General features: G+C 36.9%; 2 protein-coding genes across 3 annotated transcripts in view; one reads left to right on the top strand and one right to left on the bottom strand.

Annotated features, from left to right (window-relative positions):
• LOC104158762 (transmembrane channel-like protein 1) overlaps nucleotides 1-9,683 on the top strand; it is a 14,325-nt gene extending 4,642 nt beyond the window's left edge. Inside the window, exons 6-10 of the mRNA XM_009696492.1 lie at nucleotides 2,230-2,297; nucleotides 5,188-5,427; nucleotides 7,707-7,832; nucleotides 9,492-9,568; nucleotides 9,667-9,683. Coding sequence (XP_009694794.1) covers nucleotides 2,230-2,297; nucleotides 5,188-5,427; nucleotides 7,707-7,832; nucleotides 9,492-9,568; nucleotides 9,667-9,683 — 528 coding nt within the window. The remainder of the gene's footprint in view (nucleotides 1-2,229; nucleotides 2,298-5,187; nucleotides 5,428-7,706; nucleotides 7,833-9,491; nucleotides 9,569-9,666) is intronic.
• A 24,476-nt stretch (nucleotides 9,684-34,159) lies between these two features.
• On the bottom strand, nucleotides 34,160-69,146 carry ALDH1A1 (aldehyde dehydrogenase 1 family, member A1). Of its 2 annotated transcripts, none has more exons than XM_009696490.1 (13): nucleotides 68,979-69,146; nucleotides 60,331-60,435; nucleotides 56,094-56,234; nucleotides 52,502-52,631; nucleotides 51,375-51,436; nucleotides 49,207-49,335; nucleotides 46,261-46,374; nucleotides 44,489-44,591; nucleotides 43,744-43,928; nucleotides 40,479-40,643; nucleotides 38,479-38,636; nucleotides 36,865-36,939; nucleotides 34,160-34,543 (listed from the first exon to the last, which is right to left on the bottom strand). In XM_009696490.1, the coding sequence occupies exons 1-13, from the start codon at nucleotides 69,066-69,068 to the stop codon at nucleotides 34,471-34,473; spliced, it is 1,530 nt and encodes a 509-aa protein (XP_009694792.1). In that variant the 5' UTR covers nucleotides 69,069-69,146; the 3' UTR covers nucleotides 34,160-34,470. The 2 variants fall into 2 exon arrangements, with proteins under 2 accessions (XP_009694792.1, XP_009694793.1); XM_009696491.1 differs by lacking the exon at nucleotides 68,979-69,146 and adding an exon at nucleotides 60,537-60,545.
• Between the last annotated feature and the right edge of the window lie 2,943 nt (nucleotides 69,147-72,089).

Below are 72,089 nucleotides of genomic sequence, written 5' to 3'. Positions count from 1 at the left end.
AGATATGCATTCATCCATTAACATTTCAGACTGAATTTTTGCTCTTTTCTTTTTTGTTACCATTAGGGATGTTATTGGAATATAACGCAGTAATTCAATCAATAGAACAGAGCCTATAGAGGAAAGTGCTTTAATTTAGAGTCTGGATTAAAGAGCTGCACAGATACCATCCTTCTTTCTTTTCATTCATCTATATACAAAGTAAAGAATGTAGAGAGAGGAGATAAGCAGTGAGTGAACACAGCCCACACACAAGGGCTTCAGCACTGTTAATGGAAGCTGTGACATGTTTATCCAGCAATGAGGGGACACTTATTTCCATGATATATTATTGTTCTCAACATGTCAACAACACATCTGCTGGTAGGAGATGCTGAAACCAATGTATTATTGACATTTTTATTTGCCAGTATATAAGAATGGCTACAATGGTCAGGTCCATAATGGTCCTCAGGTCCAGTAGGCTGCCTGAAACAACAGCCAGAAGTGGAAGTGCAAACTGGAAATAACTGAATTTCTGGAAATATCTGAGCTCAAAGTCTTCCCTGGGAAGCAGCTACACCTGTGTCTTTGTGGTTAGTGGCCATGATGTACTTATCATCTATTAATTTTTAGACTTTTTTTATACCTTAAATATTTTTGACAACCAAAATGTTCTTAGGGAAGGAATTCCAGAAATTAACTTGCATGTTGTGTGGAAAAACACTTCCTTTTGTTTGTTTGAAAATTAAATTTCAGATTATTTTATGTGTTAGTGCTAGTGCTTATGCTATGAAGAACAGTCACACATTATTTGATTCTGTGTGATCCTATTAATCTCTCCATGTCACTTATGATATTCTATCCCTCTATACAAAGTCTCCTTAGTCAACTGTTTTCCAAGTTGAATACTAGTAATCTATTTAATCTTTCCTCATATGGAAGCAGATTCATAAATACATGCGACAAAAATATAGCAGTTTGCTGTAAACATACACATATGTATCTGTACATATACACAAAACTACACAGAAAGAGTATAGGGGCTCCAAATATTCCAACCATTTAACATAGTACAATTCAAAATTGTGACTTTAATTGGTAATTGTAATAGAATAACTTTGTCTTGATTCAGCCGTAAAGGAATAGTTATTTTTGTATCTCATGCCCCCTCCTCCCTCTATCCATCATCCATGTAATTAATATCTGGAAAATACACATTATTCATGATCGTTTTGTCCACCCACTATGGTGAATCATGCAAGTTATCGGCTATGGTGTAGCAAAGCTCTCTTTTGTGAGAAATCTGGTTAAAGAAAATACTGTGACAATGCAAAACCATACAAATAATATGCTTGAATCAGACATTTAGGAGCAGACCAAAAGTTTACAGCCAAAATTTCTTACCAGAAAGTTTTATTCTGGTACATATGCACACAAACTAATATGTATGTGTGTATTTCAATTATCACTCAAATGCACTATATTCAATGTTTGCAGATAGAAGTGTTAATGAATTAGAGACTAATAAATAGTGCAAAAGAAGAGATATGGAAATGATTAAAGATTTGGAAAAAAGGAATGAAAGGGTCAGATGAATAGTCCAGAAATATAAAACTAAAGAATTATTTGTTTACCATATTTGTGTGTCTATAATGGAAACAAAAATTTATGATACAGTGCTTTCTTCAGCAGATAAGCAATAATGAGACCCCATAGCTGAATCTTGAAGCAAAAATTAGAATCAAACACACTCAAATTAGAAATAGGATACTCATATCAAGCAGGGAAGACAATGATTGGCAACATTTATTGATGTTTAAAAAGAATTCTTCAACAGTGTAACTGTCAAAATATGAAAGATAGTGTTAAAGTTCAAACAGGAGTTAAATCACAGTAGCCTCATAGTTGATACTGTATTGGAGGATGCATTAGATGACCACTACTAGCCACCCCAATGGAAAATTTATGAACTGTTTTAAAATTTATCTAGTACCCAGAACTATTTTTAATTCTCTATTAGCACCTTCCTCTGGAGAAATCTCAAAAAGATTTTCACTAAAATACTGCAAGCTGTATTAAAGTCTACCTGCTGGCCTTGAGTCATACTAATTACAAAATTACAAACAAATAATTACAACACAATGCCAGTATGCTGCTGCTGTTGGAAGTGACAGTTTTAATGTATTGTAAGTCATCATAAAACCCGTTGTGCAAGCCTAATGAAAGCATCTGTACTATTTCTTTCAGCCATCATATTCTGAATTTGATATAAGTGGAAATGTGCTGGGACTAATCTTTAACCAAGGCATGATCTGGTAGGTATGGAAAAAGGTGTTGCATCTGCAGGACTGCAGGAATTATCTCTATCTGTGAAAGATTCTTCTGAAATGCTGGTCACATTGCTTTAGTTTAGTGGAAGTGTAATGCAATATATATCAAACTCTGGTACACTGCAATCAGTGTGATCACTTCAAAACTAGTTCTGGGCTAAGATTGTGGGACCAGACGCATTAGGATTTTGCAATGAGCTGGTAAGACCAACTGGTAAAAAGCTGCATAGATGAATCTTATCGTCATGTTGACTGACTGCTTGCTAGACAAGTACCTGGGCTGCACTGTTTTGCTTTGAATTTCAGCCTTTCAAAATACCTTACCACTCTTTTCCCATGTGTCCTCCGAAAAAAGGCCTTAAAACAAATATATGTACACTTACCTGTGCAGGCATGTCAATTTGTCTATAATACTACTGCTGCAGTATTAGTCCTTAGCTCTAGAAGAGGTCCATGTTTCATCCCATTTTTGGACTTTAGATGAGTGGTAAAGAATACCAGCATGTAGAATCCTTATGCAAAAAGCTTGGTCTTCCTCAGGAACTGTCCTCCTCAAGCACTGTTGACTTCTCAAAGTTAATTCTTGCTAAGGCCCAATTTTTCACCTTTAATATGACTTCGCTGATCAGACTTTTTGCTTAGCAAAAGCCCTCACTTCTGCAAAGCCTAAAGGTTGTGTGTTGTGTGCATGTCAAAGAAATGCTGCAGAAATACAGCACAGAAAGAGGCTGTAAACTTCATGCAGTCCCCTCAACCAAACCCCGTTGGGAGGATGCACTGAAGGTCCCAACTGCAGCACCATGGACTTGCTCAGAAGGAGGCTTATGTTGCTGGGGATGAGCATGGCACCACCTATGGCCCGATAATGATGGCATGCCATTAAGAGAGTTGCTGGAGGGAGTCCAGCCCTGCTGCTGCCATGTGAGGCACCTATATTGTGTGCTGCACCTTAGAAAAGCAGCTTAACTTTGCAATTGGCATCTTGGTCTCTGCCTTAGAACTGGCATTCTGATTTCTGATAGGAAACATTTCTCAGGCTGCTGTTCATCACATGATGAGGCTTGCAATTTTATACACAGTTGATAGCACTAATAATTTCTACTACTGTAATTAACCATTTGGAAGACAGGTTGGAAATCATTCTCTACCTGAAAGACGTTGAGGACTGGGTGAGGGATTCAATTCCTGATTATTCTCTAAGAAAACTTCTATACACACATATCATTTTTGTACTTCATTACATGTACAGAATCTGTGCAATTCTAAGCCACCATGCCCCAATATACTCACTCTGGCACAGAAATTGTGACTTGTGTTTTTGTGATACTATTTAGACACAACCCCCTTTGGCTTACTGCTTATTGCAGGGTTGGGATCACATTTACATGCTAATTGATATTTGCAGGGCCAAGAAAGGCACTAGAGCTGTTTTCAAAATAATGTCTGATTATTTAAATTGAACTAAATACATCAGATGAATTAAAAAAGGTTGACTGAATTGTGATAAACATACACCGCCAAAATCATGTTTATTATTAATATATACATAGCACAAATTGGTTTCTCTTTTATCTGAGCTTTACAAATTCTATTGCACATACTTGTGCTCATCTGAAACTGAGTAAAAGGGAGTTTCAGGTGCAACTAGTGAGCTGGCACTATCACAGAGCTAGAAAGGATACAAGCGGCTTGTATGTGTGCATTTATTTTTGTGTACGAGAGAGACCATGCAGTTAGAAAAACTCCTCCCTTCTCTTTCTCTGTGTTTTCACAAAGCAAGTAGGATGCAAATCACTTGCAAGTCTTCCCTGTATTAATAAGCTTTGACAAGAATTTGTCTACCATATAATAAATGCTATACTGAAATATTATTATAACAGCCATAAGTGGTCCAGATTCTGAACTTGTTGAAATTGAGGAGTATTTTACAACTGATTTCCTTGAGGGCAAGGAAGAGGGCCATGAGGTTTTTCTTCAACTGTATACTAGCAAACCCTTTATCTTCTCATTGAAGTTATGTGAAAAGAGGAAGGAGAGATACTAATATAACAGATTCTGTCACGATATTTCTGTACTAGGAAGGTGTTTCCAACAATGTAGATCTATTTCCTATTTTTTAAATAGAAAAAATGAGGCATTCAGAGGGAAAGCAGCGCAGCCCTGGTCACCTGGACAATGATTAAGGAAAAAATAGATTCCTGATCTCTTACATTCTGTTTCATTTGGCCAGGTAAATGAAAGTAATTGTTCCTCAGTCAGCATGGTACAAGAAACAAGATGTGATAAAAATAACATGGTCCCAACTGTTTCAGTGTCATAACCATGCATCCATACATAATAAGGAAAAAACAACATTTAGCAGAATCAATAAACAGTTTGTTGGAATGAAGGACTAAATAGTCATGATAATAGAAGTAAAATAAATGTCAACTAAGCAAATATATTTGTCATAAAATGTTGGTAGTATATTAAGAAAAATAATGAAGAATAAACTAGATTATTTTGGTAATACCTAGCTTTAGGGCTATCCTTTTTTATACAACACAAGTGAGATCCTACCTGAACTATGGAACAAAGTAAGAGTGGATAACATTTCACCAGATGATCATTTTAATTTGCAGAGAAAGAGGGCTTTGTAACTCTGAAAGAAAAAGTTCATGTGGACAATTCTCTCCATATGCCTCCAGTTCTTCTTAAAGCAAGAATGAAGAGTCAAGATCAGTAACTAAAATATAAAGACAATTTTACAAACTTGATTTCTGAGTGCACAGTATGTGTGGCTGCGAAGCATATTGACAGAAGGAATGGGTGGCATATCTATGAAGACAAAAGTCCTACAACAAAGTGGTTATTTTTTTCTTTGCTTTTTTTCTAGGATGGGATCTTTTTATGCTCCGTGTCTCCCAGCAATCAATGTGTTCCGCCTCCACACTTCAATGTACTTGCAGTGCTGGGCAGTGATGTGCTGCAATGTCCCTCAAGAGAGGGTCTTCAAGGCTTCCAGATCCAACAACTTCTACATGGCCATGCTGCTTTTCATCCTCTTCCTCTCCACATTGCCTGCTGTGTACACCATTGTCTCCATCCCACCATCTTTTGACTGTGGTCCTTTCAGGTTTTTTGCATTTCACATCCATCTTTTGTTATTGATGTAATGAACTGCTTCATCGCATCACAGTGAATGATGCAGTAATGAAAAAGATGCCCTGTACAAGGGGTATATCAGAATGTATGGTGGTTTGTTAAATGTATGGTGGTGCAGTCTTTGACTGCTATATTTTCTCCAACTGACAAAGTATTTCACACATCTGTACTATCACTGTGAAGCTGATTCTTCTGAAGTCTTCAAGACCTCCATGTTCACTAGTCCCTTCTAAAAACTTAGGTCTGCCTTGGCTGTGCAAACATGTGCCTTGCATTCAAGCTAGCTTAAATGTTGCCACATTTTCTCCTTTTGTGCACACTACCTGGAAAGTCCAGGACCATTTTTATCATCTTTACTTGCCAGGTAGCATGGCATACAACTACAATGAGTGTACAATAACAGTCAATGTATGAAATTAAAATTTTTAAAAGACTGTAGTCTTTGGTTTTGAACAAAGCAAAGTAGGAGTAGGAGAATAGTAAAAGAGACATCCTGATTCCAACAAAAGATTTGAATAATACATTACTGTTGTGAGTAAAATGGTATGTGAATAATCCCCAATGCACTTTGTTAAGGAGCAGAAGTCTTGCCACATTAACTTCAGCCAAAGGCAAAATATCTGGAAATATGGTTTCTAGCCATCTGCAATGGTCACAGTCACCTGAGAGGGAGAATTTCATGACATGCCAAAAATTCTGGTGAGGTAGAAAATTGCTTGACTTTATGGAAGCAATGATAACAGAGTGATGCAAAGTTAAGATGTTTTTATTTGAGTCTTAGCGAAGAAAGTACAGAGGGAGACATCTGGAGTCAAATCTGAGTAGCTGCAGTTATTGAATTGGATATTGCTGAAATGGTAAGATTACTGTTCAAAATGAGAAAGATAATAGTGCCTGCAAATTTTTCTCTGTCAAATAAAAACTGTGCAATCTTCAATGAAACTTTTAATAGGAGAGGACTTGAAAGTAATGAAAGTTCATTCAGCCTGGGCACAGGTAATACTACTGTTGAGCAGCCAGTGGGTAAATGCTGGTAGTACATGGCTGCATATTAAAAAAAAAAAAAAAAAAAAAAAAAAGTATTTTCCTGTTGGTAACACAGTGTCTCACCTATTATGAAATTTCCATGTTTTTATTTTTTAATCCATCACTAAAGGCAACATAGACAACTCAACAGAGATCTGCCAGGAGTAGGGAAACCAGGGTAGAATTAGCAAAGTTGCAACAGAAGAACCTCTGTGCATGCTGGGGAAATAGTAAGAACACAGGGTGGAATTTCTCATCTACCATGGGTGGGCAGGGGAAGTGGAGAGAAAGAACTGCTCCAAAGAAGAATTCTACTGGCAACATTTTTACATTACTGGAAAGAGGGTGAACATTGAGAACAATGAGTTAAGAAAAAGACCTGTTTGCCAGAAATGCTTGACAAGAACTGAAAGGAGGTGACAGGACACTTCAATGATTGAAATATCAGGTGGCAATTTGGTGACAATTCCTTTAACCAACTAAAACTGCCAATTAGTCTCAGCAGATGTAAAGACAGATTTTACTGGTCTTATTTAGGTAAAAAATTTCAGACTCTATATTGTGAGGCACAACTGAAAGTGAAATAAACAGGAAGAGACTTTTGGAGCATCTATTAAAACACTTCTGCAAGAAAAACTTAGTGTTAATGGTCTAGGGAGAAAATACTTTCTTGATAAGCTGGTCATGGAACAATATGCATGAAGGTTATTATATTGCTGTAAAAATAACAAAAAATCTCCTAAGTCATAGCTGCTGACTTCTATAGCATTGGTACACAGCAAAGAGAGAGGAGAATTAGACTGAACAGTGCTGAACAAAAACCAATTGCAAGCAGACCATTTTTTGCTTATCAATCATACAAAGACAGGATTTGAATTTTTCACCAGGGCTTCACAGAACACAAATTGCACTTCACACTTTGGTTAGTGGTATGGGATCACAACTTGATACACTGATTCTTTGAGGAATGATCTTGGTGCTAACTGCAGTCAAAATCTATTAGTATACAATAAAATTATCGGAGTCTATTTTCCCCCTTAAAATACAGAAATAACATTTTAATTAATACTGCTTTCAGAGTGTCAAGTTTTAAATAATGTGAACATGTAGTTTATTGTCCTTTTCCCAGGTTTGATGTGATGTGATTAACCTATATTCATACTGCTACATTGACATTACAATAATATTTGTATGTGATATGTTGTCAACTTTTCTGTTTAATAGTGGGAAGACTAGAATGTTTGAAGTTATATCAGAGACTCTGGAGCATGACTTCCCTTCCTGGTTTGGGAAGGTATTTGGTTATGCCTCTAACCCTGGACTCATCCTACCTTTTATATTGCTAATGGTGTATGTATACAATATTAACTCAAAGCTTGCCTGATCTAAGGTCTCTTAAGTTTCTTTCGCTCTGAATCTTCACTGCCTGAATATCTAATTAAATATAGTGCTGATTGCCCTGTGGTGAGGGACTTGAAGAATTCATGAGCCTTTATTTGATCATAATTAATGTGCCTTTGCACAAAGGATAATATGCCTTTTTTGTTCAATGGCTTTCTTTTTGTTTTTTTTTGTTACTGTTTTTCAAAAATGTGGCTACAATAATGGCAAAGCTATTAAAACGGAAAAGCCTATAGGGGATCTGAAGTGCTGTGACTCTGATCAGATTGTCCAGTAGGCAGAACAGCACATCATAAATCCTTAGCATGTTCAATAGAAACATGACCACAAAAAGCAGAGTTATTTCCCAGTAACTTTCAGTGAGTCTGATGCCTTGGCCTCTCCTTAATCAATACTGTTCTCCATGCTGTTGGGACAGGACTGTGAGACAGAGTGTTGGAGACTTTATGAAAGAGGGTTGGTAAAGATATTTTGTAAGTAAGTCAGCACTTGGTAAAGAATGATGACCCAGAATAGTCTTTCTCGGAGACTGTATTGAGTCCTGGTTTATAAATGCATTTTAAGCTGCTGTATACAGATATCGGATTATTTAGCATACTGCTGAACTAAAAGTTAATTCTATGTAGAGATGAGCTGGGATTTAACCCTGCATTGTAGAACTGCCAATAAACATAGAGAAGATTACAGAATACAATAGAAATTGCAGAAGGATTTTACATGAGCAAAATGAATTTCTAAGATGAAATTTTGCCAAGGCTTACTTAACATTAATTTCTATTTTAACCCTTGGATAGAAACCCCAAGAATTCAGACTGTCCTCTGAAATACATTGTCAAATCCTACTGTTTTTTTTTAAGTGCTATTCCTTTCTTGGAATCATCCATGGCAAAGATACTAAAAATAAATAAAGAAAAGAAAAAAAAAAAAACCAAAGAAAATACAAGGCAAAAGCGGGCAAAGCATACACAGATTAATTATTTACTGCGTACCTCAGTAAAAGACTTCATATCAGGATTTCTTTAATTGAATCAGGATGGTGGAAAATACTAATTTCAAAGAATTATCACAAAAGTAATACAATACACTGAAAAATGAAAATTGCGTTATGCAATTATGGTTTTGTTTAGAAGAAGAAGGAGGTTGTAATTTAAAACAAAAATAAAAACCTACGCTTTTGGCTGTTTTCTTGGCAGTGCTTGAGTTTGTCTATTGTATTAGTTCAAAAGCTTTTATAAATATGATTTATTATTTTTTAAGGTATGTCATACAAGTTAATTAATTTTTGTTAGTTATTCTTTAGAACACACTTCACAGTGAGGCATAGCTTTATGGAACACCTTCCTTAACTGCTGTAAGATTGAATGTAAAGTATTAATAGACAGAATAATTTCTTTCAGCTTTTTTTTCCCCTGAAGTAACAGTGCCTTCTTCATATTGTAAGGAAGCACATTGTTCGTTGTCAAAATACTGCTACTGATTAGACATGGCAAATGAAGAAAAGACAGAGATTTTATATTAGCACAATTGTAGTTGTTGCTATAGGAATGTTGTGAGAGTCTTTATATTTAAATCATTACCTAACAAGAAATTATTTTTCTTTAAATTTAGCCTGAGTATTTATTATCTCAACGCTACATCCAAATCCTACAAGGAAGCTAACTTGGAACTTAAAAAGAAGTTACAAAGTGTAAGGAATAGAGAATTACTGATTTTTGATTTTACTAAATGTTAGAGAAGCCTTTCAGGTCACTGAAAGATGCTGTCTCTCTCTCCATACCATTAGCAAGCAGAAGAAAATAAAAGAAGAAATAAACAAAAGGCACAAAAATCAAATGAACAAGACGAAAATCCATTTGAAACAGAATCACCAGAGCCAAAGCAAAAAGGAGGCAAGCAAGACGAATCCTCTTCAAATCAAGGTAAGGACCATTTTGAACTCCTCAGGATAAGGAATTCATGTATACCAGACCACAGTCTTCCTCACTGCCTTGACTGCTTCCTTTGCCATGATCTCCTGAAAGATAATCACAATACTGAATCACAAGTACTAGCCTAATCTCCAGTCCATTTTTCTTACTTTGGCTCATTTAAGAAGTACTGCAACATTACGCCACACCAGGCAACAGTAAAAAAGCCTGTGATAGAGCTATAATGAATCACAAGATCTGAGGCCTGCCAAAAAAAAAAAACCAACCTCGCTTAAACCCTGGTCAGTAATCCCTCTTACCTACCACAAACGAGTCATGTCCAAATCTTGCACCCTTCTATCGTATTTTGTTGATCCAGGTCTGCTCAGGACAGCATTTGTCCTCTATGCCAAGTTCAACAGGAGCAGGTATAGTGAGAACAGAGTACAGTAGCAATCCTTATCAGAAAGCCTAGCTTGGTCAGGCAGGTTTCAGTCTGTCCTGAAGGATTTTGCAGGCTGTTTCCTTTACCCTGGACACTGCTAGACTTTCCCCATCATGCACACATGCAATAAAGTCAGTATAAGCTCAAGCCTAGCAGAGAAACCCAGATAGAGATGACTGCCCTTGGAAGAACCATGTGCAAGACATGTCTACAGCCTCAAAACCTGCCAGCTTAACTTTGAAATTGCTACCTTCATCATCATTTCTAGATGATATCTAAGTGCACCTAGCTACTTGGGAAAAGCCTCCACTTCCCTCCATTAGGGTGTTGCAGAAAGACCTGGGGAGCAAATATGATACAAATATCGTGAAAGTGCATTCCCCCAGACTTCAAGCTGTTGGCAGGGGAGGCCCCAGACTTTCCACTACACTCTGGAGTGGACAGGGGACTGCAGGATTTCCCTCTCAGGGAATTGCTGTTTTGAGTGTTCATGTTTTAATTCTGTTCTCCAAACACATTTCAGACAAGAAAGGACAGAGTGGCAATGAAGCAAAGAAGACAAGCCAGCCACAAGAAGCCAGCTCCTCTCAGACACTCCAGCATGCAGGCCCTGCTCCGAACGGCCAGTATCACCCGCAGAGCAGAGGAGGAAACCCTCCTCCATCCATAGCTGTGACGAGGCCACCAGGGCCCAGGGCGTATGGAGTGCCGGGCTATCCGCCTGGAAACCCACGTTTTCCGGGGATGCAGCCAGGAATGCACAGGGGCCCTCCCAACTACAGATAAGGACCCTCAAGCACAGTGTGATATGATGAAGGATGTTGAGGAACAGAAGAGTGGTCCTAAACCCAAACAGGCTGCTGCAAGTGCAGAACCTACTGTGTTCATTGTAAATCTTCATGTGCATAGAAGTTACCCATGAGCTTCAGTTTTTGCAGGATGGGAGGTTTCAGAAGACAACATTGCGTACGTCTTCTTGCATTTGAAGGCATTGCAAAAATATGTTATCTGTGTTGATAGATTACTAAACTTAGGGATATTTATTGGAAGATATTTATTAGAAGAATGAAAAACATTTTGTACACAGTTGATTATTTTCTTAAAAGCCTGAAAGTGTGTTCCTAACATCTTTTCCTCTTTCTTAGAAGCACAGTTCACTGAAAACATAGCTTCCTACAAAGTGTGTGAGTCAGTTATATTTAAAAATTGCATATAGCTTGTCTTCTGCAGGTCAGATATGCTTACCCAAAGATTTCAGATTGTACATGGGAAAACTGAGATCTTTTCAAAAGCTAGGTGATTACCTCTAAAGTCTTTCGGAATGTATGAAAAAGATAAAAGAAAAGCAATGTTCTGCCTGTTGCTATGAAGAAAATTTAACTCCTATTACATTAGCACTTCTAGATAATAATAGTTTTATCACATTATGAAAGACCAAAAATAAATTTTAAAAAGATCAAAGTGATGAAGAAATATCTCCTGTGCAGAAAAACGAATTTGAGGAATAGAGGTAAGACAGTCATGCAAGAATTTCCCCCAAATACTTACCAGGATTTTGTTACAGCACAGAGACACTTGTTATGGCATAAGAATATGTGCTGTATAATCTGCTCTGTGGAATTAGCATTGTATACTTGTATTGACATCTGTTAAGTCCAGTGTGGAACAGGTCCTTAGTCTAATAGGTCTCGTGGGAACACAGGGTAGATGCACGGCTATGTGCGAGCTGATATTACTTATTCCAATGGGACAGGTTTAATTTTATGTTTTGATTTTATTTCCTTGTTCAGAATTTGGGCCTTGATAATTATTTTAAGATTCACAAGATTAATAATAACAAAATTAGACACAGATTGTCTTCTAAAAAAATAAATATAATTCCATTGGAGGCTTTCTGTATAATAGAGGTCCATTTTGTATAGCAGAAAAACTTCAACAATATCTCAGTATAGAATAAGTCTGTGACATCACAAAACAACATCCATGTAATTAAATTGTGGAACTTATTGAAAAAGGCTTCCAAAAAAACCCCAGTATAGACTATGTATCCCCGTAAAACACAATGATCCAGATGTAATTTCCAGTTCAAGCAGTCTCTAAATCACTTGCCATAACCTGGAAGGATAAACCAGGGAAAGTTCACTTTATACTTGACTTGACTCTTGTACTGCTTCCATAAGCATCTGCTATCAGCTGGAGATAAGATATTAAATCAATGAGACCTTTAGTGATCACCAGCATGGCTGTTCTGCATGTAAACACTAAGCACTGATAATCAAATCAAGAGCTAAGTGCAGTGCAGTAACTACAAGGGGAGGTCTTTTCTAGTGAACAGACTGGAAATGTGTTGTTACTAAGGGAAAGGACAAATGAGTTAAGACTGGATCCCAAGACATGTCTGCATCTGGTGTGCAGCGAATCTGGTATTTTAAATATTAAATATTAAAGTACAACTAAGTGCAGTGTAAGTTGTTTCAACTTTCTCAGTTAAGATTTCTAATCTATTGACTTCAGACATGTGGAAAAAGTACAGTAATTTGTCTATTAATTTGAAATCTTCATCTCATATGATTATTTTTTAAACTCTGTATGTTTTTAGCCCAGAAACTTATGTCAGTAGTTTTATTGAAGTTAACTATGGGTCCCAGTGCTCTAGTGCTTCCACGCTTTTAAGATAAACTTTTTCGTACAAATTGGGATTGATCTGTCATGAGACAGTGATTTGCATAGAGGTTTTAGCTCAGTGTTTGCCGACATTCTTTAATAAGAAAACACTGGATATTCATTAGAAAAAGGAAGATTGTTTATAGAACAAGTGAAGAAACTGATTTTAAAGATGTTTTATGGCTTGGTGATCCACCTGAGTTTTTCAAGGGGTGTTGGAATAAATTGGAATTGTAAACTGGTTTTGATACAGTTTAATTCCCTGAAATGTAAATGGAGCTTTACACTACTTACATAGCTCTTAATAAGGATTCATTGTTCTGTTAGGAGCAAAAATTCTCATATTTAGTAGGCTTAGTATTTCATTCTGTGGGGTTGCTTTATGTCATGAATGGGAGAGAAGTACAGTAAGTAATCCACCTACTGAAATTATTCTGAGGTAATTTCTGATACATCTGTATGCTGTATTGATTTTCAACAATAAATGTATTCTCATAAGGCACCTGTGTATGCAGTGATGAGCATGCAATAGCCAACATCAATAACAATAAGAAGACTAGATGTTGCTCGTGCCCTGAGATCAGCATCGGACTGCTGTGACTGAAAACGAGGTATTTATTCTTATTCTTTGATACTCCTAAGTAAAGGTCTTTCATCACTGTGTTTCATGAAGCTATGCTTTCAGTGCTTCCTAGCTTAGTTGTGTTCAATTGCCTGCCGTCTTACTGATAACATAACGTTGACTTAGCAGATAAGATGTGATCTTATACTTTTCAATGTTTTATACTAATTCCACCTTTAAGAAAACATGCTGTTTACTTGGTAAATTAATTTTGAGACTGTAACAATAATTTTGCATGATCAGATTTCAAGTCATGTTTCCATTTTGTACAACCTTTTCCTGTCCCTCCTATATTTTGAATCTTTCAGTGCAAATTTTTTGTCTCTGCTTTTTTTGAAAAAACACCTCAAGCAACTGTCATCCACTTACGCACACAGCTGCTCCTCTGTTTGAGTCTTACACTGTGCTGAACAGGTAACAAATACTCTTTAATAATACTTACTGTGATTCAAAAAATGGCAAATGATCTTGCTTATAGAAACACAATATATTTTTAATTCACTGGTGACACATATAATACTACTTACTTTCTTCTGTTCTGTTAGACCTGCAAATTGTGCTAGGGAAACCCCAGAGCTCTACTATCCAATTACTTTCAATGAAATCAGGGTTCAGTGTTTCTTACCATGCCCCTGATCTTCCTCTGCACAATTTACATGCCATGTTAATAACATTTGGTTGAGCATTTCATATAACTTTTTGTGTAATAAAAGTGCACTTCCCTTTATTAGTGTACTGTTACAGAGGGACCTTCAAAATATTTTGAAGTCCTTGCCAAAGATTTAATTTCTCACTGATTTGTGAAAGTTATAATTGTAAGCTAATGGTTATTGAGTACATCTTCCTTCTCCTATTTGTCTTTTTTTTTTTTGCTGTTGAATTAAACATTTTTATTCTAATGACAAAGTCGTACCCTGGGACTGTGCAATGCTCTCAGACCAACAGGAAGTAAAAGGATGAAAATGAAGTTCAAATCAGACTGAATTCACAGCAAGTGAGAGACAGGACTTTTTATAACATGATCTTTTCAACACTAGGTTTGTAGTAGCTGGGACCTGAAAATAACAAGTATAATACATGCAATAATAACATCCATGGAGATCTGCAGAAATTTAGAGCTGTTGTAAAGCTGATAGAGGTTTACATACAAGGAATCATTTTATTACCCTACATAGTTTAAAAAAAAAAAACACAAAATGCTCAATAGAAATTTAGGTGCAGTTTTAATCTGTCCTGAATTCTTTGCTTCACTTTCTAGTCCTCTGTGAAAAACCAGACTGTTAAACTCATAAAGGCTAGAGATTAACTTCTAAAGCAGGTAACATCTGCTCTGTTTGTCCTTTGTTGAAGAATGAGGTTGTATGAGTTCACTATGAGCTTTATGCTGTCCATGCCAGATACCCAGCCTGTGTTATTTCCTTGAAATCACTTTATGGACCAAAAAAAAAAAAAAAAAAAAAAAAAAGACAATATGGTGACACAAACAATATTCCCCTACCTCCTGTAGAAAAGGTCATTATAATCTGTGTAGCACCCCTGCCCAGCGGTTATAAAAGAGCTATGAAAACCAGTATTTCCGTAAGCTAAAGAATGGTGTGGGGGTCATGACAGAAGTTTCTGTATGGAGATGGCAAACTGTGCTTTACCTGCTGTTTACCATCGTAACAACTGGACTATAAAAATGACTCTGTGTGATTCCGCTGTATAACTGATGTTACCTACCAGGTTATAAGCATACTCAGTGGCAGCTGTACTTCACGTTATTAAAGTCAGGTTAATATTGGAATGTATACTTTTCTGTGAGTTCTCTGTTTTCACCATCTATTTCAGATCAGCTAGTGTCTCTAATGCATTCATAAGCCTAGTTATCAGCCAGTAACTAGGAAGCAGAATTCACCATTGAGGTCTGTGGATATTTTATGGATGTGGGACCTAACTGTAGCAGAGTCTGGAGAGACAAAACACATAAGCACCTACAGTCGATGTTGTAAATGTGAGGGAAAGGATGTAGTCCTCCTTCTCCTAGCACAGGAAGGATGTGGTAGTCCACAGAGAGACACTGCTACACCCCTTTGGTGCATCAGCTACCACTGGGAGAAACTTTGCTTTTTATTGCTCTGCCTGGTGGGTGGAAATAAAGGTGTTTCCAGGGTGTTGTGTCAGAAGAAACAGCAAGGTGGAACGGTGTGACTCCCTGGTAGCCTGGCTGTGGCTTGGCACGCTGGCTTAAGAGAACACAGGGGTGAGTTCAGCAGCAGGCTTCTTCCAGAGGGGCATAGTGCAGAGGGCTTTGCAAGCCACAGCAGGAGACTTAGAGAGCTTCTTCTGACAGCTCGGTGATGCCGCTCTGCACTGCTGGAGTGGGAGGCTCAGATCCTTGGGCCACAACTGTGTGCAGATGAACTCTGTCTCACATAGCTGATTCACACGGTGGCACTAAGGCTGTGCACAAGCGAAAGGAGACCAGGTCAGAGTAACGAGGATGCCATGGTAATGGTTTGTAAGATTCAAATGACAGCATGGTTGCTTGTCAGATACTTACTGAAATATTTCCCTGAGCAAAACTGGACTGTGTGAAACTGTAGGGCTTTGGCTGCTGCAGTAACTGCTTTCGAAGGGAACGGAATGAGGACTGCCACATCTTGGTCCCAGCCAGCTGTTCTGCCTTGGTATCAGCAGAGGAAACAAGGAACAGCTTTGTCCTCCTCTTTCCTGTCCCCTTTTAGTTTAGCTTCTTTCACTCAGTACCACAAGCAAGAATCTGTCTCTCCGTGACCATACTCCATCACAGGCAGCCACCAAAGTCCTACCTACAGCTCCCATGTACATACTGTACATGACAGGCAGCCATTTCCCTAAGTAGGAAGGTTATCCAGGGATTTCATACGTGTCTGTGTTAACAAAAACAGCAGAACCAAGATATTTTTATTGTAGTAAGTCTTTGTCTTATTGCCTAAATGCTGTGGGAGAAGACTGTGTCATAAATTACAGATCCTACTGACAGCTTGCAATTAGACATGTTCCTAAGGTTAGGACCCAAATTTACTACTAGTAACATATTTGGGTATAAAAATTCTCAGTGGAATACATGCTTGTATCTACACTATTAGGAGATTTTAGGTTAATGTAAAGAGCTGAGAGATGTTTGGCATTAATCATAAATCAAGGTAGGAATAAATATCAGCTCCCTGTGTGTCTGGGGAACACCTGAATATACTGACCTGCACTTCAGAGGTCTGATTTTTTTATCCTGCTTAGCATGAAGATGTAAAGAAAGGAGCTTCTACGCCTCATCAGAATTTTCTATTTCTTTGAGAAATAACATCTCAGATGCAGTGCATAGTCCTAGAAAGCTGTGAATCATATCTGCTGAAGCTTTAGCAAAACAATAAAAAAAGAGTATTATACACTTTATCTGAGGCTTTTTTTTTGTCCTTGACTTTCTATTAGAAGATGTGTTGTGTATTTGTACACACTACACTGTGCAGTTAACGTCACAGTTACGTACATTTTGAAAAATATTTGTTATTTCATTTTGAAATTGCACAAGGAAGTTCCAAAACTTGTGGTCTATTTTCTGCTTAAATCCATCGTTATCGTGTGCTCATTGCTATCATACAATAATGAATGAGGTTTGCAGTAAATTGTGTTTATCACTTACCATTTGACTCTTTTGACTGTCTCCTCACCAGCTCTCCATGACTGTGGGGAGAGCTTTTAGTATTTCAAACTTCTAATCCACTGCGAAAAACTTCCTAAAAAATAGAACCAGAACATTTTCTTTCCCTTTCTTTCTTGGAATTAGATCAGAAAAAAGATTCCAATATGTAATCCGTAGTTAATAATAGTCATAACCCATTATCTCAAAATACTGGAGCAGGAAACAAAACTATTATATTGCAGATATTTAAATTGAATAATTCTTCAAGCAAATAGTTTTCAATCAATATACATTCTACTCATGAAAATGAATAATTTAAAAATTTGAACTTTCTGACTACAAAACTGTAACTGTGTTTATCCTGAGTGTTTTACTCCACAAGCTAAAAGCTACTTTTATGCACCGAGCTAACCAAAAGAGATTCAAATGGCTAACAGACCATTAAAACCATTTGTTTGCACCTCTGATAAGGAATGAGTCTTAGCTTTTCCACTAGATAAAATCTTCTTTAAGATCTGGAAAAATTAACAGAAGAAAGAGAAAAAGTGTTATGTAATAATTATAAAATATAAATCTAAAATATTTTCAGAGGTTCTCAAAGTACAAGGGCCAAATCTTCAGCAAAACACCAATATCCACTAGTAAGATGATATCAATCTAATATATATCTTATAGAAAGTAATAATTCTATCCTCATAGCTTGACAGTATGAGACACAATTTCATTGTAATCAACATGGGATTAATTTCTGTCTAGCTGAAGATAAATATGATATATCAAACCCTCTATCTTTCTTTCTCTCTTCCTTTTTGCTAGAAGGATGAAGCAAATGTGTTCTCAGTGTTGTACTATTTTTTGTCGAGAGCATTCTCTTCTTTTCTTTTCTTTTCTTTTCTTTTTTTTTTTTTTTCTTTTTTTTTTTAAATCACTCAATGATTGCTTCACAAATAGAGCCCCGGCTCCAGATATGTAACATAAAGGATGTTTTTAGAAAGTCTGCAAAGTACATTCACTTGTTTAAAGGAATCATTTCTAAAACACTGAGGACATTTTTCCAAACACCTTGTAAACAACTAAGGCTGAAAGCCTTTAAAATCCCTTATACCGTTCTAAAGGCGTATTCTTGTCACCAGCGTATAGCACCAGTCTGGCACCTTCAAGTATCTCTGAAGACCACACATAGCAAGGATACTGGTGGACCTTAAATCACCTTATGTTCCAGTTGCAACCAGATTAAAAATATGGAAGTGTACTTTTTTTAATAAGCAGACTCTTTTTGTCAAGATCAGCCTCAGTCCTTGCCTAGCATGCAAACACAGACTGACTGCTCCAACTGTGCCACTACTGCTCTCATGTGCTGGTTTAGCATCATGCAGATGGGTATTCTTAGATTGTAAACTGTGCTCTCACTAATTTTGCATGCTAAGATAAGCAAGCTCCTTGGCACTTGGCATTTTTTCTCCCCAAATGAACTTTGCTGCACAGTGAAAAGCAAATATTCTGTCATTTCCACACACAGAGGAAAGTGGCATAACATGCATTGGAAATGAGATACTCTGGGGCATGTTGACAAATTACTATAAAAAACAGTTTTCACAGAAACTGAGTGCCCACTGTCTGTCTGTATAATATGAAGTTATTTTCATCACCAGGCAAGACTAGGAATGAATCTATCTCACTAGCTATTTATCTATTTATCTACCTATAAACAGTCTCTGTCCTAGGTTCTGTGACAGCTTGGAAAATGAGACGTCAGCTGTAATAAAGAACACAAAGCGCATTATGTGTTAACATCCAACTCCCTCTCCTGCTTCAGTATTGACTCTGAGAGGTTTTATGAATTACCTGTGAGATTAAGGCAGGTTGTAGAGGCAGCTGCCCTGTACCTCAGCCTTCCCCTCCACATCAGTGTGCTGATGGCACTGGGAATGATGGTCACTAGCTTGTGGGCCCCCATCTTCTAAATATTGCCTTAAACCAGAGAGAAAGCCTGATCTGATTCAGCAAACTGAGCATCAAGATAGGAAATATCTCTCCCTCTCCTTTGTCCACTAGTCTGTGGAAGAATGAGTTAAATTTAAAGAAACTAAGCCACAAGGCAGCCACAAGGAACATTCTTTTATTTACTGCTGGGCTGTCTGCTGACAGATTCGTTCAGTGAAAATACAAATGCATCACCGTCACTACAGAGCTGCCCCTAACCTTTGCCTAGTCTCTGGTTTGGTTTCACTTTGCACCAGGCTTTTAATGATAACTTAGTGGAAGGACACAGCAGGCATAATGAAGAGCGGACAGGTACTAATAAGAACAGGGAAATAACTTGCTTTCCCTTCTTTATGTAGTGTTTCTGTGGTGCAGCTCCAGTGACAGCCCTGGCTGTAGTCCCACCACCCTAAGTGACAAAGTGGTCCAGCCATGGACTGTGGGACCACTCCGACCCAGCAAAGTCAGGATCTGTTTTTTTCTGAGACTGCCACACTGTTTACTTGAAGCATGACGAGAGGCTTCCCACCCTTTCCCAGCCCTGCAGCTACTACTCCATTATGCCACAATGCAGACCCTTACCTGGGGCAGAGAGAGCAAGTTCATGTTTCCTCTCTGTTCATGTTACATATCCTTCTGCTTTCTGCGAAACATGAGACTGGCAATCCCTGTGTGTTAGGTTACGTGTGTTACATCACCGGCGCTATGCTGGGGTGGTCATGCTGCAGCTGAGGCAGGAGGGGATGTGCCCTGCGTTTAACCAATGTTGTTGAAAGAGCAGCCCTGCCAGGCAGTCTTTTTCTGACATCAGAAGTCCTCCTTCTTTTACACATGGGGTCAATTCTCAGGGCTCAGTGTCTTGCATACATAATTTAATGTTATCTCTTTTTTTTTTTTTCTTCTTTTGTATGCAATGAGTATGATTTAATCAACAACGGAAGTTTCTTTCGAATTGCATTTTGGTCAAGAAACCCTGACAGTTCAAGATTACTTTTTCCTTTTTTTCTCCCCATCTAGATTGTGGTTTCTTTGCCTAAAATCTTCTCCAAGTCATTCCCACGTGGGAGAATCCAGCGTTTCATTCCTGTTTTAATGTACAGCTCAGCGAAGGCCCAGTACTCTTGTTCTTCCTCTTTTTGTGCCATTTCACTTTACAGTTCGCAGCAGAATTATATGAGACAGAGGCTAAAATGATATTTGCTTACTTAACGTATGAGTTTACCTCACTGCCTTATATTTTCCATACTTACTTCCATGCTGCAATTTTGCAGAATACCATTAGAAAAAACTGCACTGGTTAGTAGGGTTATTTAGGCCTTTACCTAAGCAAGCCCAGGCTGGAGAGATTTACTTTTATAGATTATGTGATACCTCCAACATGACTCTAATGTTTCCTAAAGGCACTAATTAACTCTTTGAATCCCACCTTTAGGCTGTTTCTGTATTAGAAGTTGCCCCAAAGCCAAATTAAATGAGGTTGGTAAAATCCCTTTTGTATTTTTATATTCCAGAGTGTTTGAACTAGGAGATATTTTATCTCAGTAGTTCATCAGCTTTAACCGAAGAAAGACAAATATGTCACACTTTTCTTATCAATATCCGAACAAAATGAAATTATGTCCCTGAATTCTTCTTGTCTTTCTCTCCACCTTCAACTCTCTCCTGAAATCCTGCTCTTTGCCTTTCCTCCTTGCTGACTGTGGATCTTGCTGGTAGTTTAACTTCTACCTTATTCATTCTATCACTACAAACTATATATACATAGATCATAATCCAGCATTTAAGTATGAATTTAGTAAATAGTTCACTGAATGCAGAAGGATGCCTTGTGCACTACTTTAATAACTGCTGATTTTAAGTTAACTTTAACTCATGAAAAAAAATATTACTATTGCATTCATCTCCCTAGCCACTGCCTTTTCAGTCATTTTTCTGTGTCAAATTTACTGACTGCATCATGTCCTAAACTATAAGTAAACTCTTTGGGGTAGCTTAGCTTTTTTATCAGTTTGTGACGCTGCTGCTGCAGAGTTGTTCCAAATCTGACTAGGATCTTTGAGTGCTACTAGTAAAGTTAACATCTAGATGTGTGAGTACTTAACCATTAGTTTCACATTGGCATGTGCCATCAGATACGAATTAATGTATTACCTGAATGCAGAATAATAAATGGTTTTAAAGCTTACAGTGGAGTAAAAAGTGCCTTTTTCCTTTCCACTTACCTAAAAAAAAAAATAGAAAAAAAAATGACCTGTGCCTTGGATTCTTCCCCAGCAGAGGTCACCACATCATAAGATATTGCCCTGCATCCATGTGAACGACTGCCTTAGGAAAGGATAAATCCTTAATGTCTGATCACGTAAAAGTTGACAGGACTAAGACTGCTAGTAGAGCTTCAGATCAACTGGGAATTCGTGGGAATGCGAGAAGTTTGCTGATATGATGTTTGGACTAATGCTAATAGCACAAGCTTTGCTGTGTTGTGGCTGTCTAAAAGGAACAAAAAATTTAATAAGCCATCTGAAATAACGTATGCGAAAATCCAGGGAAAAAAATCATCTTTCCAATATTTGTGTGTTTTTCAGATATAATAATTGGTAGTATAACTGCTTGGGAATAACTGTTGGTTTCTGCTTTTAAAAGCAACATTGCTGAATCATATCGACTGAACCATAGGCATTTTGGAGGTCAAAATAGTCCATTTATTCTCTCATTTCAAACATGACAATATGTAATGCTTGTTCAAAAAGCCAGCTTTAAACATTATTTAGAAGTACACAGAAAAGGCAAACTGCAAACTCATCAAAGTGAGTTTTCATTTCAGGAGCCTCTATTTGGGAAGGAAAAATAATACCTTCTGTCATACATGTCTTGTTTAAAGTAATTGAATAATGATTTTTGTTTTGCTGGATAAATGCATAGATATGTGGTAATATTCAGACAGAAAAGCCTTATCCAGAATAACTTGGGAAATATTTTTGCAAAGCAAAGATGTTTGGACAAACTGTAAGTTGTTATTCCCTCAGTGCAGGTAGAAAACAGCTCTGCAGATAACCCAGCAGTACTCCATATTGTGGAGCAACTGTAATTGCCCAAATGCCATGATAACGAGAGATCACATGCAGAGATATGACTAAAGAGAAATCCACAGCCTTTATAAGCTGTGGCAGAATAGGGCGGATGGAGACATGGTCCTACCTCACAGAAACTGCCCATGTAGGTATGTATAATGCAGCTTCAAATGCTGAGACATCAGTTGCAGGAGGTTACAGGTACCTGTCTCTTTTTTTTCCACGTCATGGGTGAAGAGGATCAAGAATACCTCAGACTACACCTTTCCATTCCCTAACACAAAACAAGTAGGAAGGGGCAGGAAGGATCTTATTCCCAACATAATGTAAGGCAGAAAGCCAGCCAGATTCCATGCACAGCAGAGGTACATCCAATCCCTACTTTGTATTTCTGCTAACTACAACAAATAAACGTACAGCGACAAACAATATTCCCCCTAGAGAACCTCTAGTATTGCACTGGAAAAGACAAATATCACCTTAATTCCAGCCAGCACTGTGCGATGTGGAATAAGTTCTTGCCATCTCCTGAGTCACAGGCAAACTAAAATAGTATGGGAATCTTGCAGCAAGAAACAAGGAAAATTAACTCCAGGGAAGTATGGATACAAAACCCAGCATCATCAGGATCATTTTCTTCACTGTATTCATTGCAGCAATATTTTATTACTTTTGTAGGATTACTTTTCTGTGGAGTTTTATGATGTGCTAAAGATACACAGCAGAATTGCTCAGGGTATGTTTCAAGCTATGGTACTGTCTCTGCATGTGTGGTGAGTTTTGGTTACATCCTAGCAAGGCTGCAGGAGACTCTGCTGCTTGAAGCTGTTCTTTTAGTTTGGTTTCTCTTTCTAGGGTTAGTCTAGAAGCAAATACATGGTCATCCAGAGTGGTTCAGTTGAGATCCTTCTGCTGGATGGTCAAGGAATCAGTGGATATTTTTCCTGTGTCAGTTGCACCTAGCTGGGAGATATAAAGTAAGGAGCAGTGGCAGAAATCGCAAACAAAGGTAGGCATTTAACTTCCACTTCCATTGTGGATATTCAGAATTACAGAATAAAAAAAATTACTATCTTGCTGCCTTGCCTGAAGTTATCTGAGGTTTCTGTGAAAACATCTTTCTGCTAGCAAAGTTACACTGGTACCCAAATGTCTACTAGGGTACACATAGACCTGCTTCAAACTTTATTGCTACAAGTGCCAAAAGCCAGCTCATCCAGTATAAGCCCAAATTACACTGAGAGTAACAAACTCAGATTCAGGCTTAAACCCTGCCAGCTTTAAACATGTGAACATTGCAGAGCATGACTGACATTCTGTGAACCACCAGGCCAGTGCTCTGCTTTTTCTGTCCTAGGGTCCTGGTGGTGAATGGACTTTGGTGTGTAGGACTCCAGTTTCAAATCTCTGGCACCAGACTTTTCCCGGTGTCTTTTCTCTCTCCAGAAAATACTGATACAGCAGCCTGCACTATAGATGGCACTTTCTCCTTTTCTCCTGTCTCACTTGCAACAAAGCACCCTTGTCAGAGACACTGAGCCAGAATGACTCAAGAGCCTGGTGATTATAGAGGCTATTCCCTGAAAATGCAGGAAACTGTCCCCTAGCCTGTGCTTTATTTAGTCGCCCCATTACTCTTGACTTGCATTTTTTGACTACTGTTTTGCAATTGTTAGCTCGGTGCTTAACATACAAGCTTCTGCAGATTTCATTTCAATGTTCGGAATATGCCCACTTGGATACTGAGAGCTCAGGGCACCTCCTGGAAATGTTCATGGATGGTAGCGTACCTTCCAGTTAGACTGCAGCCCTGAGCAGGGTAACTTTTATGATGTTTTGTTAATCTCCTAGGAGTTCACAGATGTGTTCTAGGAGGGATTTCAATGAAGAGTAAATGAAAAAAAAAAGTTTTTTTTTAAAATATTCTAACTCAATTGTACTGTAGGTCTACACATAATTTATGTGGGACTGTGGCATAAAAAGTATGTTTTTCTCCGAGGTAGATAATGAAATAAAGAATATTTCAATCCTAAGTTAAAAGAGGAGCCTTCCTGGTTCTGCTGTAACTGTATCATTGTTCATTGATGTGTTTCTTATTTCACTGACAGACCAGGTGAGTTAAAGTAATGGTGTGCCATTACCTGCTTGCAGCTAGGAACATTGCCTTTATATAGATCCTTCTGCAGGTATTCTTTCGACAGATTATTTTTCTTCATATATAGGTGGTGGTGTTTTTTTGTTTTTTTTGTTTTTTTTTTTTTTTTTTTTTTTTTTTTTGTGTTGAGGAAGTGTTTGTGTTGTGTTATAGCAAAGGAAAAATGTATTTACTGTGAAGAGAAAACATGACCCATCTGTCACAAATGTCACAGTAGTAGAATCAGATTTCACAGTTAAGCCATTGTCCAAAGCCTTCTTGAGGTCCACATTAATAACTGTCTCAAAGATTGAGCTGAATGACATGCTAAACATTAGTAGGTTATCTGTGGATGACTCTGCTCTTTTACTCAGCTATTTCTTAAGTATTGACAAGAAGGGAGAAAATACAAAAGCTGAAACATAAATTAAATAAATGAATTCCTCTAACTTGGCTACATAGATTCTCAAATGGCTGCTTCTCCTTTGCTAACTACAGAGTATCACTGTAGATATTACTGGTCTGAGGGCCACATTGTGGTTTTTCTGCCTTATGTACTTGCATTTCTTTTAAGTCTAATCTTAAGTATGAATTCTTTAAATTCTCTCTATGAACTCTCTGAATCTGTCCATTATGCTGAGTTTTTTCTACGTAATTTTTTTCTCTATTCTAAATTCTTCATGTATATGCTGACCACTAGCCTTCCGGGATATGTATTCCTTAGTGAAATATATAAAGAAGAGCTATAAAGCTTAGCAGCTGGACTTTTTAGAAGATGACTGAAAACTAGAGTGGAATGTTTAATTTATTGTCATTTTCAAATGTTGTAACCAAAAGTTTATTCTTACAAATGCTAAAATATCATAATTGCCTTGATTTTCCAGTCTGTTACATAACAAGACATTTTCTTTCTATTTCTGCAAAAAGGTTCAGTGTGTTTTTCTACATCAAATCCCTACCGACTTTTCTGCTAGCATATCTTTTCTGTGGTCTTACATATTTTCTCCCTTCTCAGTAAGGATTCTTAATTTACTTTATATCTTTGCTCCTGGTTGTTTTTTTGAGCTTTACTTTTTAAGTCCATAAGGGTTTGGGGAGATAAAATCTTGTCCACTTTATTGACTGGCATCCCTCTGCCTTCATCTGATTATTATGAAGAAGATTTGACCTTGACATTATGGATTTTGCTAGATGGTTGTAGTCCACTTCCACACACACTCACAGATCTGTGCATCAGCACTTTAGAGCAGCAAGTTTTCTCACAGAGAGCACAATGACTAAAAAGTAAACAGATATTTTCTGTTTAATCGTGTAATGTCTTATTTATACAATGAGAATTTTAGTTTTAAATATTTAACTTGTTTCTGGATTCTTTCAACTGGTGTGCAATTTTTTCTGTCCTCACATTTGTTATACATTTCCCTGGTTGAATACCATTATTAAAAGTCTCACCTTCAAAATAATTTATTCTATGCAGCATTCAAGAGAAAGATTAGTTTTAAAGATGTCCATTTGGTTTGTTTAAAAATTAAAGAGCTAAACCGCATCTTTCACATAAAACATGCTTTTGGAAGTTGAAGTAGTAACATCATGCAAGCAGCCCTGAGGCAGTAAAGCACTAGACCACGATGAATAACTGGTTCTTCTATTCAGCACATAGCAATGCTCACAGAAGATGTTTACCTGAATCACATGGATATCCGGATGCTCGTGACAGCTGACACCTCTAGAAATCTTCAGTTTAAAAAGTGTCATCGTGGATGAAACTGAAATTTTTGTATAGGCTATAGAGTGTTCAGACTGGCCTCTGTCATTGACAAGTTAGTGCCAGTATGGACAGTGCTGAGCACTTGATTTAACAGTCAAAAAGTATGTCAGACTCTACCAGATTTGGTGGTTATGGAAAGTTTCAGTCTGTTAGGAATCGATCATTTTGATACACAGCTAGCTTCTTCCCTACAGTTCTTCGTGTGTCATGAAGGAATTGCTAATGAGCGGTGAACCTCTTTTTTCCAGCTACAATAGTGACATAAAACCATGCAAAAAACTGAGTCAAACTGACTCACCCTACTCTCCTCCCAGGCAACTGCTTATGTGCTAGGGAAGTACACACAGGAGGAGGCAGTGAAATTGCTATGACCTTGATCTGGACAGGTATGTTTGGTGTGAAGGAGAAGGCATGTGTATTTTTCTTCCTATATGTCCAGTATGTAAAACTTTTTATTTTTCATAATCTCCATTTAAGAAATAAAATTCTGCCACATTTTTTTCTTGTAAATGTACTTCATAATACAATGACTTACATATAAGCTCATATTTGTATATCAGTTGCACAGTCTTAGTACTTAAACGTAGTTTTTTGTAAGCAAAGTATTTACAGAAAAAAATAAGAATGAAGCAAATAAGCAGTAAACATGTACAACAAACACATCTCATAAAAATTTAGTAATTTGGCTAAATAAAGTTTAAAAAGTGTCTTCCAGCGTACAGGAAGCCACACACTTAACGAGCCCAATTTCTAGCAGTGAATAGGTCAGTGGAGGTTAACTATTCAGCCTACATATTCACAGAAGCAGGGAAAAGTGACAGATAAAATTTGGCAGGTTTTGCAAGGGTTCCCTTGTTTAGTGGTAGCTAGTATGTACATATAGAAAAGAAAACAGTAGTAGGCGATTCCTAAGATAATGACGTATCATCAGACATCATCTGTCTTGTATTGGTGAATAGTGCAACGCATGGACATTTTCGCTTGTGTTAAAGACAATTAAGGCCTCTCGGAACAGGAGTACAGTGACACTGCAGGCTGAGGAAATGTATTGTGAATGAAACACACACCTTCCTAGGATACTTTCTCATGGAGATAGACCTCTCCTTAGTGTTAATGGCACCAATTATTTGCTTCTGTTTGTTTGCTGAGGTCTAGAGAGAAACATTATGAAACCTAACTTTTCCATCAACAAATCAGCACAATACAGGGTATGGAACATGTTGTTTATTAGACTGTGAAGTATCTTTAGTTCTACAGGAGGACTGCTTTTTTTTTTTTTTTAACCCATTTCTATCATAGCATGGCTAATTGTCCCTGTAAATAACTCCACAATTGTGTTTCTCAACCATATTGAAATTATTTATTATGTCATTGAACATGGAAAGCTAATTTTGTATTAGAATTATAGAATCATTTAGGTTGGAAAGGACCTTTAAGATGATCAAGTCCAACCGTAAACCTTGCATGTCCGAGTCCACCACTAAACTGTGTCCCTAAGCACATCTACACACATTTCCCTGGGCAGCCTGTTCCAATGCCTGACAACCCTTTTGGTGAAGAAATTCTTCCTCATATCCAGTCTAAACCTCTCCTAGTACACCTTGAGGCCACTTCCTCTTGTCCTATTGCTTGTTACTTGGGAGAAGAGACCAACACTGTCGTTGGTGCAACCTCCTTTCAGGTAGTTGTAGAGAGCCACAAGGTCTCCCCTCAGCCTCTTCTGCTCCAGCCTAAACAACCCCAGCTCCCTCAGCTACTCCCCATCAGACTTGTGCTCCAGGCCCTTCAACACCTTCATTGCTCTTCTCTGGACTCACTCTGCCACCTCAATGTCCTCCCTGTAGTGAGGGGCCTGGAACTGAACACAGTACTTGAAGTACAGCCTCACCAGTGCCGAGTACAGGGGGATGATCCCTAGTCTTGCTGGCCACACTATTTCTGATACAAGCCAGGATGCCATTGGCCTTCTTGGCCACCTGGGCACACTGCTGGCTCATGTTCAGCCAGTTGTCTACCAACACACCCAGGTCTTTCTCCACCGGGCAGCTTTCCAGCCACTCGTCCCCAAGCCTGTAGAGTTGAATGCATTGTTGTGGCCCAGGAGATGGACCCAGCACTTGTCCTGTTAAACTTCATACAGTTGGCCTTGGCCCATCGATCCAGCCTGTCCAGATCCCTCTGCAGAGCCTTCCTTCCCTCCAGTAGATCCACACTCCCACCCAACTTGTTGTTGTCTGCAAACTTACTGAGGGTGCACTCGATCCCCTCATCCAGATCATTGATAAAGGTGTTAAACAGAACTGGCCCTACTACTGAGCCCTGGGAAATGCTGCTATTAAGCACCTCCTTTATTAGCTATTAACAGAGAGGTAGCCATGGAGCACAGGGAAGTATGTGCATCAAGAGAAGGAGGCTGAAGTAGTAGAAATCTTACTGCTTTTCTCATAGCACATTAGACACCATAAGGAGAGACTAGCAAAGAAGCTATATGTTTTGGGGTTTTTTTTGCTAACATGGAATTTGGGTATGTGAGCTGGGAGTGCTCCTCTCCTCTTCCTCCTTACTGTTACTTTGACTGAAGTTGTTCCCTCTCATTTGTGATCAAGCCTGAAAACAGGCAACCGGCAGGTGACATGGAGAAGGCACTTTGTATCCAAGAGCTTTGTTGTTCTGCTACTTAACTCAGTCTTGTAAAAGATTTCACCTCTTTCTAATCATGTTATTTTGCCTTTATACCCCTACAGCCACAACAGTATTAATGGTAAGTGTTTATTTCTCCTTCCTCCTTCAGACTAAATCTCCCTCATAACTCATGGATGTGTGGAGCTGTAACTCCAGATTCCTTCTGCTAGCTTTAGCTAGCCCAAGGCCTCCCACATTCATCAAACAGAACCTCTTTATTGCTCAGGACATTTAAAAATAAATGCTTACATTTATTTCGTTTCAGAGAATTTTGACTTAGTACACATAGAAGAAATAGAAGACCAATTTTTCCTTGAAATTCCCCACTAGGAGAAAATGATAGGTTAAGAATATTGAAGAATAATAATTAGTATATTAATATTGAATAAGTAATTTAAAATTAGTGTTTCCTGTATATATCCATCATACTCCTCTGCTGGATAAATATCTGTAGACAGATTATGATTTTCTTGTGTTCATTCATCATCCAAATGTATGCACTGGCATTTTTCCCCGTAGTTTGGACTTCAGCAACGTGCTGTATGAGGGCCTGTGCATTGTGCTGAAAATAGGTACTCTGTTGATTAGTGATGAGGGTTTATAGGAGATAACTTGCATAGATTCTTTTCCCTGAGGATTTCTGGAGATAAAGAAGGTCACAGAATCTTATGTCTATTTTAAAGATTACCATCAACACAGTGGATAAACAGGGTCAAAAATTCTTTATGTAAGAGTTAGCTCTCTAATATGCACTGTGCTTAGCAATACATGCTGTTTGTCCATAGTAAGAGTTCTAAAATACGTGTTGATGTGTCTATGCATAGGAAATATTTATAGTGCAAATACAGTGTTCATGGGACACATTTCTTCCTTCACACTCATACAGAGTCTTTCTTGGCTCTCGAATGTAGTTCATTGTGGACAGTGTGGCTTGTTCTCACTTGGTTCACTTATCTGCCTGTCAGACATTCTTCTCTTCCATGGGCAATAAATCTCTAATCTTGCTCAAATTATGCCTGTCTCATTCTTGCTGTCACCACATGGTGTGCTCCTTCATCCTAAGCATGGTCGCTACATGTAATAAGGAGCTATATTCAGAATGAATGTAGGATTCATATTACTGTAGACACCAACCTGCAAAAAGTCCATAGGTAAGGTCTTGACAGCTTGTACCATTTGGCAAGGTATGATGATACAAAGGCATTATTCTGTTTGTCACAGCTGGATTTGTGCTGTATGGATCATGTCATATTATCGAAGCTTCTTAATAGTCCATGAAAGAGGTACTGATGGCTAAGGGATTTTTCTGCACTGACAGTGAGAGGATGGTGACCAGTTGCAGTGGTTTGTTTAATAACTTGAAATGCATGTCACAGTTTGTCAAATTGCTCTTTATGTCCAGAGCCATCTTGGATTAGGGTGTATTGAGCATTTGTATTTGTTAAGCTATAATTTAGTTATAATCTTTTACTTCACATAGAACTATAAGCAATATGAGGTTACAAACTAAAATAATAAAACAAACCTTTCCTTGCTGGTGTTGCTTCTAGCTTGCTTTCTTCTAAATAACCCTCAGTGACAGTAATTTTTCTTGGAAGAGTTAGCTACTTCTATTCTGCTACCATTGAGGACAACCTTGCTGTATTTTGCTTAATACTTCTCCCAAATCTGTCTGCAATGCCTGCTAGTAATGTATAAAACCAACTGTGGTCTCTTCCTCTTGCATGGCCAGTTTGTTATACTGTGTATGAACCATCTTTGTTGCTGCCCCTTGGGGACTGTTTCATGAGTTGGATTTTCATCAAACCACCTGAAACTCAGTTCTGTTTATTGGATCTTTATGCCTCTCCAATTTTTCAAGCAACAGGTGATTTATGCCCTTCCTACAAGACTCTGCAGCATTTTATTTGACTGAGTTAGTTTATGTTGTGCTTCCAGATCTTTAACTTTTGTTTCCAGAGCAGTATATTCATCAAACCACTGTTTTTCTCTCAGCATAGCAAAGGTTATAATTCAGTCCTTAGGGCCTCCCACTAAGTTCACAGGGAAATATTATTCTCAAATAATAGGACTCTTTTTTTGCTACTTTATTTTAAAATGGACTTTTCCTAATAAGGAGTTATTTAAATCTCACTTTTCAGAAGCGGAATAGATGGAAGACAACATTAACTACAGGAGAACTGGACCATGACTTGAATGAGGAGAGGGAGAGCAGAAGGATCAGGCAGGATAAATATGACCTGACAGCAAACATGATGATAGAAGGGCTGGGGAAAGACTGCATCTGTTAAAGTCCTTCACGTTAAGTCTTACAGAGATCTTAAAATGAGATCTTTCAGGATCTCAAGGTGATTCTTAGCTTTGCTTTCATTCCTTGTCAGACTCCTTATGCTTCTGCCATTGCTCCTTTCCTTTCTCCCTCTTTTTCTTGCTCTTTTCTGCAGTTATCTTTTAGTCCCAGATAGAATATCCTACTCTCCTCCCCCAAACCCTTTTGCCTGCCAACATCTCACATCTTTCAAATTCCTCCCTAAAACCTACTTCATCAGGGAATTTTCACTCCTTATCCAAGCCAGATGCCTTTCTTGCTCAGAATATTTTTTCCATATCTTCTCTGTCTTAAGACCTGGATATCTGGCAGTTGAGGTTTATCAGTAATTTTCTTTCTTGAGACAGAGTGAGAATTCCTTATGGCTTCACTATTTTGACAGAAATAGCCTGAGGGTCCCTCTATCCTGCTGTTGCCGTTCAACAGCTTCCCCTCTCTTGAAAAAAATGTGTCAGAGGCAGGGGAGAGGGCAGGGATGGCCTTGATGATGGCAAGGCAATGGCTTTAAGGACTCCGAGTTTCTAGGACTTGCTTTTCTATATGGTATAAAATTGCCCGAAATAAATAATGTTCCAAGAAGACTGCAAAAGCATCTTCTTGGTCATACTTTCATGAAAATTAAAGATATGTATTCAATACTGTTAAGGAGATAGACAAGTAGTTCACTGGAAAAAGAAATAGTCCCATTCAAATCTGCTGGGATTTTGCTGTACATTATTTACTCAGGCACGCACTGCTTGGGAGAACTATATGAAAAATATCACCATTTCAATCCAAATATGAATTAAAAATTTAGCAATTACTGCTGACTGTAGCAGTCAGTTTTCAGGGGCTTTGAAAGGAAGTGCAACAAGGTCATTTCTCTTGTTAATTTTTATTCTCTGTGAAATGTTGACTACAACTACACTAACGTTACAAGCAATATTTACATACAGATCAACTATTGCTCTTCTCATCTTTCACCCCAGTAAATTTTAATGGTGCTGCTTTGGCGTGTAACAGGAGTAATAAGATAGTGATTAAGCCCAGAAAGAAAGGGCTTCCTTTGTGGAGTTTAAGTCCTCATTTATTCCTGCCCAGACTGGGTGATCACAAGCCATGGTACCCACATGCAGATACAATGCAAAGAAATAGCAGATATTTCACTGTCAGATGGAGTGAATACTGTGAACACAGTTACAAGCCCTCTTAATTGTGAAAGGACTTTTCTTGAGAGAAATCCACTCCTGACCTTGACTCTGAGCTAGTAACTGGACGGTTGAGCTAAAAATGGGACCATATTCTGAAATTCTTCTGGTTTGGACACTTTGCCATGCACTGTCAAGTAATGTGCTTTTGCAAGGCAAACTGGACTACACAATTTATGGAGCCCTTGTTTGCCTCTTTCAAACATATCTCAAGTGCTTTAGGCAAACACTCACATGTTGAATTCCTTGAATATAATAGATGCCAAAGGGTGTATCTCTTTATATTGGCATCTCTTGGGAACAACCTCAGTGTGTCACCAGATTAAGCTAAAGGTATACTTGGCTCTGATGCAAAAGTTGTGTGTTTCACCTTGGTTGAATGACAATATTTGCAAACAAAAAGTAAAAAATTTTTCAAAAACCAAAAAATGACTTTACAAAAAGTAAAAAATTTTGCTCTTCTCTCACTCTCTCTCATGCCTTATACACACACGGAGACACTTCTCTTACTCAAGGCTTTTAAAAAAGTAAGAACTTAAAGTCACTACTAGATGCCACATTTTGATCACATGGAGACATTTACATTGACAAAACAAGACCATTGCCAGTTTTCTTTTACCTGTAAATATGAGAAAGACTGTCAAACAAGAACTAAAATAGATTTACAGTATTGCTGAGAACAGTATTAAAATAGTCTAGGCATTGTAAAGAAGAATACATATATGCATGCAAGAATTGAGTTGATGTTTCTTCTATACCCTTCTATTTATGTCGGGTTTCCCTTTCCTTGGGTTATATTTCAAAGTCATTCTTCACTTGTGCTTGCAGTTGCATGCAGCATAGCCTGGTAGGACTGGATTTGCAGTCCTATGCTGCCAAACGACACTGTGAGGAGATGAGAACCAACTGCCTACATAGTACACGTTCAGAGTAGAGTTGCTTTCAGACTAGCCCTAGTGTGCTGAATCGTTATTAGTGGCTGGATCATACCAGACACAGGCCAAGTGTGTGTCTTCTGGTTTAGTGTAAAAGAAAAGGCACCCAATTTTCCTCCTCTGTATCACTTTTCCATGTGAACCAAAGAAGGTAAATGGCATCCTGGCTTGTATCAGAAATAGTGTGGCCAGCAAGACTAGGGATCGTCCCCCTGTACTCGGCACTGGTGAGGCTGTACTTCAAGTACTGTGTTCAGTTCCAGTTCCAAGTTATATGCAGGCATATGAGTAGAGTGAAAATGGAGCGGGTATAAATCACAAAAGAGACTGGCTTCCCTCACTTCCCTTTCTCTTCTTTCCTTTCAATATTTCTTGCTTGTTATCTGTTAAGACTTTTTTGTATACTTATCGCTATAAAGCCAAGTGCTGACTTGTTGCAAATTGTCCAGTGTTCTGTGTGCTCATAGTTTTCCATTTATAATCTGTCAAAGAATTAGGAAGTTTTTTCTCCATGTAGCCAATATAGTATACTTCTGATGACCTAAACACACGATTGAGACAGTAGTGACTCCTTAAGTATGTAAAATATGTGCTATGTAGTGCTCAGTGGCAAACCAGTGCAATAAAAATGACTAATGAAAAGTGCAATACTAGGGTTTAAAGGTGGACTTTAATATTGTCTAATATTATCCAGATTACATTTGTGTAGTATGAACAAATTCAGCAGTTTAAGAAATATATCTAGAAGAAGTCTATTATTTTTGAAAGACACAGAAAAGCATCTATCTGCTAATTACTAATAAGTGCTTTTGTTAAGGCCACAAAGAAAAGAAAATGCAAAGAGAGCTTGCCATCTAGCATTTAGAAGAACACACAAATTCAAACTGTACCTGTAGAACATATTGGAAAAGGAACATTTTCATAGCACTACAGAGGTGTTCCATGGAAAATAACAAATAGTTATTTCAGGACGTGAATTTCAAAATTGGTTAGCTGTGTACCAGACCTTAAGGTTTCCCTTTCTCAGTTAGTCACATTAAAAATTTCCTACATTATTTATATTGTTAATGTAAGCAAGTACCTCTTGTACAATCAGAAAGCAAAAGGTTAGTGAATAATTTGGGATATATGACTTTTCAGAATTCAGATAACCTTTTCAGATTCATTTGAAGATGCTGAATTCTGCACCTCAATCAGCATTATGAGTTCTTCTGTGGGATTTTGATTGTGACAGTCTTAACTTCTGTGTATTCATGAAGGCCATATTCACCCCTAGAGAAAAGAGAATGAAGAGCAATATTTAGGCTAATGCTTTTTACATGAGTCATGTCCTGGATGGGATTTTTGGTGGTGCTGTGCAATTGGCCAGATGTATAATAAGAATACTGGATGTATTTGGAAGAAATTTGTGCAGCTAGACTGCTACTGGAAGCCTTTTGAAAAACTACAACAACTGTGTCCCAAGAAAAATAGGAGAGAGAGGGCAATTTAACTTTTGTGCAAAAGAATGGTGTTTAATCAATTTAGTGCATTTCTAAACTGGGTTTCTGCGCAGCAAATCAGGCACATGTTAGGTCTTCACAAACATGCCCAACAAGTTATCTGCAAAAGTCTTCCTCTGATGTCAAGAGTTTTTTCTACAGTCAAAGAATAGACATTTCGTCTCAACTAAATGGAGGACATAATTATTCCACTATGAAATCTCTCAGACAGTGAAAACCACTTATATCTTACTGATATGTTATTAGCATGATTCCACCTTTACATTTCACATGATGAGACGAAGCTTGCTTGTGTGCCTAGATGTTTGACATCTGATGCAGTCAAACTATTTAGACACAACTGATTGTTTTATAGAACAAGGGTTTGCTTCAGTATAATGTTAGCCAGTTCTCACTGCCGTGTTAATAGATACTTATGTATGCGAAACAGAAATCTGTGCTCAGGACTTTTGTCCTGTGGGAAAACGTTTACTGATTCTCTTAATTTTTGAAGAGGCATTCTGTTAGTACATGACATTCAGTAGTTTAATTCATAGTCCAAGAATTATACAGGGAATTTTATTCTGGGATTCAAGGAAGTCAATGGCTTGGCACACTGACTTCCTGGTTATTTCAGTCTACTTGTTTCACATCTATTTCCGCCCCTCATAAACTTGTTTGCCACATGTTTACAAAAACTTTTTCCATGGCAGACATCTGTCTGGCTAATTCCTTCCTTGCCCTTTAGCAGGAATATTTTTATTGGTCCACTAATTGTGATTTTGAACCAAGCATTAGGAAAAATTTCATTTGCACAAAAGCTTAACTCCTTCAAAATGCACTGTTATAGAGAATATTAATCTTTGTGATACTCTATTATTGTTTTTCTGTTATTTCCAGTAAATAAATCCCCAAAATATTTCTGAAAGAGGCTGTAATTCAGAATTTATCACCTCCCAATTTTTGGCACCCAGCAAATGCATAACAGTCCTTAATAGTAATGTCCTAAATTACTGGTTTTTTTCATTTTGACATTTTGTAAAGCCCTCAGCATTGGCATAACTCTGTTTCCTTTGAAGTCAGTGATAGCTTTGCAATCAGGAGCAGGATGAGTCCAGTGATAAGCAAGCATGAAAACCCTAGCCTTTATCCCTTAACAAAAATTATGAAAAAAGAAAAAAATCAGCTCTGAAGTACTTTGCCTGTACAAACGTATTTTAATTACTTCTATTATTCATCAAAAGTGCCATACATTTGGCTTAATAGAAGGAAAGCTTACATGTTTTGATTTTTATTCATTGCTTTAAAAATAATTTGTTGTTCCCAGATACATGGCATTTTTAACAAAGGACTGCTTGTGATTTACATTCCAAAAAAAAACTGAGAAGACATAATTCTACTTGACTTAGTGAATATGTATGATATCAAACTTTTCATGATGTAACACATTACATGATTCTCTTGCTAATATGAAGATCAGGATGAATACAGATAAGACAAGACATAATTCAAATTAAAACTGGACTAAACCTTAGAAGTTTGAAAGAATTTGATTAGCTTATAATATCTGTATACTACTCCATTTCTAGTTTGGGAAAAGAACAAAGGTCCAAAGACTATAGAGGACTGTTTTTCTCATAATTTAGACCAAGCTGGAACATATTGTAAAAACATTGTTGTCACTAGCCTTTTTAACTGAAAACCCTTGTTTATATCAAGGATTTTGAAATCTCTTGTGTTTTCCAAAACCTAGCATTTAAAGGGGATTCCAGAAACTACACACACACATGTATCTTCATGCAAATTACGCTTTCTATATGTATACAAAAACTGTAGACCATAAACACAATGATCAGTTTTGCATATCAGTAGACCGCAAGCTACTAAAAATGGTCATTTTTAAGAAGTGTGTATCTAAGTAATTTTCTTACTTGTTTTATAGAGGAATTCTATGCTTGACATTGCCTCTGACAACAAGAAGCCTCTAAAGACTATGTAGACTGATTTGACAAAATGTCAAACTGGGGATCCTAGTTATGAATGTTTAAAGTTGAATTTTGGGATTGTTTTGCAGTTCCTGTGAAACTATATTTTTTTAAAGTATTTACTTACATTTCTCTTCCATTTCCTGACATCTTAAATCCTCCAAAAGGACACTGAGCAGAGGCTGCACTATAACAATTAACCCTGGAAGAACAGGAAAATTACTTTTGACAGTGTGAAACAACTTTTTTCACTTCTGAAAAATCAATGCTTTTCTGTTGACTGTAAAAAACCTATGGTGATATTCACAAACTATATCTGAGTAATACACTTGCAAAAATATGTGTACTTCAAGATTCAGAGAAACAAAATATTACCAGAAACTACTCTTATGATCAGGGTTCTAACACTCATCAAAGGTCTTCAAGCAGAGTGACAGTCATATCTTTCTCTGATAGTTGTGATATTTACTTGTGCAAAGTAAATATTAGTCACAGTTAGGTCTTCTGCAGGTACACTTCCAACAGATAAATTCGAATCACTTCAGTATATGTTTAGGAAGTTCTGTTTGGTTCTACTCAGTGTTAAATCGTATTCTGTGTTGTGGTTAAGAATAAAAATACAATAATGAGTAAGAAAGGAATTTCACAGGGGAATTTGTAGTATGAAGAGTTTTGACAGAATATGCATCCTGTTCCCTGGCTGAGAAGGTATTTTTGTCTTTCAACATTGTCAAATCAGAAGTCTCTATTTTCATATCTTATAATTTCTCCTGCTGCCAGTCTACTGGTTTCAACAAAAGAGGTTCTGCCTGTAGTTAAGGATTCCTAGACAGACCAAAAATCACATAAGAATAAAAATCAAAGATTCCACTTTTGTTTTAAACTTTCTTCTATTTAAAGCAGAAACTTAACTTATTTTTAGAAAGCATATGTTTTTAGGTTACAGGACCTGATCCTGAATTTTTGCTGGTTGCAAGTTCTTTCAGATAAAATGTAAATTGGACACAGGTTTTGCATTCAAGTAAAATTGATTGTTCTCTTTCTGATGCATTGATATAACTTTTCTGCTGCCTTGATATAACTGTAGGGCAATACAAGTCTCTGACAGCGTTAGTCATTGAACTCAGTCTGCTATTCCTCCAAACTTTCACTCTTGCATCTCCCATCCTTTGCCTATCCAGCTTCATGGATGTTGCCTCTTTCTTTTCTGCTGCCGGAAATAGTCATCCTTGTACCTGTAGCAGTTGTCCCTCACTTGGGTTTCCCTCCTTTTTTCAACCACATTTTATCAATCTTTTCCATCACAGGTGTGGATGTTCTGCCCAGGTTAATGGCCACAGAACTTCAGATAATTTATTTCTTTACACAGTCCAGAAAATGATCTCCACAAATTAAGTGTGTATTGGAATATCCCCAGATCCTGAATGGAAAGTGGCACTCTTACTGTATTTCCTTTTGTCACCTTTCCTTTTTACCAAGTCAATTTCCTTTTTCAGACTGAGTTTCCAGGACAATTGTGTGAACACTTACAAGAAGTATTTATTTAATAGCATGCTAAGTATGGAAAGGTGAGGGGAAGAGAGATGTGGGAGGATAGCATTCATCTACCTCTTTAAAGATGACAGGGAATTGAAATATAAAAGTAAAAAGTAGAGCACCCAAAGAAGTGTTAGAATGTCCTACATTTATTGCCATTGGCACCTGCAGTTCTGAAGGGAGAATTAAAAAAGCCATTACTTACCATACTGTTCCAGCCTGAAGAGCAGCTGCAAATGTCAATGCTTTATCAATGTCTTTGGTAAAAACTGCTGCTGCTAAGCCATAGGTGGTATTATTTGCCCTCTTGATAACTTCATCTACAGTTTTAAACTTCATGATTTGTTGAACAGGTCCAAATATCTGTTTCAAACACATGTAACGCATGAAGTGGACTAGAATATCTTAGTATTGTAAATAATTTCTATTTTTAGAATTTATTTCTGTCAGATGGACTTATTCCTGAATTCATTCAGTCAAGAGTGTACATCTCAGAACAGAGTTCTAAAAAGGATTATGAATTCACATAAAGATAAGATTTATGTAGTATGGAGCAAATCAAGATAGTCTCTTGTAGAATGATTAATAAAACAATAAAACAATAAATAAATAATGAAAACAAATAAATAAAGATGAGAAGACACCCTCCATAAAGGTAGTTAGCATGGAGTCACAGTGTGTTACATTTCTATACTGCTTACAATGGACTGGTATTTTCTTGGTAAGCTCCAGTTTCAGAGTTGGGAAAGATATTAAACTTTTCCTTCCCCTAAACTTTCTATTAGACTTCTATCTCTGCAGGTAGCTCACAACTGGGCACGTACGCCAAGTGAAACAATTAATTCTGCTTTCCATATGGATGTTATGTGAGATAACAGTCCCTCAGGCTTGGTTTTCTCACTACCACCGCTCTGAGTTTTCAGCCAAAGGTGCCCATGCCCACCACAGAGTGCAAGGCTGTGTAGGGCAGGGAGGGCATTACCACACCTAATTACTTCCAGTCCCATAGATCATGAGCTTTCGTGATTTTCCTGGAAATTGTTTGGTGCTAGTTCTTAACTAGAGTTGCAGTTACATAGATCAGAAGAGCATTGAATGTTCCCCCACTGTTCAGAACCTGGATATTCCTTAAATACACTCAAAATAGTGTCAGAGAAGCAGTTCTTGTACTGCTGACCCAAAGGAAACTAAAAGATCAGTGAAGAAACATACTTTTGTACAGTTTCCTATCTGGCTTCCAAACTGGCAGAAACAATCCAAATTATTTCTCATACAGTTCTCTCCACTTTTACAGCTCTCTCCCCATCACAATTAACTCTTGCTGAATGTACTATGTATGTTCAGCAGACTTCAGCAGCAGTATAGCTGGCTATATAAAGACCTAGGTTTGTAACAATTTTGAAGGAGCTTTCTAGTATGAAGAAGTATAACGAACATCAACTGCAGCACAACTGCAGCAGTTATTAGTCAAGACAAATGTAAAAAAAGAGAGAAGAGGTCATGACTGGACTCTGAGGCTGTGTTTACAGAACTGTTTTTCTCAACAGCATAACAGCTCTGCACTCCTAACCTTCTTCCATTCCTTACAGATGATCACTGATGCTCTGGCACTGCCACCTTAATTGGGTCAGTAAAATCTTCTTCTGTGGTGTGTAGATACATGTGCAAACTGATCTAGATTAAATCAGCCTGCTGACGCAAACCTCTGCTTTTCTGTAATTGCCACCAACAAAATGCCTATGGAAGCACAACCTAATTGTTTTCTTTTATTGCAAAATAGCTGCTTAACACATATTGTGTTCAAACCCCAACTTAAGTGGTTCCTTAAGCAGCACAAAGAGTTTACAAGCTGTGCCTTCAAGGTTTCCTTCTCTGTTACAGGTTACCATGACTCTGATACGTGAGAAATGGGCAGTGTGGGGTGATGATGTAAACAATCCGAACCTCAGAATTTCTTATCTACTGTCAGCTTAAGCTGGACCCTTTATTGGCAAACCAGTGTCATGCTCCTCTCCCTCACCTCCACTCAGTTGGTAAAATGGGCATCAGAAACCAAGAAAAGCATTTTAAACACCATCAGGATGGAATGACAGATTTACCGAAAGCATTTTTATGTAGCTATTTGACCTTCTGAGTGGATATTTTGTACAGACACTTAAACAGACTATCTCCAGTTAGAGTACAGACTGCCAAGGATTTATTTACCTCTTCTTTGGCGATGCGCATATCATCTGTAACATTAGAAAAAACGGTGGGCTGGATGAAGTAACCTTTGTCTCCCCATGGACCTCCTCCACATTCCAGTTTGGCTCCTTCTTTTTTCCCACTCTCAATTAGCTCGAGGATTTTGTGAAATTGTTCCTTATCTATCTAAATGAAAAGATATTACAGGGATGAAAAGAACATACACTGATAACAGTTGTTCTTCTGATTCATTAACTAAAACCTAAAAATGTTTCAGCTTTGTTCAGTTGCGTGTGTTGAAGTAGAACAGCTGGAGAGCTCTGCAAACATTCTTGTCACTAACTTCTCAAAACTTTGCAGGCTTTTCTCAAATAGACCAATAATCAGAAATTCTGACATAGGAGAATCAACTGTAGAGGGACTAATAACCTGATTTTCTTTAGTACAAAAAGAAAAAAACCCTACAAATTAAATGTGTTTTACACTTCTCCCAGTACTCTTGCCAACTGCAAATAGTTCATCAAAACAAAAATGACTGAGCTTGATTCTGCAAAGATAACAGAGAGCTTGATCTAACCAGCAAGACTCTTCACTGCTTCACTAGGTCTGGTAGATTGGCCATACTGTTTTCCTGAACTATTAAAGGAAGTTAAAAAGCAACAAAAAAAATAACTGAAATTTCGTGCTGGTTTTGGTTCATTCTGATTTATTAGTGCAATAAAGACACATTTGTGGTTTGAGAAACAGAGATGGCAGGTTGTTTACGGTATGAAGCCAATCTCTGCCCCTCCACTCACCCAAGCCGGCCAACAAATTGAACATAAGCCAAGTATATTGCAGTTTGGCTCTATAGTATAGCAAAATGCATAGTCTTTGCCTGGAAAAGGAGTTTATGGTGGCAGTACAATAGCAGCTTTCTCTAACCCTTTGCAGTTTTCAGTGACAAAGTGGATAAAAGGAAATAGTATAAATGGAATCTGGAAACAGATCGTATATCATTTCATGTCCTCGTCTCTCTAAATCATCCAATCACCACTTCAGGCCTGAAGGGAAATTGTGCACAAGATAACATTTATGTCAAGAAAAACTTAGTGATAAAGCTTGTTTGGTAGTGACCTCTAACACCCTCTTTTTTTTTCAATTGGTTCCATTTTCATGATTCTTTCCTTCATTCTTTCAGAGTTCAACCCTTCAAGCACTGGCTCATGAAGATATCGAAATTACTTCCAAGGGGACTCTTGCACAGAAGGTTCTTCTCTGTGATCATACTCATCAGTCAGCAGAGTAGGGGAGTATCTTATGCTCTTATTCACTCAATAAAAAGGTTGCATTTCAGTTTAAGCAACAGATTTGACCATGATCATAGAACGCAACAATATTTTCAAAGGTTCCCGTGAATCCTGGATGTGTATTAGATTAAATAGCTATTCAGCTAAAGCTGTGATAAAAGCTTATGTTTATAAGGATATGAATTTATAAGGATATTTATAAGGAGGTGATTTTTAGTTCACTGTACTCCCTTTGTCATTTTGCTTTCAGACAGTTGCCTTACTACATACTGAAGACACAAAATTTCTGGTACCCTGCTGGTCAAATAATTCTTGTGCATAAACATCTTGAAGAGAAGATGAGATTTAGATGATACAGCTCATGTTGCTGTCCATCGTTCCTTTGTTACTGTTATCATAATTATTTTTCTTAATAATGTGTAAATTAGCATATATATGATTTTTTGAATTCCAGTAGGGCCTTTGGCTCTTCTTTGGTGCCCACTGTGCAAAGCATTATCCAAACTTGCTGCCTGAGGGAGGTGCTGCCCCAGAGGGCCTGTGAACTGGAGGACAAATATAGCTTCCAAGAAGACTCTGTGACAAGAAAGCACAGTGAATATGCCTGGTATAGGCTGTAATTTTTTGTTTCTAGAAAGAACTAGACAAAGTACAACAAGAAATGTGAAGACAAAGAGAGATATTTAACATAATTACCACAAAAGAATTGCACCTAAACCGCATGGTTACAATTTTCTGTTAAATGGGATCATACCAGTTCTAAAAGGAGAACCTGTGAAAAAGTTAAGATTTCTGTTAAAGCTTGCTAAGAAGAAAAAGAGATCAAGAAAAGCAAATGATAAGACTGGAATAGAAAGCAATCTTCATGCTCTTTCAAATGTTTTCAGTAATGCTTTTTTTCACATGTTTAATCTTCCTTTTTTTTTTTTTTTACTTTCATCTCTCATTTAAATTGTTAGCATGAATTTCAAACTCAGTAAAGCCATAAAAACATGAGAGTGAATTCCTGTTAGTTTTGTAATAACTGTACTCCAGACACCTGGATTTTACTTGTTTCAATCTTCCCTTCCTCTGGCATTTAAATTTATTCAGCTGAACATAATAGCTTGTTAGCAAGACACATTGCAGGATATCAAAATAGCATCCTTACTGTTTTTAAATTCTCCAAAGCTTGTGTGGCTTGGAATGCAGTTCTCCAATTTGCTTGGTGTCTTTGCATAAAATGACTGAAATAACTAATGAAGGACACATTGCACTATCTAACATGTGGGAGTTACTTTGTCTCCAGATTTTGCTTTGTCTCTAATACAGTTCCTTTATTCTGTGACAGTCGAATATGTGCATAATAGCTCTGCCAAGAAAGTATGTATCCTGTAGTACAAGCTGATGTAGGAATAAGACTCTAGAGGAAAACTAATGTAAGAATGCTCTAATGTTATCCACTGAATCCACAGCATTGTGATAGCTATGTTTTTTAATTTTGCATTTAACATTCATTTAATAGGGAAGCTGTTGACACAGGCTTTTAATATAAGCAGGAAAAAGTATAAAATGATGCATTTTAATTGTGTAATATTCTAAAACTGAGAGCAACATAATGAAACACTAGCACCTTGAAAAAAGAGAAGAGACACTATTAAATTTCATTTCCTCAAGCTACTTACTTACAGTGGCACTATTGGAATGTAATGTTAGCAATCTCTGACATGGGTGATCATACTTGTGCTTTTACAGGTGTTGCATTGGAGCTTTCTGAAAATATTTCAGTTCTATATAATTGTTCCCATTCCATAACAAAAAAAAAAAACTAGAAAAGAGAAAGAAACCTCACCCTTAGACCTATGATAGTGGCACAACAAACCATCACTCCTGGTCCTCCAGGCTTAACTACTAGACAACTGTACTTAGCCTTGAAACTAATGCAACAATAGGTTTAGAAGTACATTAAACTGTGATGTCGTGTCACAATTATATTGGAAACACATAACATTACTTACTTGAGGGCCTTGCTGTACATCAGGCAACAGAGGATTCCCAAGAGTATACCTCTTTGCTCGTTCAATGCTCCGGCGAACAAACTCATCATAAATAGGCTCTTCCACAAAAATTCTAGATCCTGCTACACAACACTGTCCCTGGTGGTAGAACAGACCAATATGTGCAAATTCCACAGCAGTGTCCACTGCAAAGAAACGCAGAGTTCATCAGAACATAAACTTGAATGTTCATGTCATAAACACTTTACAAACCTTTGTTACTCCATCTCATTTGACTTTTTAGCACTTTTAATTTTTATGGTCCTTTAAAACACAGGTATTCATCCATTTACTTACATCCAAAACTACTCTCACCAAGAGCAGCACAGTACACTTAGACAAACATAGGTTCAGGTGTTCTATATGTAATGTAGATTTCAACATTTTTTGCCCTATCAGCAGTACCAAGAGAATTATTCAGTTAGAAAGTTAATAAACTTGTATAAGATCCATTTTGCTGCTTTTAGTTGTGCATTCATGTTGCGTTAGGATGATGTTTTATTGCAGTAAGGGTGGACAGATTGTCAGAGGCTCATATCCATTCAGGACCCACCAATTTTTGGTAGCAATCTAGCTTAAAATTATGGTGTGATCAGAAAACATTAAAAATTGCTGTTTCATTAAACAGGTATAAATAATTTACTGACAAAGAAAGAACATGGGACTTGCAAAAGTAACAGTTTTATATAATGAAAATTTTACTAACAGTCTGCGTCCGCAAATATAATGTTAGGACTTTTTCCTCCAAGTTCCAATGTAACTCTCTTCAGATTGCTCTTCCCTGCTGCTTCTTTAATCAATTTGCCAACCTAAAAGGCAGGGAGAGGACAGCTTAATCTCAAAAAACTTGTTATGACCTCAATAACATTTCTCTGAGTTCCTCAAAAATAAAAATCAGTTCACAGTTGTCTACTATTCCAGTAATCGTAGAAATGAAAAATAAAAAAAAAGAAAAAAATCGAAAGGAGGAGTCAGGATGCAGATACCTTGCAATCTACAGACCAGGAATAGTTTCCAGAAGAATTTCCCCCTGGACACACATGTTAACTGCCAAAGATGTCTAGTGTTTTTTTGGTTACCGCCACTATACTTACTTGTATCTGTAACCTAAAGTAGGCACCAATTTCTTCTCTGCCAGTTGTTTCCATTAGGTTGAATTTCCTCTGTTTTATACATGGGAAAGCCCTTTGATGCACAAAGTTTATGAGAGAAAAAGTAGATATCTATGCTGCCTGCATGGCCAACTCTTTCTTATTCCAGTTTCTCCCTTAGAGGAAAGCAGAGGAAATGGACACTGCAAGGCAGAACCCCTATCCTGCTTCTTTCCATTGATGGCATAATTAAAGGAATGACTTAATATGAATTGTCCTGGAAAAAATGTGAAGGGAAGACATACTTGTAGTCCTTGTGGCTAACTGATCATGTGTAGTAACCATCAGATAGCTTCTTTGCTCTGCCAGCCTTCCTGCCTTCATTTCTCACTGCTAAATTACACTGTCAGAAGAAGAGGACTGTCACCAAAGTCTATGAATACACCCTCTGGTTCACTTGCCTTTGGGGGGACACAGGACACTGCGAATTGTAGTTGTTACTGTCCATTTGGAACATGTGTGGGAAGTTTCTCAGCTGTCGGGGTTTTGGGTTGTTTTCTTTTCCTGTTACTTTAGAGCTAGAGGTTTCTAAGAGTAAACATAGCTCTTGCACTCAATGTGCACTGATTCTTGACATGAGGCAATGTTATTTATCTTCAGAGTGTACATTCAAGAAGTTAAGAGACCAATTGGTAGCTCTACCATGTAGCATGCATACAGAGAGATAAGATAGTGGACTGTGTTAACAATATAGTTATATATTGCCTGCACTGAGAAATCTTCAATCATATTACTCACAGTTCTTCAGAGTGAAGGTTAGGGAAAATTAACAGTGACTTTCTTTTCAACTATTAAACTGATACATACGCGAATGCATGATTTCTAAGGCCACCCAGATGATCATCAGTATTATTCAAATACCAAAAAGCCATCATCTCACCTAACTGTTTGTAGAACCAGGAATGAGATTTCTAAAGTACCTTCCTACCATCCTGTTGCTATTACAATTAAACAGAATGGAGCACTGCCTGCTTCACTTTTTTCATTTTTAAAAATAATAAGTCTTTAAAAAGGAAACAAACAGAAAGTTATGAAAATGTTTTGTTTTTAAAGGACAAGACTGGAAATAGCCTTGGTATACTAGAACCTATTTTATCTCGTGGAGTGCCTTTGTTTGAAGGGCTTTCCTGTAATACAAACATTGTTTAAATATGTTTAAAGTTAATAATAACCAACAAATCATTAAACAGACTTTGTTTAACAAGCTAGCAGCCAAAAGAACGAAAAAGGTTAAAATAGTTACATAGAACAAGTTAGACATTAAATCATTACTGGGAATCAGAGGGGCACATTTCCTGCTTGTATTTTCTTGCATTCACTATAGTACCTCTGTAGAGCCTGTGAAAGCTACTTTATCTACATCCATGTGGTGAGAAATTGCTGCTCCAGCGGTGGGTCCAAAGCCTGGCACAATGTTCACAACTCCAGGTGGAAATCCTGCCTGAATTGGAAGAGAGAACCCTTTACATTTGGGGAAGGACAATGACTAGAAGAACGTGTCTCATATAGTCTTACTTCCCTTTTCAGTTCTCCAGCCAGGTTTTATCAGCCACGCAATTATTCTCAGCCCTAGAGCCCCAAATGTGTTTATTCTCATGTGATTTACACCCTTTTTCCCCCATCTGTCTCTTAGGCTATTGAACTTGCTCTTTTATAAAAAAGAGAACATTTTATTTCAGTTCTTTTTCAGTGTCATTGCCAAGGAATATTTGTTTTTTCTTTTCTCCCCCAGTCAGATGTGTAAAGAAAAAGATGTTTAATTTCATGTCTGCTTCATTAAAGCCATTTGAATAATTCTGTGTGTTTGCTGACTTCTGCTCATTATCCCTCACGTTAGATGGAATTTAATTACTGATCAGCTGACTTACACTGAAATTCTGTTAAGAAAAATGATGGAAATAGTACTTCAAACTCCACGTCTTTGCTTCTTTCTCTGGACATGGGTTGAAAATAGAGGGTGGGCAACCTGAGACTTTACAGTACAGAAGAGGCAGATCAGCTACGAAGCATGAAAAGCTGGCTACCTGAGACATGCACAGTATCAGTATATTGCAAATTTTCTATTTAAAGAAGCTTTTACTGTGGACCAAATCAAAACTGTTGTTTCCCACCAGTTTCGTACTTGTTATCTTCCATTCATAGGCAAAGTAAGTTATTTTCTTCCAACAGCTTGTCAGGCAAACTCCTATGGATGTGTGTGGCTGGATTTCCTATCAGTTTATGAAGCATCTATGAGATCTCAATGGCACTTGCAGAGAAAGCATAGAATTAAAAGACGAAAAAGATGCATCACCTGTATTATCACTTAAGTAAGCCTCTTTTTAGTATTAAAGAAGACTTTGGAATTATATGCAAATGTTCCATTTTCATTTGGAAAATGGTGAATTTCAGGTGGTGAGTTACAGCTCCTAAATCTCATGTCCTGTGTTACAGACACCAGAAAATTACTCTTGTTCAAGCAGATTTGGTTCCTTACAGGTTCATGCTCAGATACATTCTATTAATGCTTTTTATGCTCATTTAATATTCCAGATTAACATTTACCCCGGAACTAATGAGACAATGAGGTTCCTTCCATTTGCTCAGCATTGTGTTTCATAATTAATTTGTAGAGAAAAGTAAGAATAATATTTTTTATGGGACTAATTCACATTGTCTCACTTTGGGCATTTAATTTCCATGTCTGAATTATAAGGTATTTTCTACATATCAACAAAGGAGCCTTGTGAGGACTATTAAGAAGGATAGTGAGGATTACCAATAGTGACTATATTTTTTTTTTTAATGTGGACACTTGAGAAGTAGAAAATTAAATTAGATCTTCAGATCGTTTCACAAGTCTAAAGCGGCTGCTAAAGTGACCACTGAGGTTTTGATCACTGTCAGGGATTTGGCCTTCAACTTTATTTGGGTAATCTGGATGTAAATTAAAACTCAGCTAGACTTGGGTGAATAAATCTTGAAGGACTTGATAAGATAAATATTTGTCTTTTTTTAAAGCTCCACAATATCTACCAGATAATACAGCAAAGACATCTAACAATTATATACTTAAGCTTCTCATCCAGTTGAACATTGAAAGAATAGGTAAAATGAGAATCATCTTGCCTTTTACTAAAAGAGCTCTAGCATTTTATCAGTCATTACCACATTACCACTCTGTAACTGTTGTAAGTGTGCATGAAAATGGACCACTGATCACAGTCCCACTTATGAGCTTTCCTTTCGGGAAATCAGAATATCAGAACAGATATTTCATTAGACTCAGGTCAGAACAAGTTACTTTCCCTGTAAAGTAGCATTTTTCAGAGAAATATACTTTCTGATACTTATTGTTAAAAATTAATAGAGAAGGTATTTTGGAATTTTTTTTTTTTTAAAGCAATTCCTCCTCCCCGATATTATCTAATAGCATTTACTATGTGATGCAATAACAGCAGGACTTGGTTCCTTCCTGATAGTCATTTAGTTTCTGTGAAATATTAACACATAACTGGTCAGTATGCTCTGCTGAATCATTGTTTTGAAGCAGAGTAATAAAATGTGCCGAGTCATTTCCATTAACACTCTGCAAGGTTACTGCGCTGGTGATTATTGACATCTGTGCCAACTCTTCAAACATGTTTGATTACATTTGTTGATTTTATTGGGATAGCTAAGCTATTTAACTGTTCTTCTTTGGGTGTTTGCTGGGCTGGGCACAATAGTCAACATAACCTTGGAGACACTGGAGAAACTGTCACAGTCCTTGTACCAAGTGTATTCTCCTAGTTTCTGTGTGAAGGGAGTTCACAAGTTTGTTACCAGTTCAATTTTACAGCTCCCTGTTAATAATAAACCCAGCTGTATGAAAAGTTTTTTCAGTTAAAAAATAATAATAATTAGCTATAAGAACAGGTCCTTTTCTGTGATAACTATGCTAATAAAGTCACTGCCACCCACCTCTAAGTACTCTGCTCTTGACTCCTTGTTTGCTTTTGACTTTGAAATGTACTGTGCTTTTGTAATACAAATACGTTTGCCAAGGAATGGAGTTTACTGAATTGCTATTGTGGGTTTTTTGGTTTGTGTGGACTAGGCTGAAAGATATGCATGCTTTTGCCCTGGATTTGCTTAACTGGTTTACAATAAGGTAAGTTCCATAGTACAAGGCTAGACATGCAATGAGAAGTACTTGCGGAGGACAGCCTGGCTTATATTACCTCTGTGGCATTTCAGCTGCAGTATACACTTACATTTCTGAGAAGGGCAAAAAACTCTGTTGATGACTTACCTCTTTAATTAAGGATCCCATGTAAAGGGCAGTCAATGGAGTTTGTTCTGCTGGTTTGACAACTACTGTGTTTCCACAACAAAGGGCAGGGGCGATCTTCCAGATGAACATAACCAATGGGAAGTTCCACTGAAAGACAGATGAGAAGGTGTATCCTATTTCTAATACATCGCCAGAATGCCTTTGCTTTTTCTATGATAATAGAGCAAATTGTCAACCGGGTCATTGAACTCTTTGTTGAACTCTTTTCAGAATTAAGATATTTTGAAAAAGCGACCGGCAAGCCATGTTATACAAAGACCAGTGATTTTGGTGTATGTGAGTCCAGGAGATCCAAGGTTTTAGTTAAAATCTCAAGAGACAATAAACATACCCCTCTAACAAAGCCTTACAGAAAGTTGCTGGATTAGAGGTGAAATTGGGAGTTTTGTTATCTTAAATGATCACATCCGTCATCAATTCAGTTTTCTAAGGGAGACAAGGTAATAACATGTAACACTGCCCCTCTTCTCTTCCCTGGAGGTTTCACTGGCAGCTCTCTATTGTGGTCAGTCCAGCCAGACTGTCGAGCACCTGACTCCTTTGGACTCTCTATTCAGCAGTACGAGGGACAATATGGCTGGGGGAAAAATGGGTTGCCCCTTTGAGAATATTTGTAGGAGTTTTGGAAGCATTGATCCCATGAGCCTCTCTACGAAAGATGCAGAATGCCTTACTTTTATGAAAGTAGGGAAAAAAGCAGTTAACAGTTTTCTATTATGTAAGAAAGGCTTGGAGAAGTATACATGCAGCTGTTCTTTATCTCTCTCCTTATCTCATTTCAGTCTCACCCCACCCACAAAACCAACAGGAACACAAATAACACAAAGTAAGGGATTATAGGGTTTTCTGGATCTTCATCATTAAAGTGGAACTGTGTGAGTGGAAGAGAAATGGAAATTATGAGCCAGCAAAAGTGTTTTGCAGTGTTCATGTGGTCCTGAAAGTTCTTGGTTTATGTAAAAACCTCCAACTTGGTGGCTTCACATTTCAATGGAGAGAAAATAAAGATATACTCAGAAGTCCCTGAACATTTGATAAGGGAAGCCAGTGTATGTACCAACTGCTTATGCTTTCGGGATGCAATTTTATTTAGAAGTGGCCACATCTAGTGTTTCTAGGTCTTTAGCATATCTTGACTCTGAGTGCTTTACTTGAAATATCTTGTGCCTGACCTACAGGAAAATCTAAATCAGCAGATTCTCAAGCTCTCCTAGAGTCTGGATCCAAATGTGTTCCAGTGATGTTCTCTAAATCAATGCGGTGGTCTAAAGAGATAGCAAATCTGCAAGCTCAACTGAGAGACATCTGGAACATGTGTGGGACCCACATGTCTGAGTAAACCTGACAGACAAGCTGGCTATTTCAGAATCTGGTAAGCAGTTAAGCAGGTCAGATCAGGCTGCTCACACCTACCATGTGCAAAGAGGTGAGTGGATTAGGACTGTCTAGTGCATTTTCACAGCAACTCACTGAAGCTGTGTAGAGTTGACAAATAAATATAAAAGTTGAGTTCCTCAGTGTTTTGAATGTTCAGACTCAGGCAGGTTTTTAAATCTTCACTTAAAATAAGTGACTTCAAAACTGGGAATTTAGACACTCCGAACAGGAGTGGGGAACATTGGGAACATATGACTCAGTATCACTGTGCTTATTGGACACATTCTTTCTGTTGTTACTTGTACCATCAACATGGTGAATGAGTCTTTGTTATAAATAAATAAAGATCCAGCTATCTGGATACTGTACAGAGCAGAACAAATATTTTAGGTGCTAAAGAGCTTAATGCTTATAGGCTGTAAATATTACCCTCTCCTACTTGTTCATTTCTAATTCTTTCAGTTCCAACAAAACACAATTCTGTCTTTCAAACTGATCCCTGAGTCAATCTTTTGGGATTTATTTTTCCTCCATATACAGGAAGGAGAGAGAAAAAGCTGGACAAGACTGACTCATCAAAAGCTCCATGCAGCAGAATTTGATGAGTACTCAGAATGATCTCTATCTTTCAGAACCTGAAAGTTTTTGATTGGTAATATTTCAAAAATGCACTTGCATAGACAAAATTTCAAAAACATTTCCATTTGTAACAGGAACATTTGTGTTTTACATAAATAGCTGTGACTTACAGGAATAATTTGGCCACACACCCCAATAGGCTCGTGTCTTGTAAATGTAAAAAAGTTTCCATCTAGGGGAAGAAGAAATAAATTAGACTTTCAGACAAGGCACTTGCAAGAAACAGTTAAATCAGAAAGAAGACAAAGTTGGATATCAAACTTTACTGGATACAATTTTACTTATAAATGATATTTTCAAAATCTTAGCTATGCAAAAAAAAAAACCCTGAAGTACATCTGGATTCAATACCTACTTTCTTCATAGCTCCAAGGTTTGATTCTGCCAATCTGACTGACTTTTTACAGTGATAACTCTCCTTCTCAGTATGGTATGCACAGCACACCAATGAGCATTCCTCATTTCTTTTTTCTCTTATCACCTTTTTTTTGTAAAGTGCCCTTTTAAAGGTTACTTTCAATCCTAGGTACATATCAGACATTTTTTAATATTAGATCTTAGCTTAAATCAAATCCATTAAGTATAAAATTCTCTTTGATTCAAATAAACATGTGTTCCATTAAGCCTAGTATAGAGATCTATGTGAGGCAAAAAAGTTGGAAGTATTTATCACTCTAGTTTTCCTTAATTCCTTCTTTATTACCATTCTTTTCTTTGTCCTTCTGAGAGAAGGCAGCTAGAAACAATGTTTTGATAAAGCTGCTTAATGGGAGAGGGAACATAATGAAATTTCAGCAAAATAAAGAAATGTTTCCTCATTCCTGTCTCGTAGTACTCTTCCTAATACATTATCCAATAACTGAAACAAGTGTTACTGTCTGTGCTAATCTTAGCTTTAATAAGCAAATACCTGGTTTTCCCTGCAGTCCACTGCATAAACTACACATTGCTATGCAAAAGTAACCTACCAGACTTCTTAGATGTACATACAGGCTAAAATCTTTTGGTCAATAAACAATACTTATTAGTGGTGTATAGAACAAGAAATAGATGTGAATACTGCACTAAATATTTAAAATGAGCACTATGATAAATCTCAAGTAACCTGTATTAAGAACTATCTAAAATATTTTCCATTCAAACGTTTTTTGTGTTGCACAGCTTTTAGAAAAAAGGCAATTTTTTACAGATCACATTGGCTTCAGTTCTGTACTTTTGTTATCTCAAAACTACTCACCCACTGGAACAGTACGCCCATGGATTTTATCAGCCCAACCTGCACAGTAGTGTAACGTTTTGATACAGGCACTTAAATCCATTAGGTAGGCATTGGAAAAGAGTTTCCCACCATTAATGGCTTCCATTGTCTGCAGATAACAGCAATTACAAAGTTAATATCAAATATTGATAATGGTTCTCATGCTTGTACTTTGTAATTTAGCTTTTGGTTGTTCAGTTCACAGATTTTCAGCTTTAGTACAAATACTTATATTCATTCCCCTCAAAAGGATACTTAATATTTGAAAAACTCAAGGTAGCAATTTACAAATAAGAAATTTTCACAATGGTTTATTTCCAGTGAGCTATGCAAATAACATGGTCATGGCATATTTGTAATAGTGAGGTGTTCTGAACAAACAGTGACATTTCTTCCACCTGAATCAGTTACACTGTTCTAGTTTATATGAAATATTCTAGAAGTGTAGATGAAAAGATCATCTAGGAGTCTGTGCAAATGACTGATGCAAGTAAAATGAGTGGTCTCCCTCAGTCTGTTTGCACTGACACGCAGGGTAAGCAGTAGTTTCCTGGAAACTGTCATGTTAACTTAGGATCCTGTGCTGTTTAATTATTAAAGAACATCTTTCTAGGTGCTTAACAAATGCAATTAGCAGCTTATATGAGCAAGAAGACTCAAAGCATGGAATAAAATGCCCTAAAAATACCTTGAGTGTTTGATGTGCAAAGGAAACATCTGAGCCATCAAGAACTCTTAATGGAGAAAAATTCGCTATGAAAAATAAATATTTATACAGAAGAAACTCTCTTTTATTGAGTAACTACTGACTGAGTTAACTAAATGTTCTTATTTGAAGCTAGGCCTGAATCTCCATACGATGGATCTCCATGCCAGGCAGGTATAAACCTTTGCAATAATAATCAGCAAATACTCATTCAACATATATAACTTTTTATCTGACCAATTCTGTTCCACTTACAGTGCTGTAATGATCCCACAGAGACACCAGCACTAAATAGAGTTGATTTCCAGCCAAATCTAGGGAGTGTGGTTTGGATTAATGCCATTTCAATATCCCCAATTGTTGGGACATCTATTTAAAGACCATGTGCATTTTTTAAACAGTGTCAATATCTTCTTGACGCTGCTGGAACTCTTTTCTCAAGTTTTCCAGCACGGAGACACTGGGGACCTTCACCTTTGTCACCAATCCTGTTAGGATATGTAGTAGGAAAACCCCAAACTATAGTTTCAAGATTTAGTCAGATCTTAGAAATATTATTTTCTTTTCTAAATTTGTTATTTTGTATGTCCAAGATTCTTTAGCCTTTCAGGCTGAGTCCACAGACTGATCCTGCAAGTACAATGTTTCATCAACAACTCCTCTGTGAAGTCCACAGTTTTAGTTAACTGAACACACTGCAGGTATCATACTTGGGAAGAGAACAGAGCAAACAGAGAAGCCAGCAACACTAGATGGCTTTCAGCAACAAGGAATGGATTAAACAAGATATGGCCCTGCCATTCCAGGCAGTATATCTGGCAGTGTTTTGTTCTGTTTGGATGTGGGAGAAAATTCTTCCCTGGCATCAAAGTTATGAACTCTATAGCTTTAAACATCACAACAGACTGAAACCTAAGAAACAAAATGCTCAGTGGCTCTTTCAGTACCCTGCTTTGACCTATTCTTCCAGTAGTCTACCCATAGGGCTGCTGAGCCTCTGGAGCTTCAGGAGGGGCATCTTATTATTTGAATAACTGAAATGGAATAATTTTGATCCTGGCCAGATGCATGAGCACAGGAAAATGCCTTTGCAATGAGCTTTGGGGATCTATTTTGACTTCTAGTGTTTACAAGGCTATTTGCTATTCTATAGTACTAGTTCTGCAGTGAGGATAAGCTGCGAGAGGAGAAAATCTCTCTCATTTTGACGAAGTCTGAAAAGCCCTTCATTCAAACACAGCTTATCTAACAGAGAAAAGTAGTCAATAATGTGAATAAGGTGTAGGAAATAAAAACAAAGACAGTAAAACAGAAATTTGAGAGGGGCCCCAGAGGAAAGCAATACTTTCATATTATAAACATGGCAAGTGGAAATAAAACCTAACTTAATGTTTCAGTTTTTCTGTGGAAAAAGATTTCTACTCCAGCCTCTTTGCATGTGTAATGCCTTAGGTTGTACAACAAAGAAGCAAATGCCAGCTTATCTGGTATTTAACTGAAAAGGGGGCATACTTTTCCTATTTAAAATGTAACTCTTAAAATTTTGTCTCTCTCCACTCCAGTAAATCTACTGTTGTTAACGACACAAGTTTCAGTCACACAAGGTTTCTCCTGAGAAATCTCCATCAAGGTGAAAAGATTCATTCAGAGAAATAACCTTGTTGAAGAAAAGTGTAAATTTGACAGTTGCAGAATTTGGAGTTCAAGGAAATAACTCAGTTCCTTTGAATCTTCATTTTTGTTTTAAAAACCTCTTTGGGATACATGCAAGTGTCTTCCCATACTACAACCGTAAGGACAGTAGAATAGGCAATAGATTCTTTGCAGGTTTTACATAATTTGAAGGTTTAAATTTTATGAATTTATCAATGGTGTGGTTTGTAGCTAATAGCTAAATACTTCAAACTGTAGTTAGATCAATCTGAGTGATGATCCTGAATGTTGTATACTCCTCCAGCTCTCTTAAATTTTGGACACATTTGGTAGAAGACCAGGATCCATCTTCAGGATGGTGCAAAAATTTATCCTGCCTAAATGTTAATTCTAGAAGGTGCTTGAAATAGCAAAGAGATCATCTTAATGATAGCAACATGTGTGGGATTTAAAACAAGAAGTGGGGGGCGGAGAGGTGGGGGGTGGTGAGGTGAGGTACTCCACTTTATCAAATTGGTGGTGCTTTTCTCTTTTCAATGTTCTTTCTTGCCTTAGTGCACAATCAGTAGGTGGTGGTGCTACAATTTATGTGTCTCCTGTTAAGAGTGGTAAAATGGCCGATACACAGTAGTTGGTAAAGACAGGACATCAGTCCCCACCTGCCATGTTCTTCCTACTAATAAGATTCATTGCTGCCTTTAGTTCTGGGTAAGGTGTTTCACTTACTTCCAGTTGCAAGCTGGAGTTAATGAAGGACCAGTGACAACAAAATACACAGTCATGAAATTCAAAGTTTCCCCTAGTTCTGACTTGTACCATCTATAAGATAAGATCATCTATCTGAGCCAGGCTATGAATTTAGGCCTTGATTCAGGTGTTGGTTTAGACATGTGTTAAGCACATGGTCTATATTAGTGTGTCCTTAAGAAACAACAATTTAAATTGCATCGATTGTAGGCAGCTTAAGTATCATCTTAAAGGTAATCAAGTACTCAAGTACTTTGTGGATGTGGGGTCTTAACAGACCAGAGTGCCAGCCAGCTTAATGAGGTCCATTTGCAATATGGATGGAAAACAAATATTGAGACAGCCTGACTTTCCAAGGATTTAGCATGTCATGCTTGCTTATATCTGTCTTTAAAAATCAGGATAAGTCTTTTCTCCTAGTCTTTTTGTTCACATATTATACTTTTGTTCACATATTGTACTCACGGCTAAAATCAGACGATCTCTTTCAACTAAGTCAGCCAGTTTACTCAAGAGCCTTCCTCGCTCTGAAGCATCCATTGTACGCCAGGGTGATCCAAGCTCAAAAGCTTTTCTAGCTGCTTTAACAGCCTTGTCTACATCTGCCTGTGGGGAAAACAGAGAAATTTTTACAATCAATAGTTGATTCTGTCATTAGTCTTGTTGGTTGTTAAATGTACAAGGTGTTTTGCCAGATAAATGAGAGACACTAACCCCAATCTAATTAGAATCAGTACAGTAATTTTAAATACATGGGTTATTTTCTTTCAAACACTTCTGATCTCATTTCAGCAGTGTGAAGTTGTATGAGAAACAGATGGGTTCTCAAAGCTTCTAAAATAAAAACATATTAAGGAACTCTATTTTTAATATTTAGATTTTCAGTCCCTCTGCATTCTAGTGTCTGTAATTGGAGATACACCCACCAGTTACGCTACTGAAGAAATTTAATCTCTTTTATGTACAGAGAGATGCCCAAATCTGCAAATTAAATATTCTAGTACTCAAGGTGTGATGAAGACTAGACTAAAAAAATCTGTTCCTTAGAATGTTTCATAAAATGAATACAAATTTATTATTGAGGAAGACAAATCAACACATTCATTTTTGAAAATTTTAAGGAACTTTTGTTTTTAAAATAATTTTAACAATTGACTAGTTCACCAGGTTTAAAATGCTAAGTCTAAATATTCTGAAGTCTAAGCATTGTCTTTGCATTAAGCAAGCTAATTTGTCAGTCCATTAACATTTTTATAGCACAATTTATTATTTATCATTTGGTTTTCTATAGCAGGAAAATCTACAATGAAGTATATGAAACTCTCTTCTGTGAAAGTGTGTTCTAGGATACACAAAACCAATTAAAACTCTCTTAGGAAAAAGCTTTCAGTACTTGGAATTCTTCTATATTTCACAATCCTTGTAAAAGTTTTCCCAGGAAGACAATGACATGAAAACGAGGTTTATTTTAGGTTTTTTGTTAGAAATTTAAAACAAATTTCAAGAAAACAAAGGAGGACTCTATTCATGGCATATTTCCCTGAGCAATTTACGTGCATTGTTTGAAGGATTTCTTTCAAACTTTTCTTTGTACTGTCGATTGCTAGAGTATCCTCTGAGCAAATCATTATCAAGGTTGACTAAGTCAGCAAAGTTGACTAAGTCAACACCAAAGTCAATTGTTTGAAACGTGATCAAGTTCTTGAATCTTTAAACAATGTTGGTAGCCAACAACTACTTTTTAGAAGCAGGAATTGGAGTGGGTAAGTGGCTTGGAAAGTCCAGCACAGACCTGTTAGGCAGGAGGCCCACAAAACTTCCTCAAGTTCTTTCCAGAAAGTTTCAGAAAAGATAGGAAGGTTCTCTACAAATAGCACAGTCATTATTATAGTGTAACACTGACTAGTCATCTACATCAGGTAGCTGAAACCTACCAGACTGAAAAGAATTGCTTTTCTTCAGAATCTGTAAGAATGTTGTCAAATATCTCATCACTTATCTAAGACCCAGAAAACTGCATTCAATTAACATTTAATTATTTCTATTTTTTCCTTGTCTCTTTCTATCATAGATATTCTACAGCTTTTCAACATGGCTTGAGGAGTATGCCTTGACTTTTACTGGAAAAGAACAAGGGGAAACCATAAGTCGTACTTGTGTGAATGATGTAAGTTGAAACTAACTACAGCACCATGTGTTCTTTCTACTACAAGTGTAGATAGAATTAAAACCAAGAAAAAGTATATAAAGCTAATATAAGGCTGTGAATGAAAAGTAAGAAAAAAAATTTTCTTCTACTGTATGAAATTTAATTTGGGTACTTAAATCTACACCATGAGTATAAAGACAGATAGCTTCTTTCTAGTTTAGACTTTTACAGAATTACATTTGCTTTACATCCCACTGACCATTTGTTGAGCTGCTTTATTATTACTAGGGGCCTTTAGGATTATCAAATGTAGTTTGAAAGAGCCATCAAACTGAAATGAAAACACTTCCCACCCACACATGTGTCTGTGCTTTGTAATCTCCACTTGTTATTTTTAAATACCACTGCAAGGCAGTGTACAGCCTTTTGTCAACCCTATTGTACATACAAATTAAATTCCTAAAATCTCTTGGCTCATTATCTAAAGACTAGGCTCTAGAATATTAGGTTCACAATGACTGTGTAATTTACTAGATTTGAGCATTTCACTTGGCAATTTAGTTAATAGCAGTTGTCATTACACATTAGTTTGCAAAATTATTGGAGAGAAAACAAATCTGTGTGTCGAACAGTATCATCTCTTTATTTAGTGAGTTGTTAGATTGCTTGTAAGGAATGAAAACTACAAATATTCTGAATGCTAAGTAAGTGAACAGTTGCAGGTCATCGGTAATTTAATTTGAGGATAATCAAATATCAGGCCAACCTGATTTGCAATGTAATTTTGTCTTTAAACACTGAACAGTAAAGAGTTAGAAGTAGCATTTAAGATCAAAAACATGTATGATTCTAGCAGAATATGATTCAGAAGTTAACAGCATGCTTATGAAATTCTTTGGCTGAGGACAGAAAGAGCCTGAAATAAACGCAGTGACTCTGAGTGCTATATACAGGTAACTGGGACTAAAGAAAAGCAAGAACAAGGTGTTTGAAAAACTCCTGATTAAACATAAGAAATTATCAAAACCTAGATTCATGCAGATTTTCTCAGCCATCTTTGTCTAACAAAAAGTTTAAAATGTGTCTTCACTATGACCTTCTTGATAATATGTGGTCACTATTGCTCATGTGCTAGACAAAGCATTTGAGTCAAAGTTTATTAGGACATTCATGATGAAATTACAGAACAGATTAACTAAGATTCTGTGAGCACAGGATGATGAATGAACTGGATTTCTATGTATTTCTCAAAAGAGTATTTCATTTCAGTGTGAATCTTTGTACAGTAAATTAAAATATTCTGAAAGAGATTGTGCTTATTATGTTGGCAGTAAAGTTTTGGTGAACTTATAACACAGATAAACAGCTTATAAATTTTATAGTAGTTGTCATGGATAAAAATGTATTTAATGGACATTTTGCTGCTATGTTTAAAACATACTTGTTATATAAATTATTGTAGATACACATATTGCTTGACTAAAATGAGCATCAGATGTCATTTTGTGAAAAATGTGAGAAAATTTTCTCATTTTTGCATGTAAATGTTGACTTTGAAGGGGAAAGTATAGAAAATGAAATAAGTATTTGCAAGAACCAAAACAGTAATTATAAAACCAATTTTATATTCAGTCATAGTCATAACTTTTTCTATACCTGTGAACTGGAAATAGAACGTTCATGTCTCATACTTGCTTTCTCATAGTTTGTAAAAAAATTCCTTTAGTTGTCGGTTTTAAAACTGTTTAAGCAACATTGTCTGTTCTATTTAAAAAACTATCCCCTCTACTTGTTAACTTACATTTAAATTACGTGGTAGCACTAATTAAATCCTTTTCAGTGGATAAATGCATAAGAAAAATACAGAGCTGCTTATTTAAGGGCTTAGGTTTTCATAATATGTTTGATTGCATGACAACTATCTGTAATTTTCCACTAAGAAACCTCATAAACATAAAAAATAATTGTTTGTTTGTAAGTGTCAACAATCTTTTAAGTCCTTTACTTAAATTCATCAATTCAGCATGCTGTAAGGAAATGAGTTTTGGTGGAATTAGTGTCTATTTGATAGGTTACATTCAGTCTTTTTTAAAACTATGTTCCAGTACATTTTTCACAAAACCAGATATTTGAAGGGGCATTATTGAGAAGACGTATTCATAGCTACAAATGGTGATGGTAATGATCATACTCATAGAGTTTGTGTGCAAAATTACAAAAAAAAACCCAAAAAATTATTAGATGTCATGATCAAAGATAGCAAAAAGAATCAATATTAATAACAAAAAAAAATTAACAAAAAATATTTCTTCAGCACTTTTCCCATATGAAAAAATCCTAAGAGTAAAGTGTTTTTTCAACATCTGTTTACAAACAAAATTAAGGCTTAGCATAAAAACTAAGAATTATATTTGCAGAAGAAAGTATATGAGATGAAGTAGGTACATCTCTGAGGTAGTGTTTTACATCAACACAGGTGGACGCTTGCCTTGCTGCTTTTAAGACACAGAAAGAACTTAAATCTAGGGTTAAAAGCAAGAAAGAAAACCCTACCTTGTCACCTTCTTCAACCTCACAGATTTTCTCTTCATTTGCAGGGTTTAATACTTCAAATTTTTTACCACTGACCGAATCATGCCACTCATTGTTTATAAATATCTGCAGAGGAAAAAATAGTGCAACATGTTAGTAACATATATATAGCTTTTGTCTGTTATCTCTTTGGGGGAATAAATCTATCTTTCATAGTTTAGGCCTGCCTGATTGAAAGGTACCTGAATTAAAAATGGAATAGCTGTTTCTACATCATTCTGAAGAGATGAGTAATCACATATGCACTTAATCCGGAACAGTTTTTTAAAATTAACATCCTTTGTAGAGCCAAACTTTCTCTCTTCCATGATATTTTCACTTTGACTCATACCATAAAAAAAAACTGTTACAAAGCAGTCCTTCCTCTCTCAAACTGAAGTCTGTGATGTTCAAGGGAGCTACAGTTCTAATGACCTAAGTAATACTACCTGGGTTTCTTACGCTCACAGAGTTGGTAATGATGCAGGGCTTTTCTGCTACATGCCTCAACAGAAGTAAACCCAATCCTTGGGTTTAGTATATATAATACATGCAGTGTCTTGGAGAACACTATGTTATTTAGCTTTGCTTTGATTTCTCTTCACTCCCTCCTGTCAGAAAAAGAAAATCCCAACAAAAAATAATAAAGTCAAGACTAAAAAAACCCATCACAGTCAATTGAATGAAACAAAAAAAGAACCATTTAAACAGAGTAAAAAGCAAGCAAGTATTTTTCTCTATCTTCACGTTACAGGACAAAAATAATTAGAGATTAGGGAGGGGCTTTTTTATTTTTCGCCAAAATAGTTTGGGTTTGTGGATTGGTGCCTCATTGAATGTGTTCTAATCAAGATTAAAAAGTAGAAACACAGTGCTCTTAATCTGTTACAGAAAAAGCAGAATACATTCCATTAAATAAAAATAGTAATCATGAATCGAAAGGAAATGACTGATGTATTTGCCAAAAGTACACTGTTAGCAACCTTAGAGAAAACCTAGGCTGTCCTTGCTGTTGGTGCATTTCACAGAGACACCCTCTTAAAAACACACTTAGCAGCACATACTGGGAGAAAAGTGCGCTCTCATATACAGTTGTTGCCTTGAAAAACAGTTGGATTGCTTTATTGACGAAATCACAAACATCTATTTCTTTAATTGGTGTTTTTCTGCGTGTCTTAATCTTTCAAGGAAAGGAGGATTAGCCTTGCAGACTGAACCAGCACATACCAAAATGTTTACACTGACAAAGTTAAGTGTCCAGGAGCTGACAATGAGGGGAATTTCAAGCATGGCTTAGGGGCAGAAGATGACTGCGATGTTCACCTACACTTACAATGCTGTACACCTCAGTAAGTCCTAGATGAAAATATACGGGAAACTGGCACTTCTGATCATAGTTTTCAAGGTTAGTTCCTACTCCTTTACAAACACCATTAGCAGGATCTCAATGTGTATGTTTCCACATCACAATACTGTTATTTCCCAGGGATTATACTATGGGTGTCAGAAGTGGGGTTGTGCTATATTACCGCACCCAGCATGTGAATGTAGTCATACCAACATGCAGCAAATGTGGGTACTGACAGTGTACGTGCCCTCATTGCTTGGCAGGGTTACAGCTCATGGTCATGTGTATGAGGGGCTCTTTTCTCTTCCCTCCCTGTCTGAAGTTTCTCTGCAAAACACCAGGAATTCAGACCTCTCTGGGTTTGGTCTTCAGCACAAGCTGCAATTCCTGCTTTTGAAGGGTGAAGCTACTTGCCTTGTATGACTTCATGCTTTGACGAAATGATCCTTGGGTAACCGTTTTAGCTGTCATTGCTTTATAATTAGTAAGACTGTCTTCTGTTCAAGATGATCCTAACCATTTGATGTTATTCATTATTTATTCAGTAATTTCTATTAATATCCTGATTACCTCCAATTTAATGGTTACAGCTACCAAACGTTTTGTCACTCTGATATTGATGACACTTCTCTGACTCCCATTCAGCCTCTAGACATAAAATGCAAACATACTGCTACAAGTCTGACTATTACTGCCAATGTCTGACTATTATTGTTTGGACTGCAAGAGATATTACAGCAAACTAATATTATTTATGTCCATTTTGATAGTTGTTCATACTTCATTCCAATTCTGAGGATCTCTGTTATGTCTCTACACTGATTTCCCTCAGTAGACACTACCACTCTTGATTTTCTATCCTCCCAGACATCGTCTAACCCCTTTTACTAATCTATTGCCTTCATGTGGAACATCCATATTCCTGGAAAACCAGGCCAACACGCATTGCTCTTTTAACTGTTTTATCCTGACTTTCACCTGACAGGGACTGGAAAAAAAATCTAACATTAAAACCAAGAAATAAGCTAAAATTGTGCTTTCCTCAATCTTGCTAGAATATTCTGTGTTTTTATTTAATATCTTTCTATTTCAAACTTTTCATAGAATACCAAATATAGAACTGGCAATTAAGAAGCACAAAAGAACAACAATTGCACGGAAGGTGGCCTGCAGTAAAGTTCATCATAACAGCTTACCTAGCAGCAATGAAATTGATACCCAAGTTCATTTAACAAATGTTAGGAACTGAGTCCTTACTCGAAGATCAAACTTTTATACTGACTGAAAGCACATTGTGTACGGAATTTACAAATACCATCAGCTCTTGATTGCAACATTGCTGGTGCACTTAGAGTGAGATCTAAACAAAGCGAGATGGGTATTGTTGTTTCACATATTGAACTTTGATCTGTACCTTTTGTGGTATAATAATCCCAGAAGTTCATACCTAGACCCTTTTGTATGGGAATAAGTAATTGGCAAAGGTACTGTTACAGCTGAAAGAATAATTAAATGTTCGAAATTCTTATGAAGTTTAAATGACATCAGCGTCATACAAGAATACTTTCTGCAAAGACAGGACAAAATTGTAACCATGTCTGCTTTACTTTTAATTTTGTTGTCTGTTTGGTATGGCACTTTCCTTCTCTTTCAAGCTCTGGTGTCCTAGTTTCAGTTGTGCTGTATATCCCTTAAAACTATTTCCAAAGAGGATTTCAGAGGTGAGCAGTCCTGTCTAGGTTTTTAATTACTGAATATTAAGACTATTGACTAAATCTGTAGAAATTAGTCTGCCTTTCTATAAAAACAAACAAAAGCCCAAACAAACAAGGAAATAAACCACTGCAATTGTTCCTGAAAAAGCAGTATTTTTCAATTGTTGAGGGAAAATATGGCACCATACACACTATTCTAGAGGTAAATGTTGGTTTTTAAGAGGTGTACTTTATATAAATATTAAAATAACTATAACATTTCTGACTTTTCTCTTCTGTCATATTAAAGATGACACAAAATTAATTGATTCAGCAATTTCTAAGTGACAGAGAATAAACCAATCTACTACGTACATGCTCCAATTTAGTTGCAATTACTGAGAATTTATATGATATTACACAGCTGTGAAAATTTGGAGGACAAGCAGAGTGAAGGCTAAGGAGCTCTGGGTGAAATTTGAGGTACTGTTCTCCATTCACAAATGCAAAATAGGGCCTGGGCCTTACCCATAGGTGCATGGGATCTGTGCTACCCTAGAGCCTGCCATCTCTGAGACTGCTGGTAAAATTGTCAAAGTGGGTTAACTTTTTATTTATGACTCTGTAGGTTAGCCTTAAAACAGTATGTTTCATAATGTATACAGTCCAATGTTAACAGCACCTGTCATCCTGTCTCTAACCATCTCTGCAATCTCTGGGTTTGCGTCAGTGCTGAAATGGGATTGGCACCTCAAGTTTGGTAATAACTATCAAGATCAAAAAATTATCTCTAAATGGATATGGTAACAATTTGCTATTAATACGTTCCTGTTTGTTTCCGCTTCCTTCTGTGTGGGCATCATAAACAGGATGTCCTTGCTGCATCTGACCCTCAGGACGGAACAGCAAACTCCTGATTTAACAAAAGTTGTCAGGGAAATAAATATGTAAGTCGCTTGAAATTTCAGATATGTGATGAAGTTGATTATAGGAATATCCACAGAAAATTCTGACTGTTGTGAGAGGGCAAAGACAGCAGTTAGATGGTTAATAGAAAAAAAGCCATCTTTAGTAACTAGCTACATTGCCAAGAAAAGAGACAAAGTAAAAGGTAAATATTAACATAAGACTGCTATGATGTTACAGTATGCCAAATTCATATCTGTCTGTGAAAGGAATAATAGCAAAACATACCATTTTTGGAAGTTTTTAAAGTATTTGTTTAAATAGTACATTTATTGCACCAACCAATATCACCCATAATATTAGTTTAGAATATATTTCTTGTTAATGTTTCTAATACCATTCCCATTTAAAACATAACTTCATTATATTAAATATATACACAACATTTTATCAGGGTTGTATAAATCAAACTATCCAGATGTCTTTCATAAGCTAGATAGCAGGCTTGCATATGCAGGTATGAAAGACAGGAAAGAGAAGGAAAAAGCCAAAACTCTCCATGTAAGCAGTGTTACACACAATGCAAGCAGCTGCAATTATAAATGTTCATGCAGCCATGCTCATTTAATGCTGTGGAGGATGTATCGCAAATGAAGAGGATGTGGATGTCAAAATTCAGGCAACATTGAAGTACCAGCAAACAGCAGCCTCTGGTAACTCCTTTGTCTTACTGAAAAAAAAAACATTTGGGATCATCTTGCAATAGGCTACAGTGTTTTGTCTGTCAGTCAGAACTCCATTGGCAGCTTATATTTTTTTGTGCTGGTTTGCCAGACATAAATGCAAAAGACCTACCCATTTGTGGTATGTGCTGAGCAGGGGGTTGTCTGTGATGACTGACTATGGCCCATGAGGTTTAGGGCTGTAAATTTATTTTGCAAGGATTTAGAAATTTTGTTGCATGCATTTTATAACTGTTACTTCACTAGTATTTTTAGGAGAGAAGGTGCTTTTTATTTTAATAATCCAAAGAACCAATGACTTTCAGTCTTCTTTGCACTAGAACTGGAAATACACGTTTCTTGTAGAAGAGACTGTACACTACTAAAGCTCGATATTTAAAATAGAGCCCAGGTAACAGGCTATTGCAGTCAAAAACCTTCTGACTGGTTTTATTTCCCAGTATCAGAGTACAATAAAATCTTGATTCTCTGAAATGATTGATTCTAGTTCAGATAATCTGATACCATTCACCTTTTGGGGTTGAAGTTACCTGCAAGACTATTTCTGTCATTGTCTAGACAGTTGTTTGGTCACTCAAATGACCTGAGCAGAGAATGCAATAGAAGACCTGCTCTTTGCCTTTCTTTGTTATCCAAGTGTTTTTTTTTTCCTTCAGTCCTTGAGTATTTTGAAAGGACCATGAGTTTATTTTATAAAGTATCTGCAAGATGCGAAGTGCCATATCAGTGTCTGTGCTGCACATGCAAAGGAAGTATTTGACTCTGGACAGCTTTGTCTCAGATGGACCACACCATAGCCCTGCTGACATAGATTTTAGGGCCTCTACATTAGGTGTCATCACATTATGAAACAAAACTTCTTGCTGTATCTTCCTTAGAATAAGGATCTCCTTTTCCAATTTACTAGTCCCCAAATATGGCACAGAGTCTCACCGTATTCTTTAAGCAATACAGTTAAAATATGTGAAACTATTTAAGGAACTACTAAAGACTAAAATTGTAAGCTTTAAACAAATATATCAATATAGAATGCCTGCTGTGAAATCTCTTTTTTTCTCCAGGTTTTTTCCTTACAAGAAGTTGGTGGTTGGCTAATATTTCATGCAACTTCTTTTTTCCCCTCAGAATTTTTTGTTATTATTGATGCAGGAATTACATTTTACTGATACAATGAACTAATGATCAGAGAGCATACTCTTTCTATTCATGATTTATTTAAACATTTTGATTTGTCAGTTAGTGGTTTTGTATCTACAAAGTCAACTGTTCTTAAAAAGGGTTTGTTTCTACAGTACCTTTATAGCTGACTACCTTTCTCCAGATATTCTAATGAATTTTTTTGTGGTTTTACCCCTCATCCTTTTTTGTGAAGTTAGTGATTTCAGCATATGTGATACTTAGCTACAGTTTTTCTTCACTCAGAGTGGCTTACCCTTCCACACTTTCTGATACCCCATGTGCAGCTTAGCGAGAGAATGTGTTGCCGTTTTCTCCCCTTAATGTAATTTGACAACCTAATAATTAACTAATCCAAGTTTCTCTGATTAAAGGAGTACCACAGGGCTTAGTGTATGTGAAAGCACCATGACAGAAATAATTTGTGAAACAATCATTGTCTAATTCCTCAGTATTGACTAAGTAAAATATTTACTAGTACATGAGCTACCAACACTCATTCAGTTCACTGGAGTATCTTTAAAGGAGATTCAGATATGAAACCAATTCAAGATTACTTTGTGGTTCAACATCAAAGCCAATTTAACTATTTAAAATGCATTCAATTTAATTCTTGAAAATTGAATTCGCTGAAGAGTGCTTAGTTTTATGCTGTATGTGAAAGGCATACTCTGAAAGGTACCTATACCAACCTATAGATCCATAGACATACGGAAATACCTAGTTAAATGATCTCTGTAAAGGGCCCAAAATGGTCCCTGTCATAGAAAATAAAATACAGAGAGTGTTAAGCAAGAAGAAAGTCCTTGGAACATCTGCAGATCTTTCTTCAGATCCTTGTTGATGTTGGCTGTTGATATCATACCATGGCAGAAAAGGTAAAAATTGAGTTTCCAGAACTGGGTGATCTGCTGATGTTCAAGGTGCTTCGAACAGAAAGATTCATATGTCAGCAGTAGTTAGTGGTTTCCTCATCTTGATCCTTCCAACATAACTCGTTCAAAAAATAATCCCACACCACACATTCTAACTTGTATAGGATAGGAGAGGAACAGGATGGGTCAAGAGTGGAAAGGTTTTATTAAATTGTGGGATGACTGCTGGATATGGGATTACATTTCTGTTATCCCATCTCCCTGTCCCTCAACACACTGTTGTGGCTTTCAGACAAGCCTGTGTGGTATTTGAAGAGAGGAGGAAAGCATTGCAAAAGTCAAACTTCCACAGGGATGTGTTGGATTTGATCACTTGTAGGTATAGACACTCGCAAACAAGCCCATTGCATTTCTGCACAGTTACACACTATATGCAGTTTTTAAGGAAATGGTATCTACTGTCAAGGCAAAAGAAATACTCATTTGCCATGTGACATTCTCATCAACTGCACACTATAGGTATTTCAAGTGTGCTAGCTGTCTTGTGGTTGTTTTTCATATTAATGGAACAGACTTTTGCTAACTAAATCTTTTAGTAGAAATGTTTACAGGAATTTACGTCTTGCATATTCAGTTTCATCAGATTTCTGAGCTGGCATTTTGCTCATATTATTGTTGTTTTCTTTTGGGAAAATAAAAAATCAAACAAATAGCACTGTGGTTTCTAGAACACCACTGTGACCTAGGTACTGAAGTATTTTCTTTGAATTAAGCTTTTTTCTTTTTCTGAGACAGGAAGAGCAGTAGAGAGCTATCACATGACAGAACTACATAGCTTTCATAGTCTGTTAAATATTTACAAAGTAAGGTCCAGTGTGATTTATTCAAGACAGACATGCATTGAATTCTGCTTAGGCTTTTTAGATAAAAAAAAGGGGTTGAATGGAATTCAAAAGGACTAATCTAGATGATCGCTGAACACCTTGCTTTTGGTAAAGAAAATAAGCAGTGATTCTAGAAAATGAATTTTTTTTTCCATTACAATGGTAATGAGAAAAAAAAAAGATCAGTAACTGAGGAGTCCCCAAAGAGAAGAGATCCTTTCTGATCAATTCTTCCACCTGCATGTTTCAGAGGGCAGAGTTTCAATATTTTCTGACAACAGTTTGTTCAAAGTTCTTGCAGATATCTGTGAACTATGTTATAAAACAGCCGAAGAGTCTTTTCAAGCTGGGAACATGAGTCTGGATTCAGACTTTCTTTATCTGTATATTTCTAACTGCGTATTGAAAGAATTTGCTATTACAAAATGTTTATGGTAATATTGAGTAATTAATGATGGTAGATGTTATCTGTTTTGTTGATAGTTACTTGTTTAAGCCGAAAGAGAGATTCATTATCTCTAAGAAAAATATGTGAGTGGAATGAATTTTATTTTAGTTTCATTTTCACACATCTCTTTTCAACATAAGCTTATTTGGTACAACAATTTTAATCTGATTGTAATATGATGCAATATGCTAACATTTTAATTTGTACTTGCTGTTCTGAAAAATAATGTAGTAACAGAAACTTTTCCTTTTTTTCTCCATTTATGCTTTCTGAGAAACTTATCACAGCAGAAAGTTAGTTTCAGAAGAAAAACAGCACCCACCCCAAATGAAACATGAAATTATTCTATCACACTTGCACACTTCCTGAAATACTTAGGTTAAAAGGATCGCTGAACATTAACTGCCGATATGTACAGTATCAGAAACAGATCAGAATAAACATTTTAAGCATGCATTTACAGTTACTTCCACAGTTCATATAAGATCAAATTGAGCACATCCTACTGTCTGAGCTGAATGCATAAGAAATGTTAAGAAATGCAAATGCTACTAACCTTGGTGTACTTAATTTTTAGATCTCTGAGTGGTTCTGGCAGTACTGGCAAAACTGGAGCAGGACTGCTGTCTGAACCTTGCTTCTTCATATTTTCAGTTGAGGAGTTTGAGGACGTCCCTGGAACACAGGTGAAACGAGGTATAAGGGAAGTGCAGTGATTTTTGTCCTGACTGAGCTCTTAGCTTTATTTGTGCTTTTTTATCTGTACCAGCTATGGTATATTTGCATACAGGAATATGATTGGATGAAAGAATTCATTGCAAACAGAAAATGACACTACTTATTTTTAAGACCAAAAGCAGTAGCCTTTTCACTGAGATGAGACCTCGATGAAGCAAACGCTGCTGAAACAATCTGCTTAGCCAGACACTAAAAATTTCTTACTGGGAAATACAGCTTAAGGTCTCCTTGTCTTACCTGTAAAACTGCTTTCCCTCAGCAGGCAGATCCTCAGATTTTAAGTGAAGTTCTTCACGTACCTGAAGGCAGCGCTGAAGGTAAAGACAGACTTCTTCACTCTGGAAACAAACTAAGTCCTTCTCACTGAAGAGTTGGTGAATAATTCCCAGAGCTGGAAAGCATTCACTGAGAAACAAGCCACCTTAGGTTGTGCTTTAATATGTTCACAGTACATTATAATTCCTCTAATTAATACCTGCTTTGTAGATCACAGAGATAAGAGATGACTATGATAACACAAAATTCTTTATAGGTTTTTCAAGCAATGTGAAGGTAGGAAAAAATTGACTGATACTGAAAAAATACTCTATGGATAGAGCCAAGTAAAGTCTTGCTTTTTTCCAGACAGCACCACAATTTTAAGGACAAAATTTTTACTACATTGCCCTTTGGAAAATCTGAGTTTGTGCCTTTCAAAACAAAATTATTTAACAGACAGGAATTTTCTATCCAGGGTGGAACACACTGGTACATATGTGTCCACTTCTGATTATTCAATGAGAAGCGTATCTGTACTACTCACAAACCATTTTATAAAGTACAAGAAGCTCCTTCCTTCATTAAGTCCTACCTTTTCTGATGAATTAGATCACAGAACAAACTGGGACTGAATTAGAACTTGTTTTTATATGCTAAGCTTTTGGTATATGAACAGTGGATTTGTGACATAGAAATAGAGAGAAATAATTTTATTGCTTTCATTGAGACTACACAGATGCTTGAAAAACTCACTGAGCTCAGTTAATTCATGTATCAGGCGACATCTAAACCATCTAGCAATGAAGGCTTTGTTGCTTTTAACTGAGGGATGATATAGGGCGTATCATGAGATTAATCTTACAATGCATTAATTACACATAACATACTTTCTGAATTAAAGAACATGCTATAATTATCATTGATGACCTTGTGTTTGGACATATGGTTGGAGCAAGAGTTTCTGGCCTTTAGAAAAGTCCAAGTAGTTGGCTGGCTCAAGATATCCCAAGGTAAAATGATATATTTGAAAGTTTTGTGAACAGCACTTTCAGACCTTAACATTTTGGGTTACAGTATTTGACTGCCTTAGAGAATGTCTTTGAGTCTCATGAAAAAAGACAATATCTAAATACAGTTTGTTCACTTTTATTTGGAATATAGCTTTCCAGTGCTATCCTCACATAGCAAATTTTTGTGGTTTTCCTTTTTTTTTTTTTTTTAAATTTCCATGTAATTTTCTGGTTTAGACACTAAAGTCTACTCTAATAATCTTCCTGCCACCCATTTCTCCATTAATCCACAAAGAGTTTGTCTCTAGTTAATTTGCCTGCTAATTGCTCAGATTTGCCTAACTTAGAGTCTAACTGGAGCTGTAGGACAGAGATCAGTGGAGTTGTCTGGTTTCAAGCAAAGCGAAAAGTCTTTCTCCCAAGCAGGAGTGGTCTAAATATGTTTTCATATTTAGGTACCATTGCATTCATGAATTATTTTTTTTTTAATGATTAAGTTAGAAGTGAATTATGATAACTTCTTTGGAATGATAGCATTTTTCCTCTTCCTGTATCTATAAGGACAGCATGAAATCTGCTTAGACAGGCTTTAGAGGTACTACCCTGGGTGAAAAGTTCCAACTTTTCAAAACATGCTGATAATCATTGCTTTATTTTCCACACCATTCATCCATTTAACGCATGCTTTACCCTCTTTTTTCCTTTCTGTTTCCCTCTTTCACTCTTGGATTGTACGAATCACCTTCACTACCACGCTTCCTGTGAGTCCTTTCTTTTCTCTCTAAACCTTGTGTATTGTTAAAAAAGTCTCATCTCTTAAAAAGATTACTCGCTACCTTGAGCAATCTGCTTGTCCTATCTTGGGGCTTTATCTGCTGAGATTTGCTCCAAGCATTACCATTAATGTCAACAATTCCTTTAACTTCTCTGTGTTCTTATATCTGTGAATGCCTGACTCCCCTCCCTTTTCCCAGGAAATTCTAACTACTGCTTAGGGTAGCTGTTCATGACCACCCCAGTCATCTCCCATCTGATAACTTTCCCACTCACTTCCAATCTAGGATTCCTTTTACCCTAGTGTAGAAATTATTTCCTTTTCCTCACATCCTGTGTTACTGTTTATTACAACTTTGTGCTATTTTCGTTCTGCGACTTTTTTCCCCCAACCTGCGTCACTACTATTATGCATTTCACCTAGATAAAGATATGCACTTCAAGCACTATAACTTTAGCGGATTGTACTATTGTTTCAAATAGTGGATTATACCACACTTGGATATTGCATATATTGTATGTGGAAGTTTACATAGTTTTGTTGTTAATACTTTAGTGGAAGATGTTAGATTCTATCTATTTTTTTCCCTTCTTCTGGTCAATGGTGTGATTGTTACTTGTTATCTTTTCACTGCCAAGGAATGAACCTTAGCCACTCCACACCTTGGAGAACTACATGATATAGTATATGATGAAGTGATAGTGCTCTCTACACTGTAATTCATAACATTTCTCCCAGTTTTAAACCTACTGAGTTCTTCTATTCAAACAAGATCAAAGAGTAACAAACAAAAGGTAATGGTTCACCATGCAAGTAATTAAGCTATGTGTTGCCTTGCTGCATGACATTGGTGGTGCTAAAATGCAAGATTGAGGGCTGCATGAAC

This window comes from Cariama cristata, unplaced genomic scaffold, assembly GCF_000690535.1.
Source record: "Cariama cristata isolate BGI_N322 unplaced genomic scaffold, ASM69053v1 scaffold13363, whole genome shotgun sequence".
Lineage (NCBI taxonomy): Eukaryota > Metazoa > Chordata > Aves > Cariamiformes > Cariamidae > Cariama > Cariama cristata.
Note: the sequence above shows the minus strand (reverse complement) of the source record. Positions and strands in the feature narration are given on the sequence as shown.

Coding starts and splice junctions, on each gene's coding strand:
- ALDH1A1 (XM_009696490.1), bottom strand. CDS start 69,068: ATGAAGAAGCAAGGTTCAGACAGCAGTCCTGCTCCAGTTTTGCCAGTA. Junction 36,940..38,478: donor CTTCAGGCTGGAACAGTATG/GTAAGTAATGGC, acceptor CTGTTCTTCCAG/GGTTAATTGTTATAGTGCAG. Junction 34,544..36,864: donor TCAGGAAATGGAAGAGAAAT/GTAAGTAAATAC, acceptor TCTTTTCTCTAG/GGGTGAATATGGCCTTCATG.